This window comes from Elaeis guineensis, chromosome 9 (assembly GCF_000442705.2).
Source record: "Elaeis guineensis isolate ETL-2024a chromosome 9, EG11, whole genome shotgun sequence".
NCBI lineage: Eukaryota > Viridiplantae > Streptophyta > Magnoliopsida > Arecales > Arecaceae > Elaeis > Elaeis guineensis.
Window position 1 is genome coordinate 94892448 of NC_026001.2, and position 72089 is coordinate 94964536.

At 38.5% G+C, this 72089-nt stretch overlaps 1 protein-coding gene and 1 pseudogene across 2 annotated transcripts; one reads left to right on the forward strand and one right to left on the reverse strand.

Moving 5' to 3' along the window:
* Window positions 1-22457: 22457 nt before the first annotated feature.
* Window positions 22458-24146, reverse strand: LOC109506243 (pentatricopeptide repeat-containing protein At2g36730-like; annotated as a pseudogene).
* Window positions 24147-30005: 5859 nt separating this feature from the next.
* On the forward strand, window positions 30006-32636 carry LOC105051065 (basic helix-loop-helix protein 80). Of its 2 annotated transcripts, none has more exons than XM_073243471.1 (8): window positions 30006-30432; window positions 30551-30736; window positions 30849-30914; window positions 31012-31080; window positions 31169-31264; window positions 31351-31503; window positions 31605-31745; window positions 31863-32636. In XM_073243471.1, the coding sequence occupies exons 1-7, from the start codon at window positions 30067-30069 to the stop codon at window positions 31692-31694; spliced, it is 1026 nt and encodes a 341-aa protein (XP_073099572.1). In that variant the 5' UTR covers window positions 30006-30066; the 3' UTR covers window positions 31695-31745; window positions 31863-32636. The 2 variants fall into 2 exon arrangements, with proteins under 2 accessions (XP_073099572.1, XP_019708367.1); XM_019852808.3 differs by having other exon boundaries at window positions 31169-31237.
* The last annotated feature ends 39453 nt before the right edge of the window (window positions 32637-72089 follow it).

Below are 72089 nucleotides of genomic sequence, written 5' to 3' on the forward strand. Positions count from 1 at the left end.
CACGCTAAAAGTTATTTTTATTTAAATCCTATTATTTGGTGAACCCATGCACAATAAATTTACGCCAAATAAGAGAGTTTGAAAAAATTTATATAGGTAATTGCAGTGGTTTTATTTTTCTATTCTACTCAATTTTTTTAAGAAAAATTAGTCATTATAATTTATTTGCCTATTGAATGAACAATATTTTCAACTATTCCATTCTAGATTTATATTTCAGAAAAATAAAAAGGATAGCTTGAGAGAAAACTTGATTTATACCACTCTCAAGATATGTTAATATGATTATCATTTATGGTGTATTTCAAAATTGAATTTGAATCTCAAATATCCTTCATTGATGGTAGATTTGATTCATGCAATCACGAGATATGCCAATATGATTATCATATATGGTGCATCTCAAATTTAAATTTGAATTTCAAACATCAACTATATCTTACATATAAAACATGAGATAGAAAAATAGAATAATCCCAATTTTTGCCGAATAGGGCAATACTATTTGGATATACAGATGCTCAACTTTTCATGTGGCACACCTATGATATATGGCATTGGACTATATTCATATATTAATGAGGCTTGACATATGATTTGTCTGCATCAAAGATGAACCGATTATTTTTTCTTCTTGTAAGAAAATAGGATGAAGACTACTAAAACCACCAAAGCTTATGAGGGTTTTGAACCCCTTGAATATGTCAATCCTAAAAATATTATCAACTAAGGATATGTTTGGATGAATAGGCTGGAAATCTCATTGGATTCATAAATTGGATTGACAAAATTAGTCAGACAATAAGCCTACAGACTAGACTAGATATATATCTATAACTATCCAAGGTTGATTTGGGAGCGGGTTGGATAGTTATGAATATAGGCATAGCTTAGCCTATAAGTCTATTTTCTAACTGATTTTACTTGCTCAATCCATGATCCAATGAGATTTTCCACCTATTCATCCAAATAAGCCCTTAGCTAATTGGCACCTTGGATTAATTTAATCACCATGTTATTCACACAGCCTAAGGGTAAAAAACATGAGAAAAGAAGTGAATATAAAGGGGAAAAACCATGATGTAATCATGTAAACAGATTTTAAAAATTAGCTATGTTGTCCTAAGTTGACTTGAGTTATGTTCACACCTAGCAAAAATTAATTTTTCTTATCCAAATTATAGTCCCTATACAAACAAAGGAATCAACATAAGGTGCGCTCAAATTTTTTTATATATGATATACTATCTTGATTGTATTGCATGGTAATCCAATTCTTTATGAATGGGGTGGTAAGAGTTATTATGAAGTGAAATAGGAGTTTTTATCATGATCATACTTGTAGTATATAATATATTTCAAGATGTAGTTTCATATATGCCCACCGCCTCTCTTCTCTTTCCTTTTGTGTTCCCTTTCTTAGAGCTTGTTTAGATGATTGGATCCAAAATCTTATAAGATTCATGGATTGGGCAAGTATAACTACCAAAAGTATTAGATTACTGGCTGGACTAGGCCTTTATTTATAAATATATTTTCTAGTATTTGGGGCTATCTTTTGAGTGGACCAGTTTGAATCCTACAGGTAGATCTTGGTTTTTCTCTCTATGAGATTCAGGCCGGCTCATTCAAAAGGTAATCTTAAGTATTTATAAATATAGGCATAGCTCACTTATAATTCTATATTTTTTATGGTTGTATTGGTCCAATTAATGAATCTCATAGAATCTTGGGCCTAATCATCTAAATCGTCTCTTAAAAAGAACCAGTAAGGAAAGAAGTCTGGCCTAAATTGGATGATGGTGAAACTGGAATAAAAGTCCTCCAATAACTTTATCTACTACATCAGTTAGCATTCTACATTATAATTTAATTTTCATTACTCTATTCTTTAATCACTCTTACCAAAGTCTTGTTGTCTACTAATTGCAAGCACAATAATCAAATGCATGTGTCGGACTAACTTATGTGGCATGCTACTGGCCCTCTTCTCCCTAAGCACATCAGCAGCTAATTGTAGATTTTATAATTCTTTGCCACATGGCTTTGCATGCAGACTAACATCAGCTAGAAATGGTATCCTCTACGGCATGACTTTTATGCCATAGAATATGGTACCATTATATATAGCTATCACATCATCTATCTAAAAAATGGATGGTTTTCAATCTCTGTGATGCATGTTGAAAAATATACGGACATGTTCTCAGAATAAATAAGAGTTGTCTATCTCTAAAATAGATGACATGACGGCTATCCATAACAGTACATGACTCTACGATATAAAAGCTGCATTACAGAGGATCCAAATTAGATGAGCTAAATCCTGACCATTTCACTTGACCACCTCAAGCTCAAAAAGCACCATTTCCGAGTTTTGAATGCCGTCATTATGGTGATGATGCGCCAACATTTGCTCTAATCAATCAAAATACTTTTCTGCATGTTAATGTTGACTCTTTCAGCCTGATTAATGCTTAAGACAAGGACTAGCTAGAAATTTATCACAACCTAGCACCGCTTTGGATGATCCATGACCTTTAGGACAGTTCACGATGCCCTGTAATTGTGTGCTACTTAGAGTACATTAGTGGTCATATGATATTGCAACAATGTAAGTTTGGAAGTCTGCTTTGTCTCCATTACTATGACACATGAGGAATGAAAAATGAGGAGGAAGTCATAAGAAAATCATATTTCAGTGCAGAATTGTTATGCACCGTTCTAGACATGGAGGCAGATTAAGTTGATAAAAATGCCAGAGAGAATATATGCATATTTTCCTCGTTAGAGGTGTTTGAGAACATCTCTTATTGGGTAATACATTAAAATATCACCTTCCTAGACATGCCTAATTATATCCATGCAAGAAAAGTTGTTGAAAAATATGGGATGTAGTTGTTGTAATCCAAGATGCACCACCAAAAAGGGATATAAAGAAAAAATTATACCCCACATGCATGCACCAAAGTGGCCATGTCTCTAATGAGCACGCCTCCTTCCTAAGGCCCAGCACCGTGATGAGCGCATCCTGAATGGGGTCTATAGAAAAGAGACAAAATGATTGGTGTAGTATACAACCACATGATGCACACGACGTAGAGTACAATTTCTCGATACAAAATGTTGCCTTATAGAAATGCCATTCAAATTTCAACACATGTCCGCTGGGCCTTGTGGTATGCCATTTGGAGATCTCCATGCATGCCAATTGATGCATGCATGAAATATCTATATAATACGTAATTAAAGGCAAAGAAGGAGAAGCTAGCCAATTGGAACTCAGCTTAGCTAGTCCGCAGAGCTAACTATTGAGACTTTGGCCTATCTGGATACATACTTCGAGAAATAGTTCATGCATGTTTGTTATCGGGTGCAACAAGATCAAGTTGGTAAGAAAAAAAATACCGTTTCATATTTGTATAGATCTCTATGATCTACGATCACAGAGGGGCTCTCTTTACCATTCTGTATAAATGGACTATTCTATTTGTATAGATATAGTCATCCTTTCCATATGAGCGCGGTCTAGGACTTGAATCTTTCTAGTGACATTCTTACCATGCATATTTATCAGAAAAGAAAAAAAAAATATGCATCAACCATGATGTTTAACAAAGCATACTAGCAAGTTTTTGTGATGAGTTTTTGATGGCTATGATCCCCTTATTAGTTTAGAAGTTTTTTCTTATCTATATAATGTGATAAATGCAGTCTTGATATAGACAGATAGATTTCTTATTTTCTCTCTCTCTTTGAGAGTAAGAAATGACTACTCTTTACCATTATCTTAGTAAATCTAATTGTTATTTATCTAATTTTCTCTTTAAAAAAAAAAAGACTAAGCAAAATGCATTTCTTTAAAATGGGAGTTGTTATGGAGGCATTGGAATAAATGAAATAATGTCACTACAGTAAGAAGGGGGTTTAGCGATCCTTTTTTGCCGATACTTTTGGAAAGCGTCGGCAGGTTGCGCTGACCTGCCGACGCTTTTAAAAAACGTCGTTTTTTAATGATGCTTAAAAGCGTCGTAAAATTTGAGCATTGTCAATGCCGATGCTTTTAGCAAAAGCATCGTTAAATAAAGCAAATGCCGACGTTTTTTTACGTCATTATGTAACGACGCTAAAAAGTATCGTTAGGTTCGTTTAATATCTCCGATCTCCCGTGCCCTAATCTATCTACCGTCGCCCCTTTCCACCCATTCCTCCACCGACCCCATCTCTGCCGCCGGCACCGCACCCGCCGTCCACGCCGCACCCGCCGTTCACGCCGCACCGCCGTCCGCCGCTCCCCTCTGCTGCCGCATCCGTCGATGCTGCACCCGCACGGTCCAAGCCGTACGCCGTCCGCTCTCCTGGAAGCAGCCTTCCCACTGGCCCTCCTCCCCTCCCCCCTCCCGGCGATCGAACGAACTTTCAAATTCTTCTTTTCTGACGGAGTTGTTCGCCGTTTATCGGAGAAAGAAAGGTGAGAAAACTTTGATCAATTTTTGATTCTGTTCAATTTTCCTCCATAATTTTTCTTTCCTATTTCTGTTATCACATATATTTGTTTATTTTTTATACAGGATAGCAAAATAGTTTTGTTGCCATTGAAAATCAGCTTAACCAAAATGCCGAATTGATGGGAGTTACTAGAAATCTCAATTTGTTTAGATGAAATCTTGCACATTTGGGCGCTTCTCCTAACCCAATTCCACGTAATTTCATAATCCTAATGCAGCATTTGTATAATTTTTTTCTTCCATGGATAAAAATATGAAGTATTAACCACTGTAAAAAGATAAGAAGAAAACGAAATTAGCCGAAGGCAAGACATTGAGGAAACGAGAGGAGAGAGTTCAGCAGTGGGACCCAAGGTTGGAATAGCGGAACGACCTCGATTGTATTATGCAATGTATGATTTACGTTGTTGGGTGTTATGCAATAATGCAGCATCCCAAAAACCACCATCAAGAGATGGATGGTCGTTAAACATGGCAGCATTATGTATCATACATAATATATTATTGTTGATATCTGTTCATCTTTTGATAATGACCATCAAATACTGGTCCAGCATTTTGCCATGCAAGCCATATAATGTAAAGGATCCAGATCATTACGTATTTTTGTGAAGGTAAAGAGAAATATATTAATTTTGCCGAGAATGGTGCTACCTTTGTCATATGGAGGCCAAACATCAAATTACTGTTTGCGAAAGATTCATTTGAGTCTTTTGTCATAGAAGTTGAGCTCTGCACCATCTAGACTAGCATTATTTATATCCGACAGACAGGAGCTGCATGTAAAAAAAATTACTATTGAGAAAAACTCTGACACTGTGATAGATTGAATTTGGAACGGCATGACCTAGTTGGAAGCCCATTTGTTCTTTCATGGCATTCAGATTTGCTTTCAATTTACTGCAGTATCTGTTCAACATATTTTTTAGAAGACGAACAGCATCATTGATTGAATTATCTTGTGCATGTCTGAGTACATTAGTGACGGAATTAGATATCAGAATTAAATTTATTTATGAATTTTATGAGATATTTTATTTTTTAAAATTTTAAAATATATTTATATTAGATTGGTGTGGGCATCACTTCTACAATATATATATATATATATATATATATATATATATATATATATATATATATATATAGATTGGACTGACCAGAATGGTCTTGGCGAGCCTCTCGTGGAATTTAAGCTTCTGGTGACAGAGAGTAAACTTTCTTTTAAACAAATCCCATATCTGTTTTAAAATAGATTTGGATATAACTCGGATACTAAAATTATGGATATAAATATATAAATATAAATAAATATATATATATATATATAAATTATAGTTAAATTTCATGATTATATAATTAAAGATATTATTAAATATATAATAAATCAAATTAATAATTAGATTAATATAATAATTTTATATAAAAAATTATAAATATTATATAAAATTAAATAGAATAATAAATATAAATTGCATATCCTGATGTACATCGGATAAACAATCGAACTCAAAATTTTATGATAAGTTGGAATTTTATATAAAAAATTATAAATATTATATAAAATTAAATAGAATAATAAATATAAGTCACATTGCTGTTTCATAATTACCTGATAAACAGGGTCAAATCCACCCTCTCCAATTTTACTTTCAATTGAGAAGTTGTTTATGGCAGCCAATATGATCTCAAGATCAAAGAAAGGAAGATCTGGTTCTTTGCTAGCACTTATTTCATCATCTGTACAATACTCTTCTGCTAGGTAGGCAGCTGTTCCACGCTGTTCATTTTGAAAAAAAAAAAAACTACTTAGCATGGATTTTAATTTTAAAATCCATGCTAAGTAGATTTTCATGGGTGTTTTTGTGATGGTTGTGAATTTCATACCAGGCAATATTAATTATGAATTAATTTTAAAAAAATTACATTGCATAGAATCATAGACCCATCTTTTGATTAATGTACATATTCTATTATATCCATATATTTATTTATTTTTGTACGGATAAAAGAATTATGTACATTGATCAATTGATTGTCCAGTATGGACAGTTTGAAAAATATGAGTAATTCTATAGGTCATTACCATAATCAAATGGTATGCTGAGGGTTCGAAAAAAATTTTGGATGGTATTTTCCTTTTGTTCTTCCTATACGGAAGAACTAAGGAGAAATACTGTCGAAATTTTTTTCGGCACTTGTTGCATATCATTTGATTTCTGTAATTGACCTATAGAATTAATACATTTTTTGAATGAGATAGGACTTTCTTTACCTATTAGTTGATGATAGCAAGCATTTACTATGTAAACTTTATCTAGCTGTTATTTTTTTAGATTTTATGAAATGACTGATATTTTTTACTCATTGCATTAATATAGATTGTATAATTTTTTTTATTTTTAGATAAATTGCAAGTTCGATCATTTTTATCTTACAATGGATAAAAGTTGGATAAATAAATCAAGGAATAGTAAAGAATATTTAGATGGAGTTCATGACTTTATTAAATTTGGTATGGAGAAAAGTAGTTTGAATGGAAAGATTTTATGTCCATGTCGGAAATGTGTAAATAGTTCTTCTTTAGATCCACAAATTGTTGAAGAACATTTGGTATGAAATGATTTTTTAAGAGGTTATACCGACTGAATTTTTCATAGAGAATCTATGTTGCCATCATCATGTAACCAACCCCTGACTCATTTTGGATCCACTAGCCTACAAGACAATTCTGCAAGAGATGATGATATAAGGGGTTTGATCACAGATGCTTTTGGACTTGGTGTTCAAAATTTAGGAGAATCCAGTAGTATACAAGAAATAGTTGGGATGTTTGATGGATGTACGCATACGGAACGTATGCATGTTGAGGAGCCTATACATACATCTAATGATGAGATAGCTCGTTATCACACCTTAATGAAAGATGCAGATCAAGAATTATATCCGGGTTGTACGAAATTTTCTAAGATTTTTTTTTTTGTATATTTATTTCATTTAAAATATTTGAATGGATGGTCTGGAAAGAGTTTTACCATGCTGCTCAAGTTATTAAAGGATGCATTTCCAGAAAGCATTCGTTTACCACCATCGTATTATGAAGCCAAGAAAGTAGTAAAGGAATTGGATCTTGGATACGAAAAAATTCATAGTTGTCCGAAAGATTGTATGTTATATCGGGGTGAAAATGCTAATCAAGAGTCATGCAATGTATGTGGATCTTCAACATAGATAACACAAAAAGAAGATCGAGACGATGTACTAAATGAATTGGATGCAACACGAAATAAAAAGAAACCGGTCAAGGTATTGCGTTACTTTCCTCTTATACCTAGATTGAAAAGGATTTATGCATCATCAAAAACAGCTTCATCAATGAGATGGCATGATGAAGGACGTACAAAGGATGGAATGTTGAGACATCCAGCAGATAGTCTTCAATGGAAAGTATTTGATTATAGGCATCTTGATTTTGCCTCTGATGTTCGCAGTGTTAGGTTTTGCTTAGCTTCTGATAGCTTCAATCCATTTTGGACCCTGAGTTCTACCAACAGCACTTGGCCAGTCGTTTTGATACCTTACAATTTGCCACCATGGATGTGCATGAAACAATCATCACTTATCTTATCAATGGTTATTCCAGGAGATAAGGGTCCAGGCAATGATATTGATATTTTCTTACAGCCTTTAATAGAGGAATTGAAACAGTTGTGGGAGGGTGTTGATGCATTTGATGCTTCAAACGGTCAAACATTTAAACTACGGGCAGCTTTGTTATGGACTATTAATGATTTTCCAGCATATGCTAATTTATCTGGCTGGAGTACAAGGGATAGGTCGCATGTCCTTGTTGTGGAGATTCAACACATTCAATTTGGTTAAAACATGGAGGTAAATTTTGTTACATGGGACATCGTCGATGGTTGGAAGCAAATCATCCATTTCGATTTCAAAAAGATTTGTTTGATGGTACTATGAAATTGGGATGTGCCCCTATTCCACCTTCTGAAACTGATGTTCATAGACAAATGGATGGTATCAATTACAGCTATGGTAAGCACTCAAAGTCCTCTCAAAAAAGAGGAAGGGATGATGTTGAAAGCTCAATGCACAAAGGGTTACCAGAGGAAGTTAGTATCAGTACTATAGATGCAGAGGTGTTTCAAGATCCAGATAATTATTTCGAGGATAAAAATGAGGAAGACACACAGATAGCATCTACACAACAGCCCAGTAAACATTTATAAAAAAAATGAAGTATCTTTTTTGACTTACCTTATTGGAAACATAATCTTATTCGGCACAATCTTGATGTCATGCATATAGAGAAGAATGTTTGTGATAACTTACTTGGAACATTTTTAAACCTTGATGGAAAGAGCAAAGATAACATGAAGGCGCGTCTTGATTTAAAAGAATGGGTATTCGACAGGAACTTCATCCTAAAATGCTTGCTAATGATAGAATGTATGTGCCTCCTGCATGTTACACAATGTCTGCTCGAGAAAAGGATAATTTTTTGAGAGTTTTGAAAAGTATCAAAGTACCTGATGGATATGCATCAAATATTTCACGATGTGTGCATCTAAAGGATCGATAATTTTCAAATCTTAAAAGTCATGATGGTCACATATTGATGCAAGATATTTTTTCAATAGCTTTAAGATCGTCATTGCCGAAACAAGTTGTTGCAATTGTACTTCGATTATCGTCATTCTTTAAGGCATTATGTTCAAAAGTTATTGATCTTCGAGAACTTAATCAGTTAGAATTCGATATTGCAATTACACTTTGTTAGATGGAAAAGATTTTTTCTCCTGGATTTTTCACTATTATGGTACATCTGCTTATTCACCTAGCTTCAGAAGTTAAAGTTGGTGGACCAGTACATTATAGATGGATGTATCCTATTGAGAGGTATTATTGCAAACCTTAAATCTTTTGATAATTTTATTAGAAATAACAGTATACTGATATTTTAATAAATATTTAATTCTTAAAGGTATCTTGTGCGTCTTAAAGATTATGTGCGAAATAGAGCCTATCCCGAAGGCTCGATTGCTGAAGCATATATTGCGGATGAATGTTTGACATTTTGTTCAAGATATCTTCAAGATGTAGAGACTATTTTTAGTCAACCTCAACGGCATAATGACTTTGTGGAGAATGCAGAACTGTATAAGTTCTTAACTGCTGAAAAATTCTTGGGAAGAGCTGAAAGTATTGTACTTGATCAAAAATCCTTAGCACAAGCACATCGTTATGTGTTACTTCATAGTGACATAATATCTGACCATCGCAGGTTAGTATATTTAAGGCATGACATCAAGATTTAAATTTTATATTAGATATAATATTCTAAATGATATATTTATATTTTATGCAGTGAATTTTTAATTTATCAGAGACGAGCCAATCATAACATTCGTCCTAATGGAAGGATTGAACAGCAATGGTTGGTCGAGTTATTTTCTATGTGGCTTTCAAATCAGGTGTGATTTATATTTAATTATGGGATACATTAATTTTTGATACATATTTAATATCAGATAACTCAACAGTACTTCGTCATATCATTTTTTTTTAGGTATCAAAGATGATGGAGACAAATAATTCAGATGAACTAATAGCTCTTGCTCGAGGACCTAACAAGATTGTGAATAGATATAACGGTTTCATAATTAATGGCTTTAAATTTCATACTAGAGAACGGGAGAAATTTAGAAAAATATAGAATAGCGGTGTTATGGTGGAAGCGGATGGAAAATCCTATTATGGTGCACTTAAAGATATCTATGAGTTGGATTATTATGAAAAATTTAAAGTAGTATTGTTTAGATGTGATTGGATAGACATAAACTCACCAAGGAGTTTGAAACAAGATGCAAATGGATTTACACTTGTAAATTTTTCAAGGTTGATACACACTGGTGTGTTATTGAAGGATGACCCATTCATTTTTTCATCTTAAGCTCGTCAAGTATTTTATGTACAAGATGCAAAAGATAAAAATTGGTTTACTGTCATCAAAACAAAACCTAGAGACTTATATGATATGGAAAACCAAGTGGAGGATGATGACGATGATACTTATACACAATGTATGCCCTACAATTTTGTGCCAGCTGATGATTTAAATGCTACGACAACGTTGGTTAGGACAGAATTTGAAGGAAACACTACTGCTTGATTGTTACTGGTAATAATTATTTATGATGTATATATTTTATATTAATTATTATATTATTTTACTCCATATATTAACTGATTCTACCTTTTATTTATATAAATGCTAGATGACATCATGCATCGCAGGGGACGATATGCTGGTGTGCAGTTTCAGTTTTCACAGACAGAGGCCGGTACGTCTTCTTCAGCACAGCAGCCTGAGGCCAGTTCAACTGCACAGCATTCTGAGCCCTGTCCTTCATCATCAGCACAGCACGATCCTCCTGTTCATCAACCGGATGATGAGATACACATGCAGGGTATATATTGTCTTTCATGTAATTTTATTTTTATTTCATTTTATGTATATTTATGATATAGTTACTTTTATGTATTTTTTGCAGACGGATCCGGGAGAGTACGCCCTAGATGCGGATCCACAGTAGTACGAGATGTGTGGCAGATGCATGAGGGTGAGAGAATTATTGTGGAGTGCAATCAGCTAGGTCAGCCAATTAAGAAAGCTGCCTGCTTATTGACTTCATTTTTGGGGACTGTTGCTCGGAGGCCTCAGCTATGTCCGTTGGGCTATGCAAAATGGAATGACATGCTTCCAACGTACAAAGTTGAGCTCCTCCGAGTTATAGAGGTAATGAATTGATGTTCATACTATATATTAATTGTTAATCATTTATATAATTTATTTCATTTAACCTTTTTTTTTTATAGAGCAAGTTTGTTCTCCCTCCATCCACTCATGATTTTGTAATGAAGTCTCTCAACCACAAATGGAAAGAATATAGAGCACAATTGAAGAGGGACTATATGAGACAGGGTATGACAGAGGAGGAGGTTGCTAGGAATTGTCCTCCTGATGTACCCCCTCATCAGTGGATGGAGTTGGTTCATTATTGGTTCTCTGAGAGGGCACAGATATATTATCTGCTCATTATCTTTTTTTTTAAATATTTTATAAAAATATTGATTTATATTATATATTATACATATAACAAGTTCTTTACTTTATTTTACAGACTTATTCTACTATTGGTAGAGCTGCACGAGCAGCTCAGTCTGTTCTTCATACATCGGGGTCGAAGAGTTATGCACGACTTCGACAGGAGTTTATATGTTCCTTAAACTTTCATAATTAACTTTTAATTTTTATGTTGAAATATTTATATAACTAATATCATTATGTATCGTGGACCATGTCTGTATCATGATACTCATATATTTTTTTAAATTATTATAACTGTTTGCTTAAAATTGAAATTATTTGTGTAGGTGGATGAGCATGGGAGGAAACCCGGTAAAGTGGAGTTTTACCGGATGACTCATACTCATCAGGATGGTACTTTTGTTCGAGATGAGTCGAGAGATTTATATGTACGGCATTATTAATATTCTATTTTTTGCAATGATTTTAATTTAATTTTGTTTGCTATTAATGTATAACTCTTGTTTTCAAAATAAATACAGGAGAGGGCTACATCTCTCATTGCGGAGCATGACGATGAGTCCGCAGCATCTACGCGCAGAGCTGTATCGAGGCCGAGGTGTTCACAGAGTTGATGGGACCAGAGCGCTACGATCGAGTGAGGGGTTATGGAGTAGGAGTCACCCCCACTCAGTTATCTGAGGTTAGTAGATATACGCAGCATGCTGCAGCAGATGCTTAGGATTTACGCGTCCGCAGACTCGAGGCGGAGATACAGGAGATTAGACAGAGTCATGCCGCTGAGATGGAGGAGATGCGACAGAGCCGTGCCGAGATGCAGGCCATTAGGGGACAGATTGATCGGCTTACATCTTTATTAGAGATGTATAGCCCATCTCAGGTAAACACATATTATTAAATATATATTTTTATATTAATTTAATGATCTATATATTTTTATTTATAGATATGCAAATCATGCTTTTGATATATTTCTTGTAGGCTCCTAGCACATCAGACACCCGTCGAGACAGCGGTACGTCACATGGAGACAGCGACGACCATCCGCCTGCAGATTGATATTATTTTATTTTTATTATATTTTTATATTTATTTATATTACTCTTGATTGTAATGGACGATTAGTACTTTATTTTTATTTATATAAAATAATATCTTTTGGTTTGGTTAAATTTGCTATTGAAGTTTACTTTTGATGAGAATGGTGGTGACTGTACAGATTTATGTGTGAATAATTGATATAATTTTGTACAGAAATGTATGTATTTTTTTTTATATATAAAATCTGTATATTTTTTTTTCTGTTACAAAACTTAACGACGCTTATAAGCGTCATTAATACACTGTTTAACGATGCTTATAAACGTCGCTAATGACTTAACTACCGACGCTTCGAAAAGCGTCTTGATAGAGTGGAGGATGCGTTGTTTTTAGCGATGCTAAAAAGCGCCGTTAGAAGATAATTTTACGACGCTTTAAAGTATCGTGAAAAATTATTGCGACGCTTTTAAAAAGTGTCAGCACTTTTTGTCTCCACTCTTACATAGACGACGCTTTTCCGACGCTTTTTGAAGCGTCGTAAAGCTTGTTAACGACGCTTATTAGCGTCATAAAATGCCTTTTATAGCGTCGCCTTTCACCATTTTCACTGTTGTGCGTGGACCCTTGTAAGCAATGTGGCATTAAAAGTTTGGATTTAATATTTCAGTAGATGATATAACATGAAGCCAAAACTTTCCGAATTCTCTTAATGAAGCTAACCTCTATATCTCAACAAGTTGACAATTGGTAGGTATGCTTATATTCTTGTTCTCAATTCAATGAGCTATACTGTGAACTTACATACCACTCAATTGAACTACGATCTTGGATATGTTTAAGATCTAAAGAAACCTATTTAACTCATGTAAATCTGCCCCAAGCTGAGATTAATTGACGTATGCAATTCATGTATGTGTACAAACTTTACATCATGATACGCCCATATATATATATACACATACATGCATACATACATATTATTGCGGCCAATCCCCTCGTCGCTTGATCGTCGGGAACGAGTGCCTGCAAAAGCAGTCCGCACTGATCGGAGGTGACTCCGGCGGGGACCCTCTGACGGTCAAGTCAGAGAGGAGACTAGGCAACAGTAGAAAGGAATCAAAGAGCTCAAGAGGAGAGGGTGAGAGCGAGAGAGAGCTAAAGAGGAGGGAGTTCAAGGGTTTCGAAAAGACCTCCTCAGCACTATTGCCTTCTCCGAATTGTAGTAAGAGGCGGTATGGTCCTGTCGTCGGTGATGTAGACAACTAGAGAGTTGTCAAATCATCGGAGATTGTCACGTCGTTGACGAGCTGACAGGTCTTAGAAATTAATTTGCATCCTTGGCAGGACAGCGCCCCAGATTTTCTGGTAGGACAACGCCCCCTGGCGTTCGTATGGCGTTTCTTTGATAGGACTGCAGCCCATGTCGCTCATTCGGTGTCTAGAAGGACCTGCAGAGGTCGGATGTCGGTTGTCCAAACCGATGGTGAGTCGGTGGTGTCCCACCCGACAGAGGGTCAGCGACGAGGGATCGGCCTTCAGGCGATCGATAGTTACTGTCGGTGTTGCCTGCCGTCGGTCGGGCGAAGTTGGTCGGTCCATCCCGGTGGATGGGTCGGCATCGGGACCCGCCATTGAGTCGGCGTCAAGGATCGGTCGGCGTTAGTGAGTCGGCATTAGGGTTGGTCGGTATATCCCAACAGTTGCCCCCCCACTCCTGAGCCTGATGTCACATCGTTGCGTGTTTCCACGTGGGTGGGGCGTTGGGCGAAAGGAGTGAATTTTTTGTAGCGTCATGCCTTGATTTTGCTGATCTCACTAGCGGACGATCCGGACAAATCGACATCATGCGTCCTGACGTTCGATGATTTGACGTCAGGTGATCCGGTGTCAGGTGACCCAGTGTTGGACGATCTGGTGTCAGACGATCCAGTGTCGGACGATCTGGTGTCAGACGATCCAGCGTCGGACGGTTTGGTGTCAGACAATCCCATGTCAGACGGTCTGGTGTCAGACGATCCCGTGTCAGGCACCTTCTGGGGAACACAAACTGCCGCCTGGCGCCATCTTTGGGAGCGTGGACCACTGTCAGGCATCCCATCGGGGATGCGAATCGCCATAGGCGATTTAATTCTGAGGCGCGGCCTTCCTGCCACGCGTCGGGAGGTCGTTGGGCCGGCGTCATTCGTATTAATGAAGGCGATGTGGCCCGATCTGGGATGGGTGCACCGAACCGTCGGGCCGGAAGAGGGCCCGGATGTCGCCACATGTCGACCATCCGGGAGGTCCTCGTCGGCGCGGCCACATCCTGGCCGTCGAAAGGCCCTATATATATGGGGCCGCTTGCACTCAAAGCCTCACTTCTCACGGTCTTGCTGTGGAGACTCTGCCCAAACGGTCTCTCCTCCGTCGCAGGTAGCTGCGCCCATCCCCGTTCTTCGGAAGGTTCATCCAGAGTTTGTGTTTCCTTTTGTCTTGCTCTCGCTTCCTTTGAAATCTTTTCTTCTCCTTCTTCTCTGGTTTTTCCTTCTTCTTGGTTTCGATGTCATGGCCAGGACCTCTCCTCGGGAGGCTCGGTCGGGGAACCCGACCGATGATCTTCGGTCGACCTCGAAAGTGGAGGTTTCCTCGCTTTCAGGGCCGAATGTCGATCGGCTTCGGGATCAGTATCGTATCCCGGAGCAGTTCTGACTCTCCGCCCCTGGGGCCGGGGGACGGGTTAACAACCCGCCCGCGGGCCAGGTGGCTCTGTACGTCGAGGAACTCTGGGCTGGTCTTCGACTTTCGATTTCGAAGTTTGTTCGGAATCTGCTAGATTATTACGGACTTTGTCCAGCGCAACTGGCATTGAACTCAGTTCGGTTGATAATCAGCTTCACCCTGTTGTGTCAGCTATTATCGACCAACCCTTGGATCTCTCTCTTTCGGGCATTCTTTGTCCTCTGACCCCACCCTAAGGCCCGAGGGTGGTGGCTCTTTAATCCCTGGAAGGGTCCTTCCTTCATCACTGGTCTTCCATCGTCCATTCATGGGTGGAAGAATCAGTTTTTCTTCGTTTCCTCTTCTTCTGTAAAAGTAATTACATCGTCCGGACGCGGCTTCTTCATCGGCTCCCCTCCAGCAGACGTCCCCGGGCCCAGTCATTTGGAGATCATATTGATGACCCCGACCGTAGGTTGGTTATTCATCGCTTCTTCAGTCAGCTGGGGTCGCTGGTCGGCGATGGGCCTGGTCGGCGGATTCCTGCGGAACTTGCCGAGATATCCCCGGCGTATGAGGGCTTCAATCTCATCCTTAAGTTGGATGCATTGCTCGGTATTGTGGCCATGGCCCCGATGGAATCGACAGTACTTTCACTGGTCGAGGCCCTTTGCCTTCAGAGGCGGAGGCCGTCGCAGGTATTCCTCTCCTTCGATCTCCATCAAAATCTGCGCACGAGGAGCAGAGAGGAGAGTATAGGAGTCGTACTTGGGATGCGTCGGCCTCGAACTCCGCTGTCGAGGCGACCTCCGGTTCCGTCGAGGGGGTGAGACCCGACCGTCGGTCGGGGGCCTGCTAGGTTCGGCAGGGTCCCGACCCTTCCTTCGCTTCTCCTTCGGGCCCTTGGACTCAGTCAGGCACCGATTGGAAGCTCCTTCATTTGCGCGCATGTACTTGTACGTGTGCTCCAGCAATTCAGCGTACATTCGGGGGAGGGTCTTGTCCAGGGAGTAGGTGAATCGGGATGCCCTCAGCCCCCGCTTCATGGCCGAAATGGCCATGTCCTCATTGAGATTCCGGACCTCAAGCGTGGCCGCGTTAAATCACGTCACGAAGTATCGGAGCGTCTCGTTTTCTCCCTGTTTGAGGAAGAAAAGGCTGTCCGAGATTCGCGGCGGCTTTCGGCTGGTGCTGAAGTAGGCCACGAAAGAGTGCTCGAGCTGCCCAAAGGAGTGGATACTTCCTGATCGAAGATCGGAGTACCAGGCTCTGGCAGCTTTGTGGAGCGTGGCGGGGAAGTCGATGCAAAAAAGAGTGTCGGTCGCCCCTTGGATCGTCATGAGAGTTTTGTAGCTCTCCAAATGATCGATCGGGTCGGTGGAGCTGTTGTAAGGCTCCACATGCGGCATCTTGAACCGACTGGGGATCGGTTCGTCGATGATGATTCGGGAGAGAGGCTGGGCGGTTTGGAAGTCGATGTCGTTGGAGGACTTCTATCCGTCCACCTGCAGCTGGACAAGCCGACGGTCGATTTCTTCGAACCTGCGTTCGTAGTCGTCGACCCGTCGGTGCTGAGAGACACCAGGGATGGAGTCTCCCGATGAGTCCGAGAAGGAGGCGGACGGTGTTCGCGGTCGCTTTTCCTTCCTCGCTCGTCCCGACCGGGAGGGGGATGACCGTCGGGCCCGATGGATGTCACGCTGCGGCCGCCCCTCCTCCTCTTGGTGGGAGCACTGTGACAGGTGCCGCGGAGGCGACGGAGACCGACGCGGGCGCCAGCAGCTGCTCCTGGAGGGCATCGGACCTGCCACCGGTCGCTCGTCCGACGAGGGCGGTAATTGGATCGGTTGTTGCTGAAGGCTTTTGACCGCGTCTGTCAGCACGGTCATCTGCCGCACGATCGTCGTGATCTGCGCCTCCGTGGTCACCGCGGGATGCGGAGAGCTAGGTTCCACCTTGGAGGGTAGAGGGGAGGCCTCTTCCCGGTAGGAAGAGCGCCTCGCCGATCCAGTGACCCTCGACCGCTGAGCTCTTGTCTTTGTCATCTTGGATTCTGTGGGGGGACCTTCCTGGTGCTGTTGAGGGAAGAACCCGTGAGAACCCCCTTCCTGGCGCGCCAATCTGTTGCGGCCAATCCCCTCATCGCCTGATCGTCGGGAACGAGCGCCTGCAAAAGAAGTCCGCACTGACCAGAGATGACTTCGACGGGGACCCTCTGACGGTCAAGTCAGAGAGGAGACTAGGCAATAGTAGAAAGGAATCAAAGAGCTCAAGAGGAGAGGGTGAGAGCGAGAGAGAGCTAGAAAGGAGGGAGTTCAAGGGTTTCGAAAAGACCTCCTCAGCACTATTGCCTTCTCCGATTTGTAGTAAGAGGCGGTATGCTCCTGCCGTCGGTGATGTAGATAACTGGAGAGTTGTCAAATCGTCGGAGGTTGTCACGTCGTTGACGAGCTGACAGGTCTTAGGAATTAATTTGCGTCCTTGGCAGGACAGCGCCCCAGGTTTTTTGGCAGGACAACGCCCCCTGGCGTTCGTACGGCGTTTTCTTGATAGGACTGCAGTCCATGCCGCTCATTCGGCATCTAGAAGGACCTGCAGAGGTCGGACGTCGGTTGTCCAAACTGATGGTGAGTCGGTGGTGTCCCATTCGACAGAGGGTCAGCGATGGGAGATCGGCCTTCGGACGATCGGTAGTTACTGTCGGTGTTGCCCGCCATCGGTCGGGCGAAGTCGGTTGGTCCATCTCGGTGGATGGGTCGGCATCGGGACCCACCGTTGAGTCGGCGTCGAGGACCGGTATGCGTTGGTGAGTCGGCATTAGGGTCGGTCGGTACATCCCAACACATATATATAATATAAAGCCTTAAATTGGGTTGAGCAAGCTTGATTAACAAGCATAGTAGAACATGAGGGATTAGATAAAGCAAAGTATTATATGTACTTGTTGGGATTCCTTTAAAACTTTTCCATTGTAGCCAAAGGAATAAATTTTTCCAAAAGCACAAAAGAATGGAATGCATATGAAATTAAAAAAAATGTGTCCAGAAAAGTGTAAATTTCGCATATATACTTCTGTTATTGATGATATTCTCCAATTAAATTTATTACATACATACTCTTTGAAATAAGTTGCTATATTACTCTTGGTCATTTTAGTTTTTATTTTTACTGAGGGTGATTTTCTCTGCAAGGGATAAGAAAGCAGGCATAAAAAATGGATCTATACAGGAATCAGTTTGGAATAGTTATGACTAGCATATATGTGGCTCCTTGCTTAATTACATATATATTATATAAAAGATATTTAGCAGGCATTAGACATCTCTTTTTGACAAAGGCATAACTTATTTTAAGTTGTGATATTTGTTTTTGAACCAAATGTCGCTTAAATGAAGGTGTGGAGTAGAATCCTCATTAACAAATGTTTGGGAAAATGTTCACTCACTTGAGTGGGAAGCTCTCTCTCTCTCTCTCTCCATTCTCTTGTTGATATAAGTATCTCTGGCCATTGGGTACTTGGATGATTATTCCAACATTTCTTTTTTATACGAACAACAGAAAACTTTTGGAATCTAAATTCATGTTTTGACTCAGAATGTGTGTGTGTGTGTATATATATATATATATTACTTAATACATATTGAAATGCAAAGTCACTAGGTCACTTATGTGCTGTCATGAATATTTTCTATTTAATTATGTGCCGACTATGATAGATCGCACCATGAGCTCCTCATGAATATATGGAGCCCATATATACCAGCTTGTCATCTCCAGCTGGTAGACCACAATTAGTTTGCACAAGTTTTACGTGCAGCAGTCCCTTCTCGTACGTAAAGCTGGTGGTGATAAGGATCGGTACCAGTGCCATTTTTGATTCAATGGAACAAATTCTTGTAGCCGCATGGTTAAAGTGATGGACATCTGGGTACTATATATACCAACAGCATTATGTTAGCCGTGATGCAGCCACCAACCTTTTTGTGGTCTAGTGCAGTGCGGTGGCGTATCTACCTAATATAATATTACGTCAACTTTGGCACAATGGATGGATAGCATATGACACATGAAAGATGAGTGAAAACTACAAGAAAATGAAGCTTCTAGTACATGAATAGTCGTCACAGATTTGTCACATTTATGAGAATAGATTAGGTGGATAACTGTACTGATAGCATTGGTCTACCGCCCTGCTTCACGGCTGCGGCAACCTCAACATGAGGTGTCTCATGTGACACTTCATGGTAATTACCTTCTTTCTTATAGGTAATTAGATAAATTAAATTATTCATGTATAGATATATTTATGGAAATCAGAAAAAAAAAAAAGATAATTATTTTGTATTGAGTATAAAATATCTCCGGTCAAAGTTTGTAAAAGGCTGACCCAGGGCTTTTCCGACTTCCAACCTTGTGTGGTGTCTTTCTGAACTTCCTCGACCATCCGAGCTACCATAATACCGTCCGGACTTCTCCGACAACGAGCTTCTCCATTCATCTACCGGACTGTTCCAAATGCTCTCTGGGCTTCACTATCAGCCGATTTTCTACAGTGATCGACTATTCTCCGAATCCCTTCCAGACTTCTTCCGACCACGGACGACTCTACTTCGAACTTCTTTCGGACTTCGTCAATGTCCGAGCTTCTCCGACAATGAAATTTCTACAGTAACCAGACTCTATCCAAATTTCTACAGTGGTCGACCACCTTCCGGATTCCATCCGAGCTCCTACGAGAATCGGATTTCAGCCGAACTCCTACAGTGGATGGATCTCAGACGAATTTCAACAACGGAAGGGCTCCACCAGCCGGATCTCTACTCCGAACTTCTACTGCAGGCGGTCTACTCCGGACCTCTACTGTAAGGAAATTCCGTCCGAGCCTCTACTGTAAACGAATTCCTTCCGAACTTCTATTACAGGCGGACTTCAACCGAGCTTCTTCATAGCCGGATCCCAGACGAGCTTCTACATCGGGACAGGCTCCACCAGCCAGATCACTACTCTGAGCTTCTACAATAAGAAATCTCCATCCGAGCTTCCACGACAATCGATCTTCGATCGAGCTTCTACAATAAGCGGCCACCTTTCAGCCTTCTACAAGAACCGGACTCCATCTGAATTTCCATAGCGGATGGATTCCGGGCGAACTTCTACAACAGACGGGCTTCAGCAGCTGGATTTCTACGATGGCCGACCACCTCCGGTGTCTGCCATACCTCCCCAGCCATCAACCTTCAATAGCGTCAGCCGGACCTCAACAACGCCAATCGGACTTCCACAGGATCCTCCAGACTCCTTCAGTGGACGAACCTCCCCAACGCTATCCGAAGTCTACTGCCGGCCGACCCTCTGCCGGATTCCTCATGAAACTGGACTTTTCCAACAGAAAGTCTCCATCCGAGCTTCTACAACAGATGACTCCCGCCTGCAGCATCAGCGCTCTAGGCACCCAACAATAGTAGATCCGTCAGCAACCTCAGAAATATCCGAGCTTCTCCTGGATCGACGAGACAGAGAGCCATTCCGCTCTGTCAGACATCCCAGCCGAGCTTCAGCCGACAGATCCGAATTCTCTGGCAAGTCACGACAATGGCCACTATCCTACTCCACTCTCTGTAACGGATTCTGCGTGGCTCCACCACTCTCTGGCAAGTCACGACAACGGATACCACTCCACTCTCTGTAACAAACTCCATGTGGCCCTGAATGGCCCCATGACGCCACTACTCTCCGTAACAAATTCCGCGTGGCCCTGAACGGTCCACTACCAGGCGGTTACAGACGTCGCTGTCAATCAGTTACGCTCTCCATCTATAAAAAGAGACCCCCAGATACGTTCTTCTCTAAGCTCTAAACTCTATCTCGAAACTTTGCCAAAATCTCATTTAAGCACTTCATTTCTGTTAAAGCAGAGTACTGACTTGAGCGTCGGAGGGTCTTGCCGGAGCACCTCCAACTTCGGTTTAGACTTCCCTTGCAGGTCCCGATGGCGGCCGCGGTCATCTCAACTCCAGCTTCTCCGGCGTCGGCGGAATTCTGCACCAACACTTTATTTTTTTTTTCTAAGTTGGTTGTTCGTAATACCAATGCATCTAAAAAAAATAAAAAATAAAATACCTTTTAGCATCTGCTGGATCAATATGACAAATCAATCCACAAAGCTTCAAAAAAATGCTGAATAAAAATTAAGCTATCTAATCTGCCACTTCGTTCGTCTTGCGGTGATATGCCTAGCAACGAAGATACTACTTTCTTGCTAGCCAACTCCTTACCTTTTTTGAAGTACATCATAAGTCATCCTACCAACAAAGAAAAAATCTAAGTCATGGATGTAATTCAAAAATAAGTACTTGAAGTATACAATATTTCTATTCATACTTTTGGATGGTAAAATTTATTTGGAAAATGTAGAAGGTGATGGTGTGTGGAAGGGCTACTTAATTTAGATCATGAATTTTTTATCTTTTTCTAATGTTAGGGAGGTTAGGGTATCTGAATTTAATAAAAACAAAGAAAAAACCTTAGGATGTATTTGGTTCACGTTAGGAACTGAAATTGGAATCAGAATTGGATTTGAAGTCGAAATGGTCATATTTTCTAATGTATCTAGTTCATCACTAGAATCAAAATCAAAGTTAAATTTGATTTGAATATTAGATGAGAGTCGAAATTAAATTTTAGAGGATTGAGGTATTCTCATTCTTCTTTCAAATTATAATGGGATGTGATTTCTGTTAACCAAATGGTTATAATAGAAATTACTGATTCCTATTTCCATTGTCGTTCCAGGATCTAACTCTTCCAAACCAAACATATTGAGGCATGTAGGGTCATCTGTGAGGAGCACCAATAATTTTTAGAAACCTACCAAACTGGGACAAAGAACTTACGGAGTGTTGTATTTTTATGCTTGTCCCGGCGTTGAAGTCCCTTGCTCTGTGTCGTACATGTTGGACCAGGACCACTAATCAAGAGCCACGTCCTGATTACTTGGGCAAGTGGTGTATCTCTAACTCACGTAAGATTAAGGAAAAACTGAGCCATGCATGCATGTCACATGATTATAATACTTCAACCTCTTAACCATGTGAACGTAATGTATAAACCAATTGCGATGATATAACAGTACCAAGATATTGATGTTTGCTTTGAAATAAATGAAAAGAGACCAGGTACAAAGCATGGAAATTGAGAGTATTCAATGGAGACAAGTCTCTATGGTATCTCGGCCCTAAAAACATATCCCTTGAATAGATTTCGGATTCAAATCCTGAATATTACTCAAAAAAACAAAAATATTATTTGTATCTATGCTGAATGATGTAACACCATCGAGATAGCGAAATACAAACTGCCGGATGCATCCATCCATTGCTTGATGGTTCTCATCATAACATGAGATGCACAACTATTTGATGCCCGACAAATTAATAAGGCGACAATCTTTTGTTCTAAATTTTAGTTATCTTTCATATGCATGTGTCGTCCTCGTGTAGATATGGTGTGATATGATATCAGTCAGATTTTCTTTGTACTTTGTGAGGTCTTTCATTTTGGGAACTATTTTGCCACTTTGTCCAGCATTGCCATTTATGTTACGGTAACAAGAGCAATCCAAAAAGATACTCCTCTCCTCTAGAAGCGACCTCAAAAGTGGGTTGTACCCCACCTTATGTACCAAAAAAAAAAAAAAAGTTGCAAGTGGGTTGTGTTTGGTCCTCGTCCAGATTCAGATTTGACTCAAACTGTAGCCACATGAGCGGTAAGATATAGGATGCATTTGGTTACATTTTTTATTTTTAATTTTTACTTTTTAAAAAATATTTTTTATTTTTTTAAATTTTTATTATAAAATAAAAATAAAAATAAAAAAAATAAAAAATATATTTGATAACTATAGTTGCCATAGTAAGCCAATCCATTAATCATCACATTCTATGTTGCAGTGTTCTTTTCTAGCATTTTTCTAAACAATTCGAGTGCGGTCGAGACCGCACCATTCTTGACATACATTTCCACTAAAGCTGTTCCAAAAATCACTCCCATCTCAATCCCCTTCTCCTCTATATACAAATGAATCTACTTTCCCAAATTCAGCCCATCTGATCGGGCACAAGCCGACAGCACCGATGCCAGAGTGGCATCACACAGTTGGACGCCTATCCAAATCATCTGATCGAAGAGGACCAAAACTTCATTGGAGCAAAAATTTTGAACATACTCGCTGATCATCGTTGTCCAAATTATCAATTTTTTCTCAAAAACTTCATCAAACAATTGGCGGGTGTCATGCGGGAGCTCGCATGTCACATAACAATGTACCAAACCATTGATGGCATACAAATCCGAATCCAACCCGTGCTTCAAGACATGTGCTTGGATCCACCGAGAGATGGAGAGAGAATGGATGTTGATGCAGGCTTTGAGGACTAAAGGGAAGGTGTGCTTACCCAACGGCAAGCTGAGAGTTTTCATCTTGATGTAGAGGTCGATGGTATTGGAGGGGGAGGAGAGGGGGAGTCGGCGAGGGCACGGATGAGGGTGTTCCACATGAAGGAGTTGGGGTCAAGGGTGTGGGTGTGGGAGAAGAGGGCGAGGGTGTGGTGGAGGTCGCTAGAGGGGGAGAGGGCGGCAAAGGCGAGGAGGTGGCTGGCGGTGTAGTTGTTGTGGATCCGACTGGAGATGACCATTTGGCCATAGACTTGGAGGAGCTGCTTCATGGAGCAGCGGTCAGCAAGGAGGGGGAGGGGTGGGGGAGGTGGCAAGTGTCGGGGTAAGTCGGGGAAAAGCAAAAATAAATTTTAAAAAGTAAAAATAATTTGCTTTCTAGAGAAAGCAATTATTTTTATTTTTTTATTTTTTATTTTTTACTTTTTATGATGTTATCAAACATTATTTTTTGATTTTTATTTTTTAAAAATTAAAAAATAAAAAAAAATATTTTTTTAGTGGTTGACCAAATGCTCCCTTAGATGTTGATAGAGACCAAGATTTGTTGGATTTGATATTGTCATATTTTTTTAAGGTATATTTGGTCAAGAGAAATTGGACTTTAGAATAGGAATATAAATGAATAACTCCTATTCTAGCTATTTTGTTGGGAGTTCTATTCTCATTCTGATTCATGGGGAAATAAGAAGTATGTCCTGGTCTATCGAAACTCAATCCCTAATCTTCTTTATTATTCAAACTCCATTCTAATTTTGATTCTACTTCTGGTGATGAACCAAATATATTAGAGATACTAATCATTTTGATTCTTATTCCAATCTATTCTGATTTTAGCTTCAATTTTGATTTCAATACCAATTTTAGTTGCAAACCAAATACCTCCTTAAACTAGTCATATCAAAATTTAAAGGGCCACATTTAGAACATATTTGATTGGAGGGAGTTGGGCTCTGTGATGAAAATGAGAATATGCCTTCTATTCTGATTATTTGGTTAGAGGAAGCTCCATTCTACTTCTAATTCGAAGAGGGAATGGAATGTCTGGATCCTCTAAAATCTAATTCTGACCCTTGCCTAGTATTTAAATCTTATTTTGATTTTAATTATAAACTAAACGGCTAGAAAATATAGTCATTTTGATTTCCATTCTAATTTATTCGAATTCCAACTCCGATTTTGATTTTGGTCTCAAACCAAATGCACCCATACTTTTTTGAAGGTAACCTATTTTTATCATTAAAAAATGGTCTGTTTTAATCTATGCCATGCCAGCTTCTTATTTGTGTTAGTTTCATACATGACTTATGAGTCTTAACTTTAGTTTGCAGGTTGGGGCCAAGAGAAGGTCTGTGCGGATCAATTACAAGCTATCAATACCTCTAACTCTATTGTAGAAATCCTTACAAGTTAGAACTCTTGTATATGATAGATTTTTACTAACCATGTAATTTTAAGTTTCATCCAACTAATTAAGATTGTTGGATTTAAGAATATATTTGGATGGAGGAAGTTAGGCTTGAGAATGGAAATGGAAATGAGTGATTCTCATTCTAGTTGTTTAATTGAGAGAATCCCATTTCTATTCCGATTCCAGGAGGATGGAAATGCCTTAAACCCCCCAAAAATCCAATCTGAATTCTCACCTAGTATTCAAATCTTATTCTTATTCTAATTCTAGTTCTGATTCCAGCCACAAACCAAATACATTGAGAAATATGATCATTATGATTTCCATTTCCGTCAATTCCTCCGATTCTGATTTCTATTCCAGGTGCAAACTAAATGCACCCTAAATGGGAAGAGAATTCCTTTTGTATTGTTCCTCCCCTCCCCCTTCCACCCCCACCCCCCCCACACCCCTCTCTCTCTGTCTCAAAATCCACCATCCACGGTGCACCATTTTGCATGAAACCTCTGCAACCTAAGCTGTAGATCCAGACCTTGAGATCATTCTAATGGATAGTTCACAATAAATCTCTTCTAGATGGGCCCTAGTTTTAAGGCTTCATTTATCTCATGTTCCTAATGTGTATGCACAGACTTCATGGGTAAATGTGGTTTTAGACAATCAGCTAGAAGGATTTTTAGAAATATATTTTGTGGTGGTATAGAAAGAAAGGCTTCATTAATCTCACATTGATTATGAGTCAAGAAGGATTCTGGCTTATATAAGAAAAAATCATCTTTCTCACGTAAGACGCCTTTTGAACTCTAGCCTAATGAATAAAATCGTGCAAGAAGAGTGCACGGAAGAGTATATGTGAAGCAGTTCTCAAAACAGATAATACCTCATGAAGGACAGAAACCCCAGGCCATCCGAGCCAAGAGACCTTGAACCATAACTAACAATGGTGTTAGAAGAAGAGCCCCTCCAATAGACAGAGTTCTCCTTGACCGGATCAAAAGTAACTCTAGCTTACATGGTTAGGCTTTACTCCCCCTTTTGAGGTATCTTTTGAGCTCTAGCCCAAGGGACAATACCTCATGAAGGATGGAGACCTAAGACCATCCGAGCCAAGAGACCTCGGACCACAACCAACAATGGCGCTAGAGGAAGGGCCCCTTCAATAGACAAAGTTTTCCTTGACTGGGGTGCTACTGTTGTTGTAGAAAAATTTAGTCTCACATCGATTGTGAGTGAAGAGTAACTCTAGCTTATATGGTTGGGCTCTACTTTCCCTCTTAAGGTGCCTTTTGGGCTTTAGCCCAAGGGACAAAATTGTGCAGGAGTGTATGCAAAGCAGCCCTGAAAGTGGATAATACCTCATGAAGGGCAAAGATCTCAGGCAATCCGAGCTAAGAGATCTTAGAACACAACTAACAATGATGCTAGAGAAAGGGACCCTCCAATAGATAGAATTCTCCTTGACTGGGGGGCTATTATTGTGGAGGGTTTAGTCTCACATTGATTGTGAGTTAAAAGTAACTCTAGCTTATATGGTTGAGCTCTACTTCTCCTTTTGAGACATCTTTTAGGCTCTAGCTCAAGAGACAAAATCGTGTAGGAGTATACAGGCAAGTGTATGTGAAGCAGTCTCCAAAACAGACAATATTTTATGAAGAATGGAGACTCCAAGCCATTTAAGCAAAGAGACCTTGGACCACAACCAATATATTTATATTTTTTTGTTAAGAAAAAGGCAAAAAAAACACCATGTGAGCCCCAGAAAGGAGAAATATGAGCACAGTGTCATAGAATTTTCTTATTTTTGTAGAAATCAATATTATTTAAAGGAATTTCATATATAGCCTCTAAATATACCTATACCCTCACAAGTAACTTTCGAAATTATTTTTATATGCATTAATTGGAACCAAAGTTATTGTTTAGGTGAAAAATCTAAAATGCCATTGCAAATTTCGTATTATCAAATTAAAAAATCAATGCAAAGATAATTTTGCAGGTTAGGCTGTATTTTAGCCTAGCTGAATCTAGTTAATCCTTCTTTTTCTTTCTTTTTTTTTTTTGCTTTATTTTGTTCTTTTCTAGCAAGTCCTTGTGGAGACTAGTGTGGGCATAGTTTAGTTTCACATCAATTATACCTTGAATAGATTTTGGATATTTATATAGGATCAAAAAATATAAATAATACCTTCTAGATTTTTTTTTTGGATATAATTCTAGGATGTTACAAATGATATAAAAGTAAATTAACCTAACCCGTTGCTCAATTAAACTAGAGAATACTGTAGTATGGACCTGTTAAGGATGACCATGAGTTGATTGCTATGCTTGTGATTAGATTTGAACTCTTAATCCGATGAAGACATCATAGCTTAAATAAGAAAAATATGTGAGGATCCATATGAGTATGCATTTAATCTTATATTGACTATATATTGGGTAAATCTTGGATACTTATTTAGGACCAAAGAACTCAAACAATATCTTCTGATTAGTCTTTTTAGGTGAAGTTCTAGATTGCTACAATATTAATGATAGGAGTACAAATGCATAGAAAGCTATCCTTTGCGGTGGCCAAGAACATTTCAAATACTGGACGACACATGTTTTGGTTGGGAATTTTTGTTAGAGTTAGCCATTTTAGCACATGAGCTGTGGATTTCTAGCTTTAATGTTGGTATAACAAAGAGTTGATATTATCTAAAAAATATAATAACTGTAGTGAAGAAACTTGCTCAATTAGTTTAGAAAACTTAGTCATGAGAGAACATAGTTAAAAAGATTTCCAATCTCTAATTCTGCACTCATCTAAAAAATCTTCCTCATAAGGGAGCCCTGACACAATCATATGTTTAGTCTTTTCTAAGATGGATTACTTATGGGCTATTTTAATGGATTTAATGATGAAGGTTAATCTTGGCTTTTCCCATCATCATCACAAAACTTGGAAAAACTTGGTTTCCATGTCTTGTAAGGTCATCATTATTTTTTAAGCCATCATTATATTGTAGATAGAATTGGTGCATTACATGTTTATCACATGCGTTTGTAGATAATATAAACATTTCTAGTACATGTGCATAATAGTGATTGGGCTTTATGGTAGATGTTCCAGAGTTAGAATTTGCTCCCTTTCTTCCAGGATTATGACAAGATGCCAATCTTCATGGTCAGTGTTATGATTAAAAGGCCATGTATGTGATAAAAATGTGAATCTATCAGTATATGAAGGAAATTAATAGTATATGCTATTTTATTTCACACCATACTTCGGTAGTTATGGCAAGCAAAATTGTGATAAAGAACTTCAAAGTTTGGGACTGTGTCGAACGCAAAATTCTATATGAGAAACTTTATCATTATCGATGGTTTGATGCCACTTTGCATCTTGCCCAAAAGGAGGCATCAATGTCATTAAAGTCATCTTTTTAAAAGATGCAACATCATGACGTACACCTAGCAGTCTTGGCGTTGTAGAAAAGATTTCATGCTGACATGACATTTAAAAGATCTCATGTTGTTAGTAAATCAGATAAGGGTTCTTGCTTAGGAATTTTTTTTTAAAAAAATAAAAAAAAGGGCCTCACCGTCATGGGGCATGATGGTTTTATCGTCTAAAGATGGGACATCAGATTATTGATGGCAGAGAGACTCACATCTCTTCGAACCTTTCATCTCAATGATTGAATTTTATGCCGTCTAAACAGGCATTATTTATGTCAACAAGAGTTATGAGCAGAGAGAATTTTCATTGTAAGAGATTTTATCATTATTATTGACTAGATTCACGATGACGTGAGGTAGTTGGATCAGGTCATGGTTTCTTCAAGACATACAAATCCTACAAGTTAGCAAGTGATACGATGTATTTGGAGTTCAGAAAAAAAAATACAATGCATCTGGAGGCCCTTCTATAAGAGTTACACTCTCAACAGGCATCTTATTTCTCTTTTCAGATCATTTTGTAATGTAAGTTTCTATATGTACCTGAAGTTCTAGCCTTCAAAAGACACAAGAACTTAAAAGGAAAGAAAGAAGAGATAAACTGTTTCCTCTTTTCACTTCTTATTATTCCTCGTTCCCTTATTTTCCTTTAACCATCGACTGTTATATCTTCTTGGATTTTTCCCAAGTTTCTAGTCGGTGATCTTTGAAGGTTTTAGGATATGTCCTCCATCTGATGCTGCTATTGTGGACTGCCTACAACAATGGAAAATGGTCCAAACCTACCATATGAGAGTAATTTAAGTTCCGATTGACTAAAGAAATCATGATTTTAATTATGTAAATAACTGAGTTCTTTTAAGTTCTGGGTGACTAAAGAAATCATAATTTTAATTATGTAAATCATCAAAAATGTATTCACCATCAAAGAAAAAAAAAAGAAGGACATCACCTTAAGCTCAATTTTATCTCCTAGCAATTGTAAAATTCTCCGATGCTGGAACACTACAGAGAAAAAGGGTGTACGGAAGGAAAATTATACAAACACCGGTCATACTTTTTGAAAATTCTAGGTCTTTAGTGGCCCACCGAACCCAGGCTGTAAGCCATACAAAACTCTAATAGCAAACAAACGAAGAGGGGAAGCGAGAATTCGATAAGACCGGTCAAATGTACACATATCTGCATGGGATCTCTCTCTCTCTCTCTCTCTCTGCCAGCCTCCCCACCCGGCCCACAGAAAAAAAAAAAAAAAAAAAACAAGAAGACAAACAAGAAACTTGTATATAAACTAAACCAGCCCAGACCCATCCTGCCATACTGCTTATCTGATCTCCGCTTCCATTGCCTTCTCTTCGTCTTTCAAATCCAATCCCCAGAATCCCACAATGGAGGCCTTCTCATACCAACAGAACCAAGCTTTCCTTGTTGACTCTGCCGGACTGACAACCACCCCATTTGAGATGCTTCTCCCCCCACCACAAGTTGGAGAGATGAGCAATAACTCCTTCTCTTCCTTCCCCTTTTATTTCTCTCCTGAAGCCATCCTAGAGGTCTCAGCTATTGATGCCAGTGCCTACCAGAGCAGCAGCTCTCTTGATACTTCCTCAAAAGCTCCTTCATCTGAGAGCAAGATGACTCTTTCCTGGGTGGTAACTGAGCCCCATGATGAGGTGGTCCAAAAACAAGAAGTCTCTATGGAGAAGAAAAGAAAGATTGGACATGGGACTTGCTTGTCTTCTGGTCAAACCAAGGTAAGCAGAGCAGAAATCTGAAACCATATGTAAATGGTCTTGGTTTTCTGAATCTCTGGCAGCTCTTGCTCTCAAATATATCTTCGTTTCTTTGCTAAGTAGTATTGCATGCTGCTAGGATGTAAAGGAAAGAAAGAGTAGGAAGCAGAGGAAACCCAATGGTGATTTGAAGGGAAAAGAGGATAAGAAGTCCAACGACGAAGTCTCCAAAGCCACAAAAGCTGGTGAAGAGCCTCCTCCAGGGTTCATTCATGTAAGAGCCAGGAGAGGTCAAGCTACAGATAGTCACAGCCTTGCAGAAAGGGTATTCCTCAGGATTTCAACATTTTTTTTGAAAAAAAAAAAAAAAACTATTTTGATCAAATTTATTTCTTTTGCAAAACTCATGGTTTGAACCATCTCAAATGGATGTTCAGGCCAGAAGGGAGAAGATAAGAGGGAGAATGAAGATGTTGCAAGGCCTTGTTCCTGGCTGTGACAAGGTGAAGCCAGCTTCTCTATATGATGCACTAATTTGTATGCATGGATTGGATTTAAGGACACTTTACCAAAATATTTGCTTACGTTTTTGATATGTAGGTTAATGGAAAGGCCCTTATGCTAGATGAGATAATTAACTATGTGCGGTCTTTGCAGAACCAGGTTGAGGTAATCACAAGTGATGCATCTGTAATCTCCCTTCTTATTTAGCACATCTAGAGTGATTCTAATGCAGCATTTGTTGCATCATGTCCAGTTTCTTTCCGCAAAGCTCATGTTATATGACTTTGGAGGGGATATTGATGACTCCATGAACATATTAGAGGTCGGATTAAAATCCCAAATTTGTCCTATACGTTGTTTCTCTTCATCTTCATGTTTGTGTATAAATTTCTATATATTATTCAATGCTGATGGATCTGCAATAATAAATATCAGAAAATGGGGATCATACCACAACAAGTGCCATTTGGGAACCAAACCACTCACATTCAGGCTCCATCTTTTGAGAATGCTACCAATAACTACCAAATAAAAGATCCTTCAGTTCCTCTTTTACTAAATTGCCAGCAACCCACAGCCTTTTCACAGGTCTTTCTCCTTCTCAGAAGGCAAATTTATTTAAAACAAAGCTTTAAACCTATAACCCAACAAAAGCCATGTCCTTGCTACTAAGCAAAGAACTTTTTCAGGATGGTGACAGTTTTATGGTGCAAGTGGGAGAACAGAGACAACAATTTCTCAATCAAGTAGATTTCACCAATATGTGCTCTTTTCAGTAGAGAAAGAAGGCCCTTTGATACCCTTGGTCTGCCATAAGAGATATGCCTGAAGTAAGACCTTTTTTTTTTTTTTTTTGAGTAAAAAGTAACACATTTATATTCTTGTCTTTTTAACTTTTCTTGCATCAAGTGGACTACTCTTCTTATGTTTTCCATGGTTCTTTGCAGCATGTAAAAGAGATGCTTCTGTGGCCAATAGGAGACACAACCGGACAAGATACCTAGATGGAATGGTAGTTCTCATTGTTCTTGAAATGGTTTTTCCCCAAGATGCCTTGCTCTCAGTCCATGTGAAGGAGATTTTCCTCAAAAGAAATGCCGGCGACAATGAGACCATATCTGTTGGGGATCCTTCCTGTTGTGGCCTTTTGGACCAGTAGATTCATGCACAAATTCTGAAGGACAAGTCCTGATGTTAATCCTAAAAAAATAATAAGAAAATTCTAATTAAAGAGATGCTTATGCTATTAGTGTCTTTTCGGTAATCTATACAGTTTTACATAGGAAGAGAAGATTGAGAACTGAGGGTTTACATTTCTTTTTTCTTTTTTCTTTTTTTTGGTGAAAAAGAGGAGCTTAACTCTAGAACGTTTTTTTTTTTTCCCTACAAAGAACTGCTCCCAAGTGATGCAGTCTGATGTGAACTTTTCTGATCTGCATAACATCAATTCCAAATATAGCCCAGCTACAGGGGGAATGCAGCAACAAACACATCCACTGAAGTCAAGAAAAAATGATACCAGGTGAGATTAAGAAAAATCGCATGGCATCTCCTGCACAAACAAGACATTACCAAGCTCTGTATAGAGTTCCCCATGGCACCCCTGTGTGAAAGACATGAAATGAGCTGCACTCAATGCAATATTGCTCTATCATTGTGCTCTTCATATGAATAAAAATCCAATATGCATCAAGGACCATAATTTCCATTGGAATAAAGGCCCCCTCTCTCCCACAGTAGATGCCTTTTTTCAGTCTTGGAACCTGCTATTTTATATAAAAAGAACATATCATCGAGATGTCAAACAACCAACTTACTTAGTTCAGAATTCAGAATGTCCGTATTAAGGATAGAATCTGGCCGCCAAACTAGACCAGAGCTAGCTTCAGATTCTTCAGCGTCTGGATTAAAAGAACCTTCTCCTGATTGCCGTATAGCATCCGATAGCATGACCCATGATAGATGGACAAGAACAAACAGCAACGACACCATTGACATAGATATAACAGCCTGCTAGAAACATGCTATTTAAAGCATTCATAGCCAGTGATTATTTCCTTCTTATGAATATTGATTGTCCCTCTACAATCAGCCATCAGAATACCTGCAAAAAATGGATAAAGAGATTTCCCCGTGACCAGGATACATCCCCCTTGAGAGCATAATTAGCCATGTAGTCGGCAGCGCACTTAGCTTCACGAAAGACATGAGATATGACACATAGATTCCTGGTCCTCTTCCACCGCACAATATCTTTTAACATGGGTGGTTGCCTGTACCTGTGAGGATCAGAGTTAGAAATCCAATTAATTATTATTACAGAGTCACCTTCCAACCAAATAAACTATGCCTGCATCTCATTCGCAGCAAAAGCCAAGCCGCAGTAAAGTCAGCATGGGGAACAGAAGGTGCAGCAATTTTTTCTCACCAACTCTTATTACTTTTCCATAATGGTCTCGGATAACAAATCCCGCAGCAGCCTTATCTACCATAACAGATACATCAAAGTTCGCCTTCATCACTCCTAAGGGAGGGGATGGTCATGCCGCCACCTTAGTATTAGATTGATTTAATTCATTCTGCCGATCACCGCCTCACTATCTTAACAGTGCGCTTAAAGGTAGTGGATACCCGGCACCAAAGAAGGATGTGAAAACACAAAGGCTTTCCTGACTACTTGATTTGGGACTTGTTGCACCTATTAAAATACCCGTTTATTGTGAGCATTCCATAGAAACTAAGGAACATGTGTTGCTGCCAAAATCCGGCCTAACTAAGATAGCCTAAAGGGCATTGATCAATCTGCTCAACTCGCAATGGTGAAAAATGGAGTCTGATCTTCCTTGAAGGGCTATATATAGATCACAACAAAGAAGAGAAAAACTCATCGGATTGGCTCCGACCGGATCCTCTAATGTCTAAGTTAGATCAAGCTTTAGAAGAACAACATTAAAGAGAGAATATAATAAAGATTAGAGCAGTGTAAGATATTATCCTATTCTGGTCGGCCTAGTTTTGTTCGACTTTTATCTCGATTTATTCATTTGGCCTTCCTGAATTGGCCTTAAGATCGGTCGTTAGGAGCTTGGCCTTCAAAAGTTCGGCCCTTCAGCCTTTAGGCTCCTCACCTCATGAGTATTGGCCTTGGCTTTCTCTTCGATCCTAACCTTCACCTCGATCTCGATTTTTACCTCGGCCTTCATTGCGCATAGGCCTGTGGATCTACAAGAAAAAGAAATAGAATGATGGATGTATGCTTGAGAGCCTCTCACCATGAGATCTTTGAGCTATGGGATTTTTTTTCTTTTAGAGCTTGTTCCCATGAGATCTCCTTGACCCTGTTTATATAAATAAGGAAGCACCGATCCATCATGATTTTGATGTGAAAATCAAAGAATTCCAATAACCTTCTTCTTTATCTGGATTCAAATCTATTTTGATCACCTTTCTTGTTTGGATTGTGCCAAGAATTCAATTTTTGAACTCAAATATTTTTCTGCCGCATGTTTATTCATGATTGATGTGCTGATTTTATACCATATCATATGCTCTCCACTTCCAAACTTGAGCCATTTTCTTCGGTTAGAACAAAGGAAGTAGTTTGACTACTTATTGACCTATTTCATGATCAAACATTTTAAGCATTATTGAAAGCAATTTTATTGGTACTTGTATTTTGTTTCTTTTGTAATGCCTATATTTGAGGTCGAGTGTGATAAATAGCCTAGTGATGGTGCTTTGAGCGAGTGGAGAAAGTTGTATCTTATCCAATTAGAGCCATCCATCAGTACTTAAATGTATGATTCACACATGATATGCACTAAATCCATTTAAGACAAATTATTTGATCGGTACAGCACCCAACCCCTTAATGCCCCCATTTGAGTTACAAGGCCACACTACTGAGCTCGACGACCCTAGACTTGACCTCGATCATGTTTTTGATAGTGGCAAGGATGTTGTAGATTATGGAGGCCCTGTCAGAGAGATTGTTAAGATTCTAGATGAGAAGCTTGAGAGTGTTATCCCTAATGTGGGTGTCAATGAGGATGCAAGTAGGCTTATCATTGTTCTTGAGGACCTCCTTATCTGTGAGGACGTTAAGGGGGCTGATGACATCGATGGCAGTGTTGGTGTTGCCACAGTTGAGGAGATTGATGATGGAGGGGATGCTGTTGAGAGTGATAAGGTCCTGATAAAGCTCAGGGTCACCATCGAGGATTGCTCGATCTCTTCATAAAGCTCAATCTCGAGGTTGGTGAACTTCTTCGGTTGGTCAAGATACTTAATACGGTCTTCAAGTTTGTGGAGGAGATGTCACTCAGAGTGAGGAGGTTGAGGGCCCTCATACCACTATTTTGGGACTTCTTTACCACCTTTAGGTGGGAGGGGTCAATCTCTTCATCAGCACTGATGGCCTACTCAAGCGTCAGCCTTAGCTGATAGTACTTCCACTTGAGAAATGAATAACTACCCCTATTGGTGGCAGCTGCAATGTTGGCACTATGGAGTAAAGCTCACCATCATGTCATTATCCTCAGCTTGTCTAGTGGACATTGCTGATTGTACCTAAGGATGGTGGTTGTCACTTCGAGATATGGTCATATTGTATATCATAGGATCACATACCTGGCAAAGTTAAGCATTGACTCGTTGGGAGTTTAGATGTGGATGTGCTTGAGTGAGGTTGAGATACTTTTAGGAGTAAGCTGAAACTTAAGGGCTCGTTCTTTTGTGGGTAAATATCATGAAAAAGTTGGTCAACTTTTCTATTGACCAACTTACCCATGTTCTCACAGATTTCAAGATGGATAAATTATTTTTCATGGGTGGCATTTACCCATGAAATAGGAAAAAAATTTTACCCATCCAGGAGATGGCTAAATGATTTTCCCATCAATCGATAAAGTGATCTCTTAATTTTATTCCTAAAATATCCTTTTTCTCGTTTCCGATGCCTCTATCGTTAATGCCTAATAACTCAGACTAATAAAATATATCTTTATTAGAAGTTGATAATTTTATTATGTTAGGATAATTTGGTATAGACTAAAAGCTTAGTTTGGTACCAAAAAAATTACTTAGTTTGGTACAAAAAAAATTAAGCTTTATAAATAAATCATCAAATTTGACCCAAGAAGCATAAAGGGTATTATGGGAAATATGGATAAAGTTTAGCAACTTACCCAGGAAAGTAATAATGCAAAAGAACATGGGTAACAGATTTCAAAGCCACTTTCCCATGTATAAAAGAACATAGGTAAGTTATTTTCCTGTCTAAATGTTACCTGGAAAATACTTACCCAGAAAAATATAGTTTCATGGGTAAATTTTTTACCTACAAAAGAACGGGCCCTAAAGTAATTGTGATTTACTCGGACTTTTGCCTCCCGCTTGCTAGTTATTGTTTGATGTGTCTCCTTCTTGAGTAGCCAGAGTGGGGATTTGATTCTCCTCACTTATGATACATGGAACGCCCTTCAGCTCAATGGGCTTCAGCCCAACTCACATCTGATACAAGGAGTGCACTTCGGCTCGACTCGTATCTGGTATAAGGAGCGAGTATCGACTTTGGCTTAACTCACTTCGAAGTCCCTCTTTGGATTATCCCCTCCAACGGGCCAAGATCGGCTGGTGCTTTCCTTACACTCGGATGAAGAGATGCTGTTAGATGTATGCTCTAGAAGCCCATTAGGCTAACACATATAAACTTTCTAGAAGTATAATATTATATTTAAATTATTGAAATCAATTAAATTAGATTATTTTTTTTATTGATGTTATGTATCCATTAATCATCCAAGAGATTAATAAGATGATGACACATGTTCTCAAGTATTGAGAATTTGAGGCATGTGCCATTGATAATTAATTCCTGAATTACTCTTGATCAATGGATCATTATGGAGACGGTGATTACTCCGATAAGATTGATACATGGATCATTTTTTTTAAGGTAGATGAGTTTCAAGTTTATAGTATAGAGATATTGGAGCGAGTGTGCAAATAGTTGCTATAGAACAAAGGTACCAAGCGTGACCATTATAAGAAATCACTTGGATAGCTATTGACTCGTCAGTGACTTACTCGATACTATAGTTGTGTGACTAGCTCTTTGATCGGAGATGCTTCGGATGTTCACAGTGAGGTGGCTATAGTTTGACTATACATACTCTTGATCCCTTACCATATGGATCTTTGTGCTACATATTGGCTTTAGTAGATTCATTATAGGAATAGGACGTATACCAAGATGAAATCTATCATTCTTGATAGATAAGCAAGATTTTTCTATATAATTTATAAAACTGAGTTCAGAAGATCTTGATCAGATATTGTGAGCAGTGGAAAAGAGTTTCCACATACTTCACATCAGAAACTTAAGTAGAGTAAATTTTATATATGACAGATAATGTAGTTTGATGAGTAATTCATGACCTCCATCTTGTCGGGATCTTTGATAAAAGAACTGTATCACATACCAACTGTACCTAAAAGTTCATCCCATTCTATTCTACTGGCCTATCACCATATGCTGTTAGATGTCATTGTTGAATTTTAGGGTTCATAAAAAATTAGATAGATGATCGAATAAATTTTTGTTAGAAAGAATTGAAAGTGTTCAAATCCATTGAAAGAAGTTTCAATGATATTGTAATGAAGATCACAATATAACTCACTACTAGATAGAATAGAACCTATGAGATTATACACATAAGGAGCTTGAGACTGATCAAATGGTTGGAATTCAAATTATCAATGTGATTGATAATTGGACTAACTTGTAATTGTTACAAGTAGCAAGAACTTAATTGCTAAGAGTTACTAAGTTTGAGGAGGACTAATGTACAAATATTGCATGTCTTAATTTGATTGAATCAAATTAATTATAGTTGAAGTCAAGTTGAATTAAATAGGGATGTGGTTCAATTGAGTTTGGGTCCAAATTTGGACTTAGATCACATGCACTCAAATGAGTTTGGATGTATCAGGTGTATGACACCTGAGCCTAGCCTAAATAACCTATTTTGACTTAGTCTTTGATCAGTCAACTAGGTTCACACCCAAAGATTTTTTGAATGAAACCCTAAGCGCCATGTGGGGATCAAATGGTGAAACATTTGACCCCATTTGAATGGGGTGGTAGCCCTGGGGTTTCATGAAACCCTGGGTACCCTATTTAAGCCATAAAAGGAAACTTTAAAGAGAAAGGATGGTAGCCATAAGGAAACCTAGCCATCAGGAGATTTTTTTTAAGGGGTTTTCTGGTCTTTATAACTAAGGGGCACCCTAGGGTTTGTATGCCTATAAATAGGTGGCCACATCAAGATTTTTAATTATCAAAAAAAGGCTTGTGAAGTTTTTCCTACCCCTAGGCTGCCGTCCCACCTTCTCTTTTCTCGCCTCCACACCCCAGAGCTTCTCTTTTCGCTCCTTTATTTTGTTGAAATTCAGATTTCAATAAGAAGGATCTTAAAGAAGCTGTCATCTTGCTGCCGTTCTTAAGGCATTGAAAACATCCTCCGTCAAGTAAAGGTTCTGCAAGAGAGCTAGCACCTCGAAGAATCAAAAAGTTGCTAATCTATTCTCATCCTCTATGTGGATACTCAAAGAGACTAAGCGCTTGCATTGCTAGAAGGAAGAAAAACCTTTTCACGATCATCAGTTGCGGAGTTCATTTACCCATGCTAAAATATGAAAAAAAAAAGTATTTTTGTTTATTAGATTCATGAATCCTTTCTTTTATAGTACATTAGGATCTCAGGATAATTTTTCTCTAATAAACTTTGAAGATCAGATCTCAAAGTATTTTTTCACAAAAGGGTTTTGGAAACTTTTACGTTTTTCACTGTGCTTTTGTTATGAAATAGATTAGATCTATCTTCTTTTGTTTTCAGACCCTAGTTATTAATGCATGAAACTTTTAATTAATGAGATTAATTAAAATATGCATGTGAAAATGAGAAAAATTCCTTCAGAGGCTTATTGTGCCCTCCTCATGCTTGGATGAAGAGAGGCCTTTGATGCTTCTTTTGTGCTCGATCGAAGAGAGGTTCATCTTTTCCTCTATACTTGGATAAGGAGAAGATTGTCATGCTCTCCTCATACTCGAATAAAGAGAGGTTTATCTAACTCTTCTTATGTTTAGATAAGGAGAGGCTTATTGTGCTCTCTTCATGCTCAGACGAGGAGGGGCCCTTCTCTTTGCACTCGAATGAAGAGCGGTTCATCTCCTCATACTCGGATGAGGAGAGGTTCATCTCACTCTTCTCACACTCAGACGAGGAGAGGCTTTTCTCTTCACACTCGGATGAAGAGATGTTCATCTTGCTTTCATACTCGAATGAGAGGAAACTCATCATGCTCTCCTCATACTCAGATGAGGAGAGATTCATCTTACTCTCCCCATGTTTGGGTGAGAAGAGGCCCATCTCTTCATGCTCAGTTGAAGAGAGGTTTATCTTACCTCCTATGCTTGGATCAGGGGAGGCTCATCATTCTCTCTTTGTATTCAGATGAGAAGATATTTGTCGTGCTCTTCTCGTATTCGAACAAGGAGAGGTTTGTTGTGCTCTCCTTGTACTCGGACAAGAAGAGCTTGTTTATAGCTCAACTGGTGCTTAGGAGAGGAGCTTAGAAATCTCGTTCAGGGGCATCCCAAGCAACCTAGGTCAAGCTTTACTGACCTCATGCTTGGATGAGGTTGGTCCATCTCCAGCTCAACTCATACTGAGGGGAGGAGGTTAGGGATCCCACTGGAGGGTATCCCTACTGACCCAGGTCAGACTTTATCCACCTCGGGCTTGGATAAGGCTAGCCCATCTCTGGCTTGACGCATGCTTAGGCAAGGAGCTTATCGATCCCACTTGGGGGTATCCCAAGTGGCCTAGGTAGGACTTTTCTGACTTTCTACTCAAATGAGGTCGATTTATCTTCAGCTTAACTCATACTCAGACTAGGAGCTTTAGGATCCCTCTCTCATGCTCGGATGAGGTTGGATGAGGTTGGCCCATCTCCGGCTCGTCTCATGCTTGGACGAGGAGCTTAGGAATCTCACTCAGGGGTATCCTAAGCGGCCTAGGTCAGGCTTCATGGACCACATACTCATACGAGGTTCGCCATCACTAGCTCAACTCATGCTTAGATGAGGAGCTTAGGGATATTGCTCAGGGAGATCCCAAGTGGCCCACGACAGGCTTCACTGACCACATGCTCGGATGAGGTTAGCATGTCTCCAGCTCGACTCGAGCTCGAGCAAAAAGTTTAGGAATCCTGCTCGGGGTATCCCAAGTGGCCTAAGTTGAGCTTTGTCGACCACATGTTTAAACGAGGTTGGCCAATCTTCGACTTGACTAGCACTTGAATGAGAAGCTTTGAGATCCCTTTCAAGGTTATCTCAAGTATTCTAGATTCGGCTTCACCAACCATATGCACGAACAAGGTTAACCGATCTTCGACTCAACTAGCATTCAAATAAGGAGCTTTGGGATCCCTCTTAGGGGTACCCCAAGTGGCCAAGGTCAGGCTTCGCTATCCTTGTACTTAGATGAGGCTGGCTTGTATTTGGCTTAACACGTGCTCAGGTTTGGAGCTTAGGAATCTCTTTCGAATAGGACTGAAACTAGACTCAAGCCGGCCCGAGGCCCATCGGCCCGGACCAACATTGGATTGGGCTTTGGGCAAGGCCCAAAATAATTCAAATAGGACTTGGGATTAATTATAGGGCTCACTTGTCTTTCGGGCCTGGTTCGAATCTATCTTTGATCTGGCCCAGGCTCAAGCCCGAGCCCAAAGTCCAGTCTGATAAGGAGCCCGAATATTCGGCTCAAGCCCAGTTCTCAAAATTATTTTTTTCCATCAGAACTCTAAAAACATTAGTTAGAGCAAGAACTTGAGATTATCATATTAATTAAAGTAAGAAATAAGGATTATCAAATTAATTAAAATAGATTCTAATAAGATGGAACGAGATCTTTTCTCGCAACTTATGAGTCGCAACTCTTCGAGATGCTTCTCGCTTCGGGCCTCCTCTTCCTCCTTCTCCACGGCCTTCTAAGTGGTGGTAGCCTCCAACCAGGCGACGACAACCTTCTAAGTAGCAATGGCCTCCTCCTCCCTCGGTGTCATGGGTAGGTGTGAAATATGATGGTGGCTGCATTATTGAGATCCACCTCAATGCTCTCTCCGACCACCCATCTAGTCCCGGCCACCCATCTCGTGGGTAGGTCCCCATTGGAACCCTCGACAATCTCATCGTCATCTAGGTGGTCAGCCTCTGCCTTAACACTCTCTCCAACCCCCTCCTGCTGGACCTTGCTAGTTGCAAGAAGCTCTGGGTTGTCTACCTCCAAAGGAGCCACTTCTCCAGTGGGCGGCCTCCAACTAGGCAACAGCGACCTTTCGAGTGGTGTAGGGGCTGCGACAGCCTCCACCTCCCCCGTGACACCTTGCTCGTGGGTGGGTGTGAAGTACGACAATATCTGCATTACCAACATCCACCTTCTGGCCACCCATCTCGTGGGCTAGATCCCCATCAAAACCCTTGGCAATCTCGCCGCCCTCTAAGTGGTTAGCCTCTGCCTCAATGCCCTTTCTGACCCCCTTCCATCGAACCTCGCTGGCTATAAGGAGCTCCGTATTGTCAACCTCTAAGAGAACTGCTTCTCCGATGAGATCCCCGCAAACATATTTTTCCTCGACAAGCTGGTTCTACTCAATCTCGCCATCAACAACTTCACTGACAGTGGTGTTGGGAAAGGAGAGGGTAATGGCCAGATGGGTTAGGGTTTATTTATTTTTTATTTTTTTAGATAGGAAAGAGAACTGGTGTAGGCTGGTGTGGGCTCATGCTCGAGCCTTAGTTTTTCAAAAACTTTCAGGCCTAAGCCCAGCCTGAAGCTCAATAAAAAATTTTGGGTTGGGTGAGGCAAAGGTGTGGCCCGACCCAGATGGCCCGAGCCCAAACCAGCCCACTTCCAATCCTACTTTCGAAGGCATCCTAAGTGGTCTAGGTCAGGCTTTGCTGTCCTCATGCTCGAACTAGGTTGGCCTATCCTTAGCTTGATTCACGCTCAAGTGAGGAGCTTAGTGATTCCTCTCGAGTTGTATCCCAAGTGGCCTAGGCAGGCTTCACCGATCTCATGCTCGGATGATGTCGGCCCATCTTCAGCTCGATCCATACTAGAGTCAAGAGCTTAGGGATCCCTTTTGGGGGTATGAGGCAGCCCATTTTTGACTCAACTTGTGCTCGGATGAGGAGTTTAGAGATTCTTCTCAGGGGTATCCCAAGTGGCCTAGGTTGGGCTTCACCATCTTTGTGCTTGGACGAGGCTAGCCCATCTTTGACTCGACTCACGCTCGAGTGAAGAGCTTAGGGATCTCTCTCAGAGATATCTCAAGTGGCCCAAGTCGGACTTCATCATTCTTATGCTCGGATAAGATCGGTCCATCTCGCTCTCCTTATACTCGAACAAAGAGAGGTCCGTCATGCTCTTCTTGTACTTGGATGAGGAGAGGTCTATTGCGCTCTCCTCATACTCAGATAAGGAGAGGTCTATTATGCTCTCCTCATGCTCAGTTGTGGGAGGTCCATTGCTCTCTCCTCATGCTTGGATGAGGAAAGATTTTTTATGCTCTCCTTATGCTTGGATAAGGAGAAGTTCATCATGCTTTCCTTGTTGCAGTGCTCAAGGATGATCATATAAGAGGGGTTAACCTCTAACATGCTTGAGGATGCATCAACAATGAAATCATTGTCGAAAATACTCAAATCTAGTCAAGGAAGAGGGTGGGATACATTCTTGTATTTTTACAAATGGTGCCAATATATTACAACCAAAATCTAGCCTGACTAGGATAGTCTGAAAGGTGTTGATTGATCCACTTGACTTGTGGTGGTGGAAGATGGAGCACTAATATTCCTTGGAGGGTTATGGATCTACACATACAATAAAGAAAAGAAAAGCTTATTGGATTAGCTCTGATCGGGTCCTCTGATGCCTAAGTCAGATCGGACTTTGGAAGATAACAATAAGGAGAGTATATAATGGAGAGTTAAAGCAATGTAAGATATTACTCTATTTTGATCAGCCTAGTTTTGGTCAGCTTTTATCTCATTCTTTTCATTTTGGCCTTCTTGGATTGGCCTTAGGATCGATCATTAGAAGCTTGGCCTTCGAAAGTATGGCCCTTTAGAGCTTGATCTTTGGGAACTAAGCCTTGGGGAGCTCGGACTTTTGGAGCCCGACCCCTTGGAGCTTGCCCTTTGGGAGCTCAACATTTGAAATCTTGGACTTTAGGCTTCTCACCTCAACATTAGCCTTGGCTTTTACTTTGGTCCTAGCCTTCACATTGACCTTCACTGCTTATAAGCCTGTAGATCTACAAGAAAGAGAAGCAGAATAATGAATGAGGGCTTGAGAGCCTCTCACCATAGGATCTTTAAGCTATAAATTTTTCTTTTTTTTGGAGCTTGTCCCCATATGATCTCCTTGATCTTGTTTGTATAGATGGCGAAGCACAGATCTATCATAATTTGAAGGCATAAATCAAAAGATTCCTGTAACCTCCTTATTTTGATTCAAATGATCTCTTTTCTTATTTGAATCTCATCAAGAATTCAATTTTTGAATCCTAATCTTTTCCTGCCATATGTCTATTTATGATCGATGGGCTGATTTCATACCATATCAATATGCAATCACATTTCTATGTCCCTCCTCTACCTTGGCCTTTTACATGAGATTTATAAGGGCCAGCAAAGAACACTTATGCATCTAACTTGCTGCTAGCATGTTTCTGTAAAAGAACAAGCGATGACAACATGGTGACAATCCTCCTCGATTGATTGATAAAGATCATAGCACATGTTCAATATGGGGAACAATCCCTCTTCTAGTCAACATTGCCATACATGATAACCTATTCTATAAGAGTTTCCATTAGAATGTTTTGACTATTGCTGGAGTTTTCGACTTCCAAACATAACTGCAACTTAGATTAGGATCTAAGGATTGAAATTGATCGAGCAAAAGGTAACAAATCTTGTAGGGTAACTTCACTCAATTTGGTTTGCCCCCAAGTAAGTTGATCAGACTAGTAAACACAAGCTACAGAAATACAAGTAATCTTTCAAATCATATAAAGCTAATAAGAACTGTTGCAGCCAACCTCCTATTGCGCCCATCATCGGAGAAAAGTACTTGCAAAAGAAGTCCATACTGATCGAAATTGTATCCAATGAGGACCCTCTAATATCTAAGTCAATGAAAAGTGGTGAACAGCAGATAGAGTATTCAAAGTGGTAGAGTATCAGCTAAGAATTATCTTACCAAATACTGTTCATTTACCTCGTCACTGATCGAAATTATATCCAGTGGAGATCCTCCCATGCCTAAATCAGTGAAGAGTGGTGAACAGTAAATAGAGTATTCAAAATGGTAGAGTATCAGTTCAGAATTATCTTATCAAATGCTGTTCATTTACCTCTTTTTATAGACAAGTTGTTGGTAACCATTTATAATGGTTAGACATATAGGTCCCGCTTGTTCTGACATTATGTGATCGTGGGATGAGTGGTTATACCCATCACTGATAATATTCTGACCACTATGTGCTTTCTGCACAGATGATTTTTGGTAAGCCAACTATATGTCAGTAATCAAAATATGTCGATCGAATGTCGGCAATTGTAAAAGTTTGAATGATCATTGGTCAGTAACTTTGATATGCTGATGGTCATCGATCTGAAATCAATCAGGTTGTCATAGCTAGAGTTTGTTGATGGCTGAGGATAGCTGACTGTTGGTCGGTAAACCGATTGATAGTCAGTAGTTTGTGCTTATGAGGCTGATCGAGAGTCGAAATCGGAGCGTCGACTAAATTATCCCAATAGTTGCCCCCTACTTCCAAGTCCAAGCTAGTCTGACATGTGGATTGTCACGTGGTTTGGCACGTTAGACGAAAAGAGTTACCATGTATTATCTCGAGCTCCGATTCGACTGCAGACATTAATGATTTTTTGAAATACAAAGAGTCGTTAGCCATTTTATCATTTCGATAACTGTGAGATCATCATTGGGGTGTCACTTCAAGAAGATAGTTTGACGTCCGATGAATCTAGATGATTCAATTCTAACTAGTCAATTTCAGGCACATGTCCAAATATCATTGATTCTGTACAATTCACATAGATAGTGGTGAGGTGATGATTTTTGAGGGTAGGTGCGTCGAACCATCCGATTAATGGTTGGTTCTGATGTAGCCACATATCAAAATCTGAAGGAGCCCTGATTTGAATAACTTCATCCAAATCATTGAGGGATTCTATACATATAAAGTTACTTTCATTTGGATTTTTCACTTTTGCATTCATTATTTTCTTTTTCTGTAACAGAAGATTCTATCCCCAGGTATAGAAAGCTTTCTCCATTCACGTCATGTTCTAGTTCTCTAGGTTGAGTTCTCATTTCCTTCTCCTAGGTTTTTTCTTCTCTTCTTCTTCTAGGTTCTTTCATTTTCAATGGCAAGTAGGGGTAAGAAGGCTAAGGCCTCAACTTCTCGAAATAGTCAGTCGAAGAACCCGACCGATGATTCTCCTTCGAGTCTGGAGACGGAAGTCTCTTCCTTATCTAGGCTCAATGTCGAATGGCTTCGAAAATAGTACCGTATCCTGGAGCAACATTAGCTCTTTATCCCTGATTCGGATGGTCAGATGAACTCTCTTCCTCTAGATCAGGTTTCATATTATGTCGAGGATCTCTGGGCCAGTCTTCAATTTTCGATTCTAAAGTTTGTCTAGAATCTTCTTGACTATTACCATCTCTATCCCGCTCAGCTGGCTCCAAACTCCATTCGACTGATTATCAGCTTTTCTATGTTGTATCATCTTATCCTAACCAACCCTCATCCTTCCCTTTTCCAAGCTTTCTTATCCTCCATCCTCATCCAAAAGTTAAGGGTTGGTGGTTTTTCAACCAGAAAAAGGATCTTTCTTTTATTTTCGATCTTCCATCATCCATTCATGGATGGCAGAATCAATTTTTCTTTATTTCTTCTTCATCTCCTTGGGGCTTTCCTTCATGCTGGGGCAATCCGAGAACTGACCCCAATGAGCATAGTCGGATATACATCATCGATCGAAAATATTTTCTCCAACTTAAAGATATGGAAGTCTCAGTATAACTAGAGCTGATGACCGAGCAGGCCCTCTATGATGTCAGATTTAGTTTGGTAACTTCTTTAGATATAGCATAATCGATCGCTTTATTTTTTGTTTATTTTTGAATTTTGTGCTGAATTTTGGCTTTTGATTACAGCTATGCGATCGATAGTGTGCATCTCAAATGTCGATATACGTCTATATGCTGCTAAGAAGAGAGCAGCAACTGACATCAGACCATCTCGACCGTCGAAGAGAAGTCGAGGTGACTCTGAGTCGGTACCGGTGAGCGAGTCCAATGTTCCATCGATGGTGGCTCTCGACACCGAGTCGGTTATAGCATTATTGGTTCTGACAACACTTTTTCCAATTGAAGTACCATTGATCAAAGTTGAGATGGCAAGAGGTGAAGACACTGTAATAGACCCATCAGTGGCTCCATCTATGGAGGTTTAGGCTGAATCTGCGGTCGAACCAGAGCTATTTATTGTGGTGCAAGCTATTCCACAAGTAGCACGGTCTCAAGCGTAGTCGAGCATCGATTTTATGATAGTTTCAAGCAAACGACCGTCGATCAAAGAGCGGAGAAAGGCGTCGGCTACTTCTACCGATAATGGATCATCGACGGGTCTCCCCACCCTCTTTGATATTCAGATCGTGATTGATGAGTCAGCTTTAGCCAATCCATTATTGGTCAAACGACTTATTGAGGCAGCTCTTCTCCCGACAGACAGGAAGAGTAGGAAAGATCGGACAGTGTCCGAAATATATTTTTTTTATCTGACAATGCTTGGGGTAAGTTGATAATACGATACTTTTTTTTTTGACTTGACTTGCCCTTCCTTTTTAGCTGGCACACGATATGTACGTTCTGGAGAGTGGATATCAAAAGTTCATCGAGCTTCATCGTGTTGGTATTCTGAATTTGATGCATGCATATGTGTTTTAAAATTTTTATTTTCTAAACACCACAGTGGAGAATAAGATTAAAAAACTTTTAATCTGAATTTTATATGCATAAAAATATAAAACCACATGGATCTATTTCATATACTGAAATTGATATATACTGAAATTTAGATTGTGATCAATCACATACCTGTTTCGCAATCCTTTTCTTCAAAATTAGATTTGAAAGAGATGAGGCTCTTTGTTAGCCACACAAGTGTCCAGCCTCTATGAGTATCCACTTGGGATCAGTCTAAAATAGTCTTCTATAATCTAAATTTTGATTCTCCAAAATTCAGCTTGCTGAATCTGAATGAAGCCTGGATCGCGATCAACACTTGATCTTTCTCTTTGATCTTCTTTTTCTCCTCTTCTCTAGAGTTTCTTCTTACTATATGCTGCTATCAGATGCTAAAAACCAATAAAAAAGAGGCATCCAAACTCTTCTGGGTGTGAAACTCCTTGGGATGCACATTTCAAGGAAGGGGTGTATAGAACACCCTAGAGAAGAGAAAGAAAGAGGAAGAGAGGGCATAGGGAGAGCCTTTGGGTGTGAGGGACTGCTAATTTTGATGCTCTAAGGATCTTAGGGAAGGTTTCTTTAAATAGACATAAGGATTGAATTCTATTTAATCTTATAATACAAGTCCCATTTGCATTAGGATTTCTATTAACTTAAGTTATCCAACTTACATTAGGAAGCCCATTAGGCGCCAACTATTGAAGCCCTTGCACCCATAATTAGACGTCTTCTTTTGTACCCAAAAGACACCCCATATGAAAATCAAAGGCCCTCTAATTAATGGACATGCTCAAATTGATCAAATCAAAGTGGCGCCCTATAACAACTATCAAGGAGATTCATAAGAGACTTGCACATTTAATTTATATAATCCATAATCTTAGACATCCAACAATTGGAGTCTTATGAATCTTATTCATGTAGGTTATTAGTAGGTAATTCAGTTAGAATTAACTTATCAAATAAGTAGTCCTAATAGAAAGAGAAATTGGATCCAACCATATGCTAGCAAGGTTACCATGAATCCAATGGATTTCTCTAAACCCAATTGACATTTCATAAGCTCAATTTTTTATTTCAGACCTAATCCCTTTATTGTGTGATCCCATAGATTCAATTCTATCTAGTTGTGAGATATATAATGATCTCTATTATTATATCATTGAAATTCTTTTCAATAGATCGAAATAATTTTATTCTAACTTAGCAAGGATTGTCGATCTGGAACAATCCTAATGAGCTCTCACAATCCACCAGTGACATCCAGCAGTATGTAGTGACAACCCAGTAGAACTGAAATGAACCTCTAAGTATAGTTAACATGTGATTTAGTCCCTCTATCATGAGTCTCGACTAGATGGTAGGTTATGGATAAATTATCAAATCTCAACATCAGTCATATGATAGATTAATTAGCTCAAATCCAGTTGTGACTTCTATGAAAACTCTTTTCCATCAATCACACTGCTATAGCCACAAACTCTTGGACTTAGCCTCTCAAATCTCATAGGACTACTCCTCTCTATCAAGGTCAATAGATTCTATCTTGTTGTGTATCCCACTCCTACAGTGGACCAACTGTCGCCAACATCCACTACAAGAGCTCATTGTGACCCATATTTATGTATCAATCAAACTCCAGCAGCCTCACTGTGAGTAGCAGTACCATCTCAAATTAAAAGATCAGCCACACAACTACAGCATCGAGATAATTACTGACGATTGAATAAAAATCTATGTGATCTCTCGTATGGTCATGCTCAGTGTCAGTTATTCTCTAACAACCATCCGTACTTGTTGTCCTGTGTCTCTACACAGTATATTAGAGATTCATTTATCCTGAAGGAAGTGATTTGTGCATCAGTCTATCTGGATCTATCATCGTCCTCATGATGATCCTATAATCGAGAGCCTTTAGGAATTAAATACATGTCTCTAATTCTCAACACTTTGAGAATATGTATCGAAACTAATTTCATGAACGATTCTAGGACACATTACACTTGAATGAAAAAGAACTTACCCCTATCAATATATTAAGTACAAAATTATACCCTCGATATATTACAATGTGTCAGCCATATTTGTTTCTAGGATATACATCTAACAATCTCCTACTTGGACTAAAGTCAATTGGCTACAAATCTAAGTCTTATCTTTTCAAGGTTGACTTGCATTTTTGGGTTGGCTCAACTGCTTAGTCAGTGGATCTGCCATATTTTTTATGGAATCTACTCTTCGCACCTCGACATGAGGTAGTCACGTATATCGGTGCTCTATGTGTTTGGACTTCTGGTGAGATCTTGGCTCCTTAACAAGGGCTATGGTGTCATTATCTTTGCAGTACTGTATTATAGTATGACATCTAGTTCTACAACTAACATTAAAATCAAAATTCATCCTACACATCTATAGCACACTCAGCCTCCATTAATCGATTACTCAGAACCCTTCGAGTAAATCGAACAAGAATACACCCTCGAAACGTAACTCAGAATCACCTCCAAAGATCAAGAACAAATCCTTAGTCCTTCTTAAGTACTTAAGGATGTTCTTCACAGCTATCCAGTGCTCTTTATTTGGATTCGACTAATACCTGTTCATGACACTCACAGCAAGGACAATATCAGGTCGAGTACATAGTATGGCATACATGAGGCTTCCTATTGTTGAAGCATAAAGATCCTACTCATGCGCTGAATTTCCTCAGATATGGTTGGACACATCGTCTTGGAGAGATGAATCTATGCCTAAGAGGTAAAAGACCTCTCTTAGAGTTTTTCATGCTGAACTTCTTCAGTACCTTCTCTATGTATAGCTTTTGTGACAGACCAAGCATCCATTTAGATCTATCCCTATAGATATTTATTTTGAGAATATAGGATGCTTCTCCTAGATCTTTTATGAAAAATTTCTTGGACAACCATCTTTTGTCTGTGGTCAGCATGGAAATATCATTCTCAATGAAAAGAATATCATTCACATACAGTACGAGGAAGGTGATTGCACTTTCATTGACTCTCTTGTATACACAAGATTTTTTTTATTTTTGATAAAATCAAACGATTTGATTGTCTCATCAAAATGATGGTTCCAACTCTGAGAAGCCTACTTTAATCCGTATATAGACCTTTGCAGCTTGCAGACTCTGTGATCACCATCATCGGATGTGAAACCCATAGACTGCTCCATATAGATATCTTCCTCAAGATATTCATTCAGGAAGATAATTTTCATATCCATCTGTCAGATTTCATAATCATAGTAAGCTGCAACAGCAAGCAAAGTGCGGATGGATTTCAGCATGGCTATGGGAGAGAAAGTTTTCTGATAGTCAATGCCCTCGTACTGACTATAACCGTTAGCCATAAGTTTATCTTAATAGGTCTCTACCTTACCATCGGTATCTATCTTCCTTTTGTAGATCCATTTACGTCCAATAGGTACAATACCTTCAGGTGGATCCACTAAAGTCCAGACTTGGTTCGAGTGCATCAAGTCAATTTCTGACTTTATAACATCTAACCATTTTTCAAAATCGATGTCAGACATCATCTCGTCAAAGATATTGGGATCATCACCATGACTCCTATCTCTCATAAGAAATATTTCTTTTACTTCCTTCGTAAGCATACCCATATACCTTTCAGGAGGTCAGAAGATCCTGCTAGATCTATAAGGTGGCAAAGGAATATCAACTACTGGCTTATAGACTATGGATTCTTGAAGATCTATAGCTCTAAACTCTTCAAAGATCTTCTCTTCAAGTTTCACTAACCTCCCACTGCCATCATTTTAGATAAACTATTTTTTCAGGAATACGGTATTTCGACTCACAATCACATTGTGATCTTGTGAAAAGTAGAAATAGTATCCCATAGATTCTTTTGGGTACCCTATAAAGTGAGCTATAATAGATCTATCCTCCAACTTTTTTATCATCTGTCTCTTGACATAGGTCGGACATCTCTAAGTCTTAAGATAACCCAGACTCGGCTTTTTACTGAATCATATCTCATACGGTGTGGTAGGAACGGACTTTGAAGGAACCCTATTCAACAAGTGAATGGCAGTTAACAAGACATGTCCCCAAAGAAATAAAGATAGATCAGTGAAGCTCATCATGGATCTGACCATATCCAATAGGGTCCTATTCCTTCTTTCGGATATCCTGTTGAGCTGAGGTGTTCTAAGAAGGGTCCACTAAGAGACTATGCCGTTGTCCTTAAGATATCTCAAAATTTTTTGACTAAGATATTCATCTTCTCGATCAGATCAAAGAACTTTAACGGGTTTACCTGTCTACTTCTCTACTTCATGTCTGAATTCTTTGAACTTTTCAAAGACCTCAAACTTGTGTTTCATTAGATACACATACCCATACCTAAATAAATCATCGATAAAGATAATGAAGTAGATGTAACCACCCCTAGCCTGCACATCAAATGGCCCACACACATCGGTGTGTACTAGGGCAAGTAGCTCTGTGGGCCTTTCCCCATGTCCTACAAAGGGCAACTTGGCCATCTTTTCTCAAAGGCAGGATTCACAAGCGGGATACAGCTTTGGGTTAAGAGAACCAAGAATCCCATCCTTCTCTAGTCTATTTATCCTGTCCTCTCTAATATGGCCTGATCTATGGTGCCACAAATACTTCTGGTTAATCACATCTCTGGATTTTTTTTGACCTACAACACTCACTATTTGCTCGTTTAAGTTCACATTCACATCAACATGCAAGTGCTAAAGACTGTCAATTAAAAGATCTCATGCAACCAATTTATTTCATAAATAAATGAAATAAAAATATTTATTGAAACTAATTTTAAAATCTTTCTGTGTTAGCACAGACACAAAAATAAAATTTTGACTAGCTACAGGAACATAATATCAGTCTTTTAAATCTAATCTAACTCCCAATGATAATTGAAGAGACTAAGTGCCGACGGTCTCTGCAGCAACCTTTGCTCCATTGTCGACTTGAAGGATCATGTCACCTTCCTTCAACCTCCTACTTTCTATCAAATCTTGCATTGATATACATATATGAGCACTCGAGCTAGTCTAATACCCAACTAGAAGTAAAAAAAATCGTGAGGTTAGATTCTATTACGAGCATACCTTCGAAAGATTTGTCACCTTTTTTGGTCTTCAGGCTCTCCGGATATTTCAGACAGTTCCTCCTCCAGTGACCTTCAGCATGACAGTGAAAATACTTTTTCTTTGCCTCAGCCGCCTTTGGACCATCCTTCTTTGGCTTGCTCTCTCTCTTTTACTTTTTTGCGGATTTAACCTTCTTCCTTCCAGTAGACTTTCTCTTGAAAGAAGAAGTCCGCTCCACAGCAAGAATAGTGCCTCTTGAACTCTTTAAGGTACCTTCTGTTGTGACCAACATGTTAACAAGTTCGAGAATAGTGCAGTCAAGTTTGTTCATATAAAAATTCATAATGAATTGACTATATGAGTTGGTAAGAAATTAAAGGATCAAATCTATCGGTAATTCTTTTTGCATATCAAGCCCGAGCTTCTCAAGCTCCTCAATTCTTTGATCACTATCATACGTGCTCATGGACAGACTACCCCTCACATATCTTGAGGTTGAAGAGTCTCTTGGACACTTCGAAGCACGCAGTATGACTTTGCTTACCATACAACTCTTGCAGATGAGTGATCATAGCCCGGGCAGTGGGCATGTGCTCGTGCTGGCGTTGCAACTCGTTTGACATGGGCACCAGCATATAACACTTATCCCGACTTTCTTCATCCATCCACTTCTCAAAAGCAGCTCTTTGCTCAGCAGTAGGATGGTTTGGCAACACAACGGGATCCTGATCGAGAACATAGCTTAGCTTTTTTGAGTTCAGGATAATCCTGAGATTTTTAAGCTAGTCTTTAAAATTATTATCGATCAAATGATTGGTTTCAAAGATGCGAGCTAGAGAGTTTGAGGCTGACATGATGGTTTAACTGCTAGAGTAGAGATTCAAGTTAGACTTTTATACTTAATATTTTAATTTACTTCTAGGGACTTTAAGATGCAAATAATGACTCTCACTAATTTTTTGAATCCCTCCACTACCCAGAAAGAAAATAAAAATCCTAACATGATAAAGGATTCCTAGTGGGTACTGTGGTTCCACTGATGACATGCACCTCCCCTGACAGTTATTAGTAGTATGCACACTGATGTGTAGGCGATTTTTTACCTAGATACTTCACTAAGCATGTTGCAGCCACTTGATCTCTAAGTTATATGGCTCACCTAATAATTATTGGCTACACTTCTTAGTTAAGCCCAACCCACCATTCACAAGCAAGTGCAAGACTGTCATTGGGTCCCTCACCTAACAGTTATTGGGCCCAACTCCATTCCTACCCTGGAGCAACTCCATGCTAATAGAGTGATTGCATGTTTTCGATGCAATTGAACCACTGTGAATAGCCGAGAACAATCAACGTTGGTAATATGCTTGCGCATCTACATGGGTGGAAGACCTACGGACTTAATATTTATGAAAAAATTTTAGTTTAGGTCTCATCTAATCAGTCATCATATGATCGATCTAACTAGCATGGGCTAAACCAGATTGTGAAGAAACCTAATTCAAGATCCAATCTTTCAAATTGGTCAGATAAGTAAAGATCGGTGAGGATCTCCCGTTGCCTTCCTAAGACATCAATAAATTGATCAGATCGACTAACGAAACTAATTAAATAATCACGTCTCATTAATTTATCTTAGACATCAATAGGTCGATTGATCATAATCGGTTAGTTCAAGCGAATCAGGCTCAAATCAATGAGTCAAATTAGGTCTTTAAGTTAATTGATTCTATATATGAGACTCAATTAATTTGATCAACAATAATTGTATGATCATTAACTTAATTAATTTAATTAAATTTAATACTTGACTCATTTTGATCAATTACTTAATCGAATTAGATCCATATGACTCAAATCAAAAGTTTTAGATGTAATCCTATTACATGACCTAATTTTTAATTTTTTCATGACAAAAATCCTCATGCACAAATACAAATTTTAGATTCTAAAATCATATTTCAGATCTACATTCATTGTATAAAAATAACTTTTAGAATATAAAAATAATTTTCAGATTTTAGCATACAAACATATATCATATATACGCATGTAAAATCAGATCTAAACAAAATTTCAGATCTTAGCATGATGTTATATATCCCATATACTAATCATGGATCGGATTAAAAATAAATTTATGATCTAAAAATATAATCATATATCATATATATGTATCAAAATTTAGATCATATAAAAATTTTAGATTTTATACATGCATCTATGTATCACATGAACATGGACTACAACTCTTTCTAAATCAAAATTCAGATCTATACATGCAATTACATATCATCTATATATTGTAATAATAAATTTAAAATTAAATTTTAAATTAATTAATCTATCTATACATCTCATGTATCAAAAAAAATTAATTTTAAAATTTTTTTAAAAATATATATATCAAAATTCAGCATATGAAAATCCATGGCTCTGATACCGCTGTTGGTATTCTGGATTTGGTGCATGCATATGTGTTTCAAAATTTTTATTTTCTAAATACCACAGTAGAGAATAAGATTAAAATATTTTAATTTAAATTTTACATGTATAAAAATATAAAATCATATGGATCTATTTCATATGTTGAAATTGATATATGCTGAAATTCAAATTGTGATCAAATCACATATCTATTTCGCAATCTCTTTCTTCAAAATTGAATCTGAAAGAGATGAGACTCTCTGTTAGTTGTACAAGTATTCGACTTCTATGAGTATCTACTCAGAATCAGTTTGAAACAGTCCTCTATAATCTAAATTTTGATTCTTCAAAATTCAGCCTGCTGAATCTGAATGAAGCCTGGATCGCGATCAACACTTGATCTTTCTCCTTGATCTTCTTTTTCTCCTCTTCTCTAGAATTTCTTTTTGCTACCAGATATTAGAAACCAGCAATGAAGAGGCATCCAAACTCTTTAGGGCATGAAACTCTTTGGGACGTGCATCCCAAGGAAGGGGTGTATAGAACACCCAAGAGAAGAGAAAGGGATAAGAAGAGAGAGCGTGGGGAGAGCCTTTGGGTGTGAGAGGCTGCTGGTTTTGATACTCTAGGGACCTTAAGAGAGGTTCATTTAAATAGGCATAAAGATTGAATCCTATTCAATCTCATAATACAAGTCCTACTTGCATTAGGATTTCTATTAATTTAAGTTATCCAACTTACATCAGGAAGCCCATTAGGCGCCAACTATTGGAGCCCTTGCACCCATAATTAGATATCCTTTTTTGCACCCAAGAGACACCCCATATGAAAACCAAAGGTCCTCTAATTAATGGACACGTCCAAATTGATCAAATCAAAGTGATGCCCCATAATAACTATCAAGAAGATTTATAAGGGACTTGCACCCTTAATTTATATGATCCATAACCTTAGACACCCAATAATTGGAGTCTCATAAATCTTATTCATGTAGATTATTAGCAGATAATTAAGTTAGAATTAACTTATCAAATAAGTAATCCTAACGAAAAGAGAAATTGGATCCAACCATGTGCTAGCAAGGTTACCATGAACCCAATGATTTTTTCTAAATCCAATTGATACTTCATAAGCTCAATTTCTTATTTCAGACCTAATCCCTTTGTTGTGTGACCCCATAAGTTTAATTATATATGGTAGTAAGATGTACAATGATCTCTATCATTATATCATTGAAACTCTTTTCAATGGATCGAAATAATTCTACTCTAACTCAGTAAGGATTGTCGATCCGGAACAATCCTAGTGAGCTCTCACAATCTATCAGTGACACCTAGCAGTATGTAATGACAATCCAGTAGAACTGAAATGAATCTCTAGGTATAATTAACGTGTGATTTAGTCTTTCTATCGTGAGTCCCGACTAGATGGCAGGTCATGGATAAATCGTCAAATCTCAGCATCAGTCATATGATAGTTTGATTAGCTCAAGTCCAGTTGTGACTTCTATAGAAATTTTTTTCTACCAATCATACTGCTGTGGCCACAGACTTTTAGATTTAGCCTCTTAAATTCATAGGACTACTCCTCTCTATCAAGGTCGATAGATCCTATCTTAATGTACACCCCACTCCTACAGTGGACCAACTGTCATCGACATCTACTACAAAGGCTCATTGAGATCCATGTTTATGTGTCAATCAAACTCCAGCAGTCTCATTACGAGTAGCAGTACCATCTCAAGTCAAAGGATCAGTCACACAACTACAGCATCGAGACAATCACTGACGATTGAATAGAAATTCAAATCATCTCTCGTATGGTCATACTCAGTGCCAGTTATTCTCTAACAACTATCCACACTTGTTGTCCTGTATCTCTACACAGTAGATTAGAGACACATCTATCTCGAAGGAAGCGATTTGTGCACCAGTCTATCTGGATCTATCATTGCCCTCATGATGATCCTATAATCGAAAGCCTTTAGGAATTAAATACATATCTCTAATTCTCAACACTTTGTAAATATGTATCGAAACTAATTTCATAGATGATTCAAGGACACATTACACTTGAATGAAAAAGAACTTATTCTTTTTATTGATTATATCAATATATTAAGTATAAAATTATGCCCTAGATATATTACAATGTGTCAGCCATATTGGCTTCTAAGACATATATCTAATACAATGGGCGTAGATGGACAAGGTGGCGATCGTCAATGTCGAGAAAACTGCTGTCGTCGAACGATTTCAAGCAGTAGCTAAATCGGAGAAGATGCTTCAAGAAGAGATCTCCCGCGTGACGATCGAACTACAGTCCTTCAGAGCCGAATTAGGGTTGGCTCAATAAAGCATCGCATCTCTTGAATCCCAGATCAAAAGCAAGAAGCATTCTATTAATCAGCTCCAGAGAGAGAGAGAGATGGATGCATAGAAGAGCTTGAGGTAAAATACGGAAGGCATCGAGCTACCATGGAGAGGTTGGCACTGGCCGATACAGAGTCGACCTCCACCAAGGAAGAAGCTGAATCGACGAAAGGCACTTTGAGTCTGACCATCGAGAATTTCAAAGAATCATAAAAATTCAAGGATGAAATTTTTGAGGAGGAATTCACCTCCTACTGTGTCGGATAAGAGGATTGTAGAGATACAGTCAGAAAATTATATCCGAACTTGGATCTGAGCAGCATCATCCCCCCTAGTTCGGGAGAAGAGGTTGCTTTGAAGACCACTGTACCGAATGAAGGAGATGCACCGACTGCACCAGAATCTGCTCCAACCACTAAAGTTGTACCGAAGCAAGGTGAAGAAGAAGCTGACTAATGATCAGTGTAATATTTTTTCTTTTTTCTTTTGTAATCGGACAATAAGTCAAATTTTGTAATCAGACCTTGGGTCTAATTTTGTAACCCCTTCTTCAATGAATGAAAAAAAAAATTCTAAGTGTGAAATTCCTTTTTAAACTTGTATTGTCAATATCGTTGAACAACAGTCGGATTACTAATCATTTATCGATGAATTGAATGTTGATCAATAATAGTAGAGTTTGTATGCTAGTCGGAGGTCAGCCGACTTAGCTTGTATACTTTTTGGATATTTGATAGACGGTGTTAAATCAAATATCCTTCGACTAATCATAGTCTAGTTGGTGTATTTTCTACTTGATCGAGGTCGAGTCGACATAATATTCTGCTTAGCTAAAATTAAGTCGGTATGAGTAGTCATTCAACTTAAGTCAGTTTTTGCAATAAAAAATTGAGATATAATCAATCCTAAATGATCGATTATTTATCGATGTTGTCGTTCGACTTAAGTTGAGTTTTACAGTAGAAAGTTGAGATACAGTTGGTAAAAATTTATCGATTATTTATCGAACTAATGCCATTTTGTAGATAACTTGTAGATGATTGAAGCTTTCATGATTCTGAATTTCAATATTTCATTCCGAATATCATATATGTGAACAGCTTTATTGATAGTACATCTTCAAATTATTGACAGTTCAAGTTCGAGGAATGGTCGTTCCATGGAGAGTTTTTAGTCGATATGCGCTCGGATGAAGTATCTCTATTATCCTGTAGGATTCTTTCCAGTTTGAAGATAATTTTTTTTGATTCAAAGATTTTAAAACTTTTGCTTTTCTTAGAACTAGGTCTTCTGAATGAAAGACCTTCGGTTTGACTTTTGCATTGTAATACTGAGCTACTCTCTGTCAATATGCTGCCATCCAAACTTGAGCTTGCTGTCGGGCTTTTGAAAGTATGTCTAGGTCGGCTCTTCAATATTTAAAATTGCTTGGCTCATTATATTGTTCTACTCTTCTGCTGGTAATCCGATCTCAAGTGAAATCATCGCCTCCATTCTATAGGCTAGGTTGAATGACAATTCTCCTATTGGTATATGAGGAGTTATCCGATATGTCTATAAGATCGAATATAATTCTTCCATCCAGAGGTCTTTAGCTTCATTCAGTCTAGTTTTGAGATCATGTAGAATTGCTCGATTTGTTACTCCCACTTCACTATTAGATTATAGATGGCTGACTGAGGTGAGCTTGTGCGTGATATAAAACTTCGCATAAAACTCTTTGAAGTTTTGATTGTTGAATTGTTGACCATTGTTGGTGATGATGGTATGTGGTAGATCGAATCTACATATAATTAATTTCTGAATAAAATCTTTCATCTTACTTTCAGTGATTTATGTCAAGAGTTTAGCTTCTTCTTATTTAGTGAAGTAATCAATGGCAACCACTATAAATTTTTTCTGATCAGATGTTAGAGAGAAAGAACCAAGTATGTCGATTCTCTATTGTACGAAGGGGCATAATATAATAATTGATATTAGCTGGCTGACCTGTTGATGCTATATGTTAGTATACTTCTGACATAGTTTACATTTTCAGACAAGTTCAGCTGTATCTTTTTTTATGATGGGTCAGTAATATCCTTGTCGCAAGATCTTGTAAGCTAATGATTTGCCTCCCAAGTGATTTTCACAAATCTCTTCATGAGCTTTTCGGAGTGCATAGTCGATATCTGTTGGTCTCAAACACTTTAATAAGGAAAAAGAGAATGACCTTTTATAGAGTTATCCATTCATCAAAATATATTACGAGACCATCCACTGTAGTCGTTTGGCTTCTAAAAGATCCGCAGGTAGAATTTTATCAGTCAAATATTGGATGATCGGATCCATCCAGCTTGGCTCGTCATTGATTTGTAGCACTTTGACTTTGTCTATACTCGGTTGTTCAAGAAATTTGATAAATGTTCGACCAAGTGAGCTGAATAAAGTAGTTACGAGTCGATAAAGTATATCAGCTCGAGTATTTTTTGTTCTTGAAATGTGAGAGATTTCAAAATAATTTCAGAGTTGATATAAGATCTTTCACTTTCTCAAGGTACTTCATTATAACGGAGTCTCGGGCTTCAAATTTGCCATTCATTTGTTCGATAATCAATTGTGAATCGGTGAAGACCTTCAAGTTGTTAATGTCAAGTTCTTTGATAATTTTCAAGCCGGCTAAAAAGACTTTATACTCGACTTGATTATTTGAAGTTTTAAAGTTAAACCGAAGGACATATTCGATTACAATCCCTTCAAAGTTGATGAGGATGAGATCAGCTCCATTATCCTGTGCGTTAGATGCTCCATCAATATATAGCACCCACACCGATGCTAAGTCGATCTCAGAAATTTCAATTTACTTTGGTTTGTCGTCGAGTTTACCCTCAGGATTATCATCGAATATGGTACATTCGATGATAAAATCGATCAAAACTTGTACCTTCATTGATGATCGTAGATGATATTGAATATCAAACTCGCTAAATTTTATTGTCTATTTTGCCATTTGACCTGAAGTATTAGGTCAGTAGAAAATTATCTTCAATGACTGATCTATCAAGATAATTATTGGATGTGCCTGAAAGTACGAATGAAGTTGCTGTGATGATATGATCATAGCGTAGACCATCTTTTTTACTTTTGAATATCTTATTTCAGCATTATGAAGTACTTTGCTAGTATAATAAATCGGCTGTTGAATTCGATTTTCATTCTCTTAGATAAGTATCGAACTAACCACCTCTACTGAAGTCACCAAATAAAGATACAATATTTCTCCTACCTTCAGTTTTGTGAGCAATGGTGGAAATGTCAAATATTTTTTCAAATCCTCAAAAGATTGTTGGCACTCATCTAACCATGAAAAGTCTTTTGCTTGTCTCAAAGTCTTAAAGAAGGATAAACATCTTTCTGCCGACCTTGAGATAAATCGGTTGAGTATGGTGATCCTTCCATTGAGTTGTTGTATCTCTTTCTTGGAGCTTGGATGCTTCATATTGATAATAGCCTTTATTTTTTCGGGACTAGCTTCAATTCCTCATTGCGACATGAGAAATTTGAAAAATTTTTCAAAAGTTATCCCGAATGCATACTTAGTCGGATTCAATTTTATCTGATATCGTCGAGGTGTATCGAAGGCTTCTTTCAAATCTCGAACATGATTAAAAATTTGAGAGCTTTTCATCAGCATATCATCAATATAGACTTTCATATTACGTTTTATTTGTGTTTTAAATAGTTTGTTGACTAGCCATTGATAAGTAGCTCCGACATTCTTTAAATCGAATGGCATTACTTTGTAACAGTAGATACCTTTGTCGGTTATGAAGATAGTATGTTTCTCATCTTCAGATGCCATCCAAATCTGATTGTAGCCCGTGAAGGCATCCATAAAGCTCAAAAGTCGATGTCTCGAAGTCGCATCAACAAGTTGGTCGATCTTTGATAAGAAAAAACTATCCTTCAGACAAGCTTCATTTAAATTCATATAGTCGATACAGATTCTTTATTTCTCATTGAATTTTCTCATCATCACTACATTGGCGAGCCAATCGAGATAATTAACCTCTCTGATGATGCCAATCGCAAGGAGCTTATTGACTTCTTCGTCGATGATCATCTGCCTTTTAGAAGTAAAAGATCTTTTCTTCTGTCTTTCCAGCCTAACTTTAGGATCAATATTCAGCTGATGGGTTATTACTTCCCAAAAAATTTTTGGCATGTCAGTTACTGATCAAACAAAAATATCGGCATTTGCTCTTAATAGATTCACCAGTTGTTGCCGCTTCGGATCAGACAATTGCGATCTAATTTGGACCGTCTTCTCAGGATCTTCTTCTTTTAACAGGATAGAGATCAGTTGCTCGGCTGGTTCACCCATTTCTTTATTTTCTTTTTGGTCTAATTTATCGACGGACAAAGAGTTTTTAGATTGATTATTCTTTGTAGAGACTATGAAGCAACATCGAGTAAGTTGTTAATCTCTATGTATTTCTTCGACTCCATTTTTTGTTGGAAATCGAATCAATAAATGATATGTTGAGATTACTGCTCTCAGGGTATTAAGTCCAGGTCATCCAAGTATGGCATTGTAAGCCAATGAACTCAGACGATTGTGAATGTCAAAAGAATAGTATTTTATTATAGATCTATTCCTGTGGTTAGTGGAAAAGTAATTTCTCCTTCTATGATAACTACATCTGCAGTAAAACCGACTAATGACGTTGAGACTCTTCTGAGTTGGTCAGTCGGTAATCGCATTCGAAAAAAATTGAGTAAAAGAGAACATCAGTTGAGCATCCATTATCAACTAAAATTTTTTTTACATCATAGTTTGCTATCATCGTCGAGACGATGACAGCATCATCATGGAGGTTTGTATTTTTCGAACATCATCTTTCGAAAAAGAGATTACATTATCAAGTCATCATTTTTTCATCAACTCTTCTTCAGAAGTTGTCCCCCAGTCCTTCGATCATCTAGAGATCATGTTGATCACTCCTACCATTGGCAGATTATTGATCGTTTCTTTAGCTTATGGCTGAGGCTGTTGGTCGATGGGAGGTTGAGTTGGATAATCTCTTCGAAATTTTTTGAGGTAGCCACATTAGATCAGGGCCTCTATTTCATCCTTGAGTTAAATACATTATTTGGTATCGTGATCGTGATCATGATGAAACTGACAATACTTCTTCTTGTCATAACTCTTCGGTGGTGCTTTCATCGATGAGGGATATCAAAGATACTCCTCCCCCTCGATCTCCATTAAGATTTATGTACAGAAAGCAGAAAGAGGAGTATATGAGTTATACCTACTGTCGTAGTGGTTCGACCTTGGACTCCATTGACGGAGTGAAGCTCCCTTATTGATCATCGTCTGACTTAATTCGGTCGGAGCTCCACTTTTTTTTTATTTTTTTATTTTTTGATCTTTTTTTTTTGTCTGACGTCAGTCAGAGGCACCTTCATCCATGCGAATATACTTGTATGCATGCTCTAAGAGTTCAGCATAGGTTCGGAGAAGAGTCTTATCCAGAGAGTAGGAAAATCTGGATCTCCTCATATCTTTCTTCATGGTCAAGATGGCCATATCTTCATTGAGGTCCTTGACCTCAAGATAGTTGTGTTAAAATGAGCCATAAAATCTCTCAATGTCTCTATCTCATCTTGCTTGATGGAGAAGAGACTATCTGATATCTGTGGCATCTTTCAGCTAATACTGAAATAGGCCACAAAGACATGCTCGAGTTGCTCGAAGAAATTTATGCTCTCCAGTTGAAGTTCAGAATACCAGACTCAAACAATCTTTCGAATAGTTACTGGAAAGTCAATATATAAGAGGGCGTCGGTTGCCCTCTGGATTATCATAAGAGCCTTATAGCTCTCCAAATGATCAATTGGATCAGTGGAGCCGTCATATGGCTCCATCTATAGCATCTTGAATCGAAACGGGATTGACTCGTCCAAGATATATTGAGATAGAGGTTGGACAGTGTGAAAGTCATAGTCATTGGAAGACTTCTGATCTTTCACTTGAAGTCGGGCAAGTTGACAGTCAATCTCTTTGAACTTGTGCTCGTAGTCGTCGAGCCACCGTTGCTGGAAAAATTCAAAGATAGAATCTCTTGAAGAACTCGAGGATGGAGAAGCAGAAGGTACACGCAGCCTCTTTTTTTTCTTGATACTATGCATATGAGAAGGAGAAGGAGATCGTCATGAAGGATGAGCAGCATGATGAGAATGTCGAGAATACAGTTGCTCGACTCAATGAGAATATCGAGATAGTCATCATTCTAAAGAAGAAGAAGGTGAGTGCCGTAGAGGACGGCAATTGTGCTTGGATGGCACTGAATGAGCTACCAGCTCCTTCACCGATGGTTACTATTGTTGCTGTGTTTATTGTTGTTGGAGACTGTGGATCGTCTCTATCAACATTTTATTTACTGCATTAGAGCTACAATTAATGCGTTCGTAGTGACTACAGGATGCAAAGAGCTGGGCTTTGCCAATGGAGGTAGGAGAGAAAGATCTTCTTGATGGAAAAATTATCTTGTGGATCCTATAAAATTTTAAGCTCTAGGCTTTACCATGATCGCTCGTATTCTGCTCCCCTACCTGGTGTGCCAATCTGCTGCAACCAACCCCCTATTGTGCCCGTTATCGGAGAAGAGCACTTGCAAAAGAAATTCACATTGATCAAAATTGTGTTCGGTGGGGATACTCTGATGCCTAAGTCAGTGGAGAGTGGTGAATAGTAGATAGAGTATTCAAAGTGATAGAGTATCAGCTCAGAATTGTCTTACCAAATACTGTTCATTTACCTCCTTTTATAGATGAGTTGTTGGTAACCATTTGTAATGGTTAGACACATGGGTCCTATTTGTTCTGGCATTATGTGATTGTTGCCCAGCTATGCAACCCAAGAGGGGGGGATGAATTGGGTTTCTAAAAATTTTAAGCCCAACTGATTACTTATGAAGAACAAAACAAAGACTTTAATTCAATATTAATTACCTAAAGCAGGAATGCAAGATTATAATAAAGAAATAAAGTGAAGCGATAAAGCACACCACAAACACAAGGATTTATAGTGGTTCGGTGCTAACCTTGCACCTACATCCACCCCCCAAGCTCCTACTTGGGAATTTCAATCCACTATACTTTGTATTCAACCCGAATACAAAACGTCGGAAACTCCGACACTAGCTATCCCAAGCTAGATCACTTATTTTCCGGGTACAAGTAAACCCAAAACACTCCGATTTCAGGTTCGGATCAACCTTTCTTTATTTTGGAAATCCTCCAAAAACAAGAACAAAAACTCACAAAGAGTTAGAAAATTTTGAGCACAGATTAATACAATAACAGCTCCTTTAAATGAGCTAATATAACAATAAAAACTTTACTCAAATGAAGAACCCTTTTCGAATTTTCTCAAGGTGGATGAACGCTTGAACGAATGCTTGAGAAGAGGTTGATTGTTGATTGAAGATCTCTTGAAAGCTTTGGAAGATCTCTAGATCAAGGTTGAACAATAGGCTTGAAAGATCCTCTCTTTGAAAGCTCTTGAATCTCTTTCACAATCTCTTGTATGGATTTTGGATCCTCTTTTCTTTTTCTCTCAAATTATCTCGTGGATCCTCTCTCTTTTTCTTTTTGGATATTTCATTGATCTCAGGCTTTTTCGTGCAGATTTCGGATCCTTTCTTCTGTTTTTCTCTTCTTTGATTTCACGTTTGATCTACTATTTAATCTGCAATTTCTTTCACCATTTAAAGCATTTTATGACATTAGAAGCAAGAGAAAATAATTTAGACAGATAAAGAGCCGTTAGAGCAATTTTAGGAAGCATAAAAGGTAATTAAAACGGGCAAAAAAATAGCCGTTGCTGACATTTCTCGTCGCAGGGGTCGACTCATGAGTCGACTCATGCTTCAGGGGTCGACTCATGAGTCGACCTCTGTTGCAAAAACCAGAGAATGCGTTTCTGAAAATTCTTGGCCCAAATTAGCAGGGGTCGACTCATGAGTCGACTCATGCCTTGTGGATCGACTCATGAGTCGACTCACAGGTCGTGCCAAGCCAGAAAACTAACGTGCCAAGGAGAATTTTTGCGTGCCAATCAGCTTACAGTGCCATGAGTTGACTCATGAGTCGACTCATGCACTTCAAACCTTCATAACTTCAAAAATATAAGTCCAAACATAATGAAATTTTCACCAATAGATTTCAAATCATTTGTTCTACCAAATGGTACTATCAAATCAGGATTTTAGTAAAATTATGATTTTGCCTTTGAAGAGCATAAGGATTTTTTCATTTTAAAATTATTTGTATCCCTTCAATCTGCTTTGTAATCATCAAAATCAATCTAGGAGCAACAATCTCCCCCTTTTTGATGATGACAAAACACTTGAACAAAAGCATTTATGTGAATACATTAATTTTAAAAAAATGCACTATAGGTGTATATGCTTGAAAAATATGATTCTTTTGGCATGTGATATAAATGGTCATATGCAAAAATAGTTTGTCCATTTTCATAAACATTTGAAAAGAGTATTAGATCATTTTGAGTTTAAGATATATCAGAGCAAGAGAGAAAAATAAATTTTTTAATATATCAGAGCAAGAAAAAATAATTTTTTACAATGTTATCCGAAAAGATTTTACAATGTATCAGAGTAAATATTATAATATAACAGAGAAAATTTCACACTGTATCAGAGCAAATTTTATAATGTATCAGAGAAAATTTCACACTGTATCAGAGCAAATTTTGTAATGTATCAGAGCAAGTTAAAAGAAATTTTAGGGAGTATCAGAGTAAGTTAAATTTCTTAAGATATATCAAGGTAAATTTCAAAAGATATATCAGAGCAAGTTTGAATTTTGAAATATATCAGAGCATATTTAAATTTTTAAGGTAAATCAGAGCATATGTAAAGAAGTAATTTAAAAGTTACATAATTGCATTGTACTTAGCATTGTACTTTAAATTCTTCAATTAATTTCTCATAATTTGTAATTTTGCTTTTGGGGTTTTGCCTTTGATGAGTTGCTTTTTGTTTAATTTCTTCTCTTTTTTTTGTTTTTTTTTTTTTTTGTTTAATTTCTCCTCCTTTTTCTTTCATAATTTAGGGTTTTGCTTTTAATGAGTTGCTTGCTTTTTGTTTAATTGTTTACTTTCTTCCCCTTTTTGACATCATCAGACATGGTTAACTATTCTCCTTTTTTTTTTTTTTTTTTTTTTTTTAGAAATATTCTTTAATTTCTCCCCTTTTAGAGTATATCACAGATGTTTGCTCCCCCTTAATATAGCAATTATCAACAGCAAACAACAACAAAGAGAAGACAATATTTCAACAAGGAGAATATATATAACCAAAATATGATCAATATCATATAGGTAAAAGATGATTCCATTAATATCATAATTGTTTCAATACATAATTCTTAAAAAATAAAATTCAACCAGCTAATTGTCAATACATGGCCCCAAGGTATAGATCCTAGAACAAGATACTAACACCTAGGATCTAGTAAAGATCAAGATAAGTCAATGATCGGAGTCATCAGAGATAGGGTGAGGAGATGATGGATCAGAAGTGCGTCCTCTACCCCGTCTGCCTCTGCCACGAGTGGGAGAGCGAGATGAACTGGGTGGCTGAGAACGCTGAGATGCTAGGGCTGATACCATGAGTCTGATAGAATCAAGTACGTTCAGTGCTCTGGAAACAGATTGAAGTAGAGCAGTGAACTGAGTGGTAGCATGCTCACTCGATCCTCGGATCTCTTTCCTTAGTAATTCATATCCACCTTCTAGTGCTCCTCTGAGCCTGCCAGCCTCTGCAGTGAGGTCTGTGACCTCAATAGTAGACTCCTGTGGCTGGAGATGGGCCAAAGCAAGGACTTGCCCCTGCAAGTCAAGAACTCTGCCAGTAAGTCTCCAGACTGTGTCCTCAAGCTGCTGGATCCTGATGGACTGATCTGATATCATCTGAAACACAGTGGAGATGTGGGGAGTAATGGTCTGATCAGAAGAGGTGGCTCTAGGTGCAAAAGAAGTACTACCCCACTGACTAGACAGCAAAGAAGCCACACGCTGAGATATATGCTCGATCTGATCGTCAGCCAGTCTGAACTCTGAATGAGGTGCTCTGCTCTCTGGCTGATACACTGATGTGGGCATCCTAGTAAACTCTGAAGGGCCAGCCTCAGTATCAGGAATGAACTGGGTATCTGGTGAAGCTGCCCTGAAGTCATGTACAGGAGAAGATGGACCTTCTTCTTCTACTCTGCCTTCGATTCTGTCTTCAGCTCTTGTTTCAGCTCTATCCTCAGTTCTTTCTTCAGAGCCCTTGATCCAACCACCAACAGTCTTTGTAATTCCCATTCGGTGCAGGCTGTGTTGGTTGAAAGTGTCCACATGTGAGAGTTTGGTAGGTGCCTCCCCCTCACAGCTAACTCCAAACCTCCTAAATACTCTAGTAAGGGCCATACCATAAGGCAAGTGTGCCTTGGATCTGTTCAAAATTTCTCTCATGGCCTCTATCATAAGTGCAGGGAGGTTCAGGGGGGTCTGAGTGATGACATGAAACATGACACATACATCTCTGCTGAAAAGTAAGTCATGTCTACCACTCCTAGGAAGGAAGAGCTTTGAAACTATCTGATGCAGCACCCTCATCTCAATGGACAAAATCTTTGCTTCTAACTTGTTTAAACTTCCTGAATAAGTTTCTCCTAAGATCATTCTGATCCCCTCTTCTTTAATTGGGAGTTCCATATATGAATATCCTTCACTAGGCAACTAAAGTATTTCTCTCAATATCCTAGAATCCAAGCAGATATCAATTCCCTTTACAGTTGAAGTCACTGACCCGTTTCCATAATGTAGATTCTGGTAGAATTCTCTTACTAGGTCAACATAGGTGACTTCCTTAAGAGAGCAATAGAGTTTCCATCCTTGATTTTTAATTTTACTTGCAAAAGTAAAGCCTTCTCTCTCAAAGAACCGAAAATCTATATTTTTCCCGATTTCTACTTTTCTATCAGAAAGAGGATTTACACTGGGGCTTATGGAGGATTGAGAGGGACCTTGAGTAGGTACTGAAACTGGAGTGGGAGCAGTTGAAGACTGAGCATGCCTTTTCTTTCGGATAACTTCTTCAGGCTCACGGATTGATTTTCTTCTTTGGGGAAGCTTCATCTTTGGAGCCATATCCACTAAAGTAGCAGACAAGAAGACTTGAATTGAGTGGAGGAGGGATCACAAGAAAGTGACGAAGGATTTTGGTGGAGAAAAGAAGTGGATTTTGGGAGTTCGGTAAAGTGCTAGGGCACGTTCCAACCGCGCCAAGCAAAGCGAGAAAGCACATAAAATCCTTTTGAAGGAGGCGATTTTTGGTGGAGAGGAGGAGGGAGAATTGCCTCAAAATTAATCCTTGGATTTGGAGCAAGAAGAGTTGGAGAAGACGGCTTTTGGAAGAAGAACGATGGGAATATGAGTCGTCTCACAAACAGTAACCCTTATAAAAACAATGAACCCGTTGAAAGTTGGTGGGATTTACAAGTTTGCCATTGAGTTGACTCATGGGGGTCGACTCATGAAGTTCAGAAAATCAGAAAAAATGTGAATAAATTCCAAAAAAATTTGAAATTTTGAGTGAAGGAATTTTGCTCAATGATAAATTTTTAGAATGATAAATTTGAGCTTTTGTGACCAGGATAGATGTTGAAACTTGAGCTCTAATCAATTCTTTGGAAATTGAAAAATTTTAGGCAAATGGATCTAGAATTCCTAGATTTCTCCTAATTTCACAGAATCTATCCTCACTAAGGACCTTTGTAACGATATCAGCTAATTGATTCTCAGTGCAAACATATTCAAGAATTATATTTTTATTTTGAACATGTTCTCTTATGAAATGATGTCTTATTTCAATATGTTTGGATCTTGAATGTTGAATTGGATTTTTAGATAGATTTATGGCACTTGTGTTGTCACATCTTATTGATGTTTCATTAAGTTTGATTCCAAAGTCTTCGAGTTGTTGCTTAATCCACAAGATTTGAGCACAACAACTTTCGGCTGCAATGTATTCGGCCTCAGCCGTAGACAGTGCCACCAAATTTTGTTTCTTGCTAAACCATGAGATTAGGTTAACTCCAAGAAATTGGCAAGTTCCACTTGTGCTTTTTCTATCTAATTTACATCCAGCAAAATCAGCATCTGAATATCCTAATAAATTAATTTGTGAGTCCTTAGAGTACCATAACCCTAGAGTTTGAGTACCATTTAAGTATCTAAGGATTCTTTTAACAGCATTCAAATGAGATTCTTTAGGATTAGATTGATATATAGCACATAAGCAAACACTAAACATTATATCAGGCCTACTTGCAGTTAAATATAATAATGAGCCAATCATACCTCTATAGTATTTTAAGTCTACGCTTTTACCTTCATCATCCTGTCAAGCTTACATGAGGGACTCATTGGTGTGCCAATTGGTTTGCAGTTCTCCATTCCAAATCTTTTGAGTAGTTCCTTGGTGTACTTGCTTTGGGTGATGGAGATTTCCTCTTTTGATTGTTTGATTTGGAGTCCGAGGAAGAAGGTGAGTTCTCCCATCATGCTCATCTCGAACTCCCCCTGCATAAGCTTAGCGAAGTCTTGACAAAGGGATTCATTAGTAGACCCAAAAATTATGTCATCAACATAAATTTGAATAATTAGCATATCATTTTGATTTCTTTTAATAAATAGGGTTGTATCTATATTGCCTCTTGAAAAACCATTATATAGTAGAAATTTGCTTAGCCTTTCATACCATGCTCTAGGTGCTTGTTTTAATCCATATAAAGCTTTATTTAATCTAAAGACATGATTAGGAAAAGCATGATTTTCAAATCCAGGGGGTTGTTCTACATATACTTCTTCAGAGATATATCCATTTAAAAATGCACTTTTAACATCCATTTAAAATAACTTGAAATTCATAAAGCAAGCATATGCAAGTAGAAGTCTAATAGCTTCTAATCTAGCAACAGGTGCAAAGGTTTCATCAAAATCAATTCCTTCTTCTTGATTATATCCCTTAGCAACCAGTCTTGCTTTATTTCTAATTACATTTTCATGCTCATCTAATTTGTTTCTAAAGACCCATTTTGTGCCAATTATTGAATAATCTTTAGGTCTTGATACTAAGGTCCAAACATTATTTCTTTCAAATTGATCAAGTTCCTCTTGCATAGCATTAATCCAGTTATGATCATTTTCAGCTTCTTCAAAAGTTTTAGGTTCAAGTTGAGATACAAAAGTACAATGATTAAGTACATCTCTAAGTGAAGAACGTGTTTTTACCCCATGCATAGGATCACCGATAATTAACTCCTTAGGGTGGTTGTGAACATACCTCCATTCCTTGGGTAGGTCATTTGTACCTTGAGGTTGTTCTTGAATTTCTTCACTTCTCTCATCTTGTTTATCTTCTTGATCCTTGTCTTCTGGAGTTGCTGAGTCTTTCAGAGTGATCTCCTTCATACCTTCTATTAGTGGCTCTGCATCATCAACACCCTCATTCTTCCTTGAAGGAAGATCGTTAGATTCATCAAAAACAACATGTATGGACTTCTCAACTACTAAAGTTCTTTTGTTGAAAACTCTAAATGCTTTACTAGTGGAGGAGTAACCTAAAAAGATTGCTTCATCTGATTTTGCATCAAATTTATCAAGTTTTTCTTTTCCATTATTTAATACAAAACATCGGCAACCAAAGACATGAAAATATGCAATATTTGGTTTTCTTCCTTTCCAAAGTTCATAGGGGGTTTTCTTTAAAAATTGTCTAGTTAAAGCATGATTTAAAATGTAACATGCTGTGTTAATAGCTTCCGCCCAAAAATATCTTGGAAGGTTTCTTTCACAAAGCATGGTACGGGCCATTTCTTCTAAGGTTCTGTTTTTTCTTTCAACTACTCCATTTTGTTGGGGTGTCCTAGGAGCAGAGAAGTTATGGCCAATTTCATTTTCATCACAAAAATTTTCAAAATCTTGATTTTCAAATTCAGTTCCATGATCACTTCTAATATTTTGAATTGAAAATCCTTTTTCATTAGAGACTTTTCGATGAAATTTAGTGAAAATATGAAAAGTTTCATTTTTGTGAGCCAAAAAGAAAACCCAAGTAAAACGAGAGTAATCATCTATAATTACAGAGCCATATCTTTTTCCTCCTAGACTGGTGGTTCTTGTTGGTCCAAATAAGTCCATATGTAACAGCTCTAATGGTCTAGAAGTTGAAACAGTATTTTTGGATTTAAATGATACTCTAGTTTGTTTACCTAATTGGCATGCATCACAGATTCTATCCTTTTCAAAATTCAGTTTTGGCAAACCGAGAACTAAATCTTTCTTAATTAATTTTGAAAGAGAATGCATGCTGATATGTGCAAGTCTACGATGCCACAGCCAACTAGTCTCATTGATTTTAGCATTCAAGGAGACTAGGCATTGCATGTCTAATTTGGCTAAGTCATTCAAATATATCATATAAACATTGCCATGCCTATGTCCTATAAATTTAATGCCATCGTTAATAGGACTAGTCACAATGCAAACAGATGATTCAAAAATTACTTTATACCCTTTATCACAGAATTGACTAATGCTAAGTAAGTTATGCTTTAAACCTTTAACTAGTAAAACATTCTCAATGTATTTGGAGGGAGTGATACCAATGTTACCTATCCCGATGATCTTTCCTTTGCCATTATCTCCAAAGGTGACCATCCCTCCATCCTTAGCATCAAGCGTGATGAATTGTGATTCATCACCAGTCATGTGTCTCGAGCATCCACTGTCAAGATACCATTTCCTGTTTTCTTCTTGGGATGCTAGACACACCTGCAAGCAAAGGTCAAGTCTCTGTCTTAAGTACCCAAGCTTTCTTGGGTCCTTTTGGGTTAGTCAGAATGGTTCCTTTTGGAACCCATATTTTCTTTATAATTGTATTGGTAGATTTAAGGCATGTGTATGATTTATGTCCTATTCTACCACATTTGAAACAAGTAATATTTGTAGACTTGTTACCTGAATAATTTACATAAATATCCTTCAGAAACTTTTGTTTCTTCAGAGGTTTATAGCCAAGTT

What these genes read in the sequence shown, in the direction of transcription:
- LOC105051065 (XM_073243471.1), top strand. Translation starts at nt 30,067, where the DNA reads ATGGAGGCCTTCTCATACCAACAGAACCAAGCTTTCCTTGTTGACTCT. An exon ending in TTGTTCCTGGCTGTGACAAG is followed by an intron (nt 30,915 to 31,011) that starts GTGAAGCCAGCT and finishes TTTGATATGTAG; the next exon opens with GTTAATGGAAAGGCCCTTAT. An exon ending in CTTTGCAGAACCAGGTTGAG is followed by an intron (nt 31,081 to 31,168) that starts GTAATCACAAGT and finishes CATCATGTCCAG; the next exon opens with TTTCTTTCCGCAAAGCTCAT.